This window comes from Triticum aestivum, chromosome 6A (genome assembly GCF_018294505.1).
Source record: "Triticum aestivum cultivar Chinese Spring chromosome 6A, IWGSC CS RefSeq v2.1, whole genome shotgun sequence".
Taxonomy (NCBI): domain Eukaryota; kingdom Viridiplantae; phylum Streptophyta; class Magnoliopsida; order Poales; family Poaceae; genus Triticum; species Triticum aestivum.
Window position 1 is genome coordinate 97,878,251 of NC_057809.1, and position 72,089 is coordinate 97,950,339.

A 72,089-nucleotide genomic window follows, 5' to 3' on the forward strand; every position below is an offset into this window, starting at 1 on the left:
TTGCGTGCGAAGGTGTAGCTGGTGGGTCCTAGCAGTCAGGGGGAAATTTTTTTCACGAAATACGGTGGCCCGTACGGTGGGTCTCCACTGTCAGGTGGAGGAATAATTATTTTGCACGTAATAAGGAGGCACTTCCTTGCTGTGGCCGTGGACCCAACTGTCAGCCTCTCCACGTACAGTCCATGTCCGATGGAAGTCGTTCCTTGACCACGTTGACCACGCCGCACCGAGAGCACCAGGGTGGTGGACGACGGCGAGGCCTAGGAAGGGGACGACAGGGAGCCGAGGAAGACACGGTAGTGGAAGCCCGCGCGGAGAGGAGTACGAGGGTTCACTGGTTCGGCTGGGGTGTGAGGCTGCCGTTGGTACGTCTCCAACGTATCTATAATTTTTGATTGCTCCATGCTATATTATCTACTGTTTTGGACTATATTGGGCTTTATTTTCCACTTTTATATTACTTTTGGGACTAACCTATTAACCGGAGGTCCAGCCCACAATTGCTGTTTTTTGCCTATTTCAGTGTTTCGAAGAAACGGAATATGAAATGGATTCCAAACGGAATAAAACCTTTGGGAACATGATTTTCTCACCGAACGTGATCCAGGAGACTCGGACCCTGCTCCAAGGAACAAAAGAGGCGCTCACGAGGGTGGGGGGTGCCCCCCCTAGGGTACGCCCCCTTGCCTCCTGGGCCCCTCGGAGCTCCACCGACGTACTCCTTCCTCCTATATATACCTACGAACCCCCAAACGAATAGATACGGAGCCAAAAACCTAATTCCACCACCGCAACTTTTTGTATCCACGAGATCCCATCTTGGGGCCTGTTCCGGAGCTCCGCCGGAAGAGGGCCATCATCACGGAGGGCTTCTACATCATCATAGCCTCTCCGATGAAGTCTGAGTAGTTTGCCTCAGACATTCGGTTCCATAGTTAGTAGCTAGATGGCTTCTTCTCTCTCTTTGAATCTCAATACAAAGTTCTCCCCCTCTCTTGTGGAGATCTATTCGATGTAATCTTCTTTTTGCGGTGTGTTTGTTGAGACTGATGAATTGTGGGTTTATGAACAAGTCTATCTATGAATAATATTTGAATCTTCTCTGAATTCTTTTATGTATTATTGGTTATCTTTGCAAGTCTCTTCGAATTATCCGTTTGGTTTGGCCAACTAGATTGGTAGTTCTTGCCATGGGAGAAGTGTTTAGCTTTGGGTTCGATCTTGCGGTGTCCTTTCCCAGTGACAGAAGGGGCAGCAAGGCACGTATTGCATCGTTGCCATCGAGGATAACAAGATGGGGTTTATTTCATATTGCATGAATTTATCTCTCTACATCATGTCATCTTGCTGAAGGCGCTACTCTGATTTTAACTTAATACTCTAGATGCATGCTGGATAGCGGTCGATGAGTGGAGTAATAGTAGTAGATGCAGAATCGTTTCGGTCTACTTGTCACAGACATGATGCCTATATACGTGATCATGCCTAGATATTCTCATAACTATGCTCAATTCTGTCAATTGCTCAACAATAATTTGATCACCCACCGTAGAATACTTATGCTCTTGAGAGAAGCCACTAGTGAAACCTATGGCCCCGGGGTCTATTCTCATCATATCAATCTCCATTACTTTAATCTTGCTTTGCTTTTTACTTTGCCTTTTACTTTTACTTTGCATCTTTATACAAAAAATACCAAAAATATTATATCTATCAGATCTCACTCTCGTAAGTGACCGTGAAGGGATTGACAACCCCTAATCGCGTTGGTTGTGAGTAGCTATTGTTTTGTGCAGGTACAAGGGACTTGAGCGTGGACTCCTACTCGATTGATACCTTGGTTCTCAAAAACTGAGGGAAATACTTACGCTACTCTGCTGCATCATGCTTTCCTCTTCGGGGAAATCCAACGCAAGCTCAAGACGTAGCAAGAAGAATTTCTGGCGCCGTTGCCGGGGAGTCTACGCAAAAAGTCAACATACCAAGTACCCATCACAATCCCTATCTCTTGCATTACATTATTTGCCATTTGCCTCTTGTTTTCCTCTCCCCCACTTCACCCTTGCCGTTTTATTCGCCCTCTCTCTCTCTATCCTCCCTCTCTATTAGCCTCTTTTTCCCGTTTGCCCTTGTTTGCTCGTGTGCTAGTTTGTTTGCTTGTTTGTCGCGATGGCTCAACCGAGATTTGGTGATCTTCACCTTAAAAGGTTAGAGGAGATCAAAAACAATGTTAGGAAGTTTATGGTTTTGCAATTTGAGCATAATAATTTCTTTAGAAACAAGCTTAAGGAACAAAAAAAATTATGAGTTATATGAATAAAGAGCTTGATGATATGTCTAAAGAAATTGAGGCTATAAGATCCCAAATTGCTCGTCTAGAAAAGATGACTGCTGAAATTTCGGATATGCAAGCCACCTTAGTCAATAAGATGGCCGCTAAACCAAATTCCTATGAAAATCAAGATGAAGATCTAAAAGTTATTGATGTGCCTCCTATTAAATCTTTGTTTTGCAATATGAATCTTGAAGAAACTAAATATGATCTTCCTTTACCTAGAAGGCATTCTAAAAATTCGGAGTATTTAGATCTTTGTGATGAAATTGATGAAAGTGGGATTGAAAGAAATAAAAATCTAGATGTTGCTAAACCCACTATATTGGATTTCAAGGAATTTAATTAGGAAAGTTGCTCTTTAATTTATTGTATTTCCTTGTTGCAATCCGTGCTAAATTCTCCACATGCTTATAGTCAAAATAAAGCCTTCACCGAACATATTGTTGATGCCTTGATGCAATCTCATGAAGAAAAACTTGAGTTGAAAGTTTCTATCCCTAGAAAACTCTATGATGAGTGGGAACCAACTATTAAAATTAAAATTAAAGATCATGAGTTTTATGCTTTGTGTGATTTGGGTGCTAGTGTTTCCACTATCCCCAAAACTTTGTGTGATTTGCTAGATTTCCGTAATTTTGATGATTTCTCTCTAAACTTGCATCTTGCGGATTCTACTATTAAGAAACCTATGGGAAGAATTAATGATGTTCTTATTGTTGCAAATAGGAATTATGTGCCTGTAGATTTCATTGTTCTTGATATAGATTGCAATCCTTCTTGCCCTATTATTCTTCGTAGAACTTTCCTTAGAACGGTTGGTGCAATTATTGATATGAAGGAAGGGAATATTAGATTTCACTTTCCATTAAAAAAGGGCATGGAACACATTCCAAGAAATAAAATAAAATTGCCATATGAAACTACCATGAGGTCCGCTTATGGATTGCCTACCAAAGATGGCAGTACCTAGATCTATCTTTGCTTGTTATGCCTAGCTAGGGGCGTTAAACGATAGCGCTTGTTGGGAGGCAACCCAATTTTATTTTTATTCCTTGCTGTTTGCTCCTGTTTAGTAATAAATAAATTATTTAGCCTCTGTTTTGTTTGTGTATTTTGTGTTTAATTAGTGTTTGTGCCAAGTAGAACCGTTGGGAAGACTTGGGGAAAGTCTTGTTGAACTTGCTGTAAAAAACAGAAACTTTAGCGCTCACGAGAACTGCTGTAATTTTATTTGGAGAGTGATATTTAGTTAATTATTTTTTCATGTGATTAATAGATAAATTACTCAGGTCCAGAATTTTATTTTATAATTTTTGGGGTTCCAGATCTTGCGCTAGCTACAGATTACTACAGACAGTTCTGTTTTTGACAGATTCTGTTTTTCGTGTGTTGTTTGCTTATTTTGATGAATCTATGGCTAGTAAAATAGTTTATAATCCATATATAAGTTGGAATACAGTAGGTTTAACACCAATATAAATAAAGAATGAGTTCATTGCAGTACCTTGAAGTGGTCTTTTCTTTTCTTTCGCTAACAGAGCTCAGGAGTTTTCTGCCTTAAGTTTTGTGTTGTGAAGTTTTCAAGTTTTGGGTAAGGATTTGATGGATTATGGAACAAGGAGTGGCAAGAGCCTAAGATTGGGGATACCCATGGCACCCCCAATATAATCTAAGGACACCTAAAAGCCAAAGCTTGGGGATGCCCCAGAAGGCATCCCCTCTTTCGTCTACTTCTATTGGTAACTTTACTTGGAGCTTTATTTTTATTCACCAACATGATATGTGTTTTGCTTGGAGCGTCTTGTATTATTGGTGTCTTTGTTTTTTAGTGTGCCACAATCATCCTTGCTGTACACACCTTTTGAGAGAGCCATACATGAATTAAAATTTGATAGAATACTCTATGTGCTTCACTTATATCTTTTGAGCTAAATAGTTTTGCTCTATATGCTTCACTTAGATCTTTTAGAGCACGATGGTGGATTTGTCTTAAAGAAACTATTTATCTCTCATGATTCACTTAAATTATTTTGAGATTATCTAAATAGAATGGTAATTTTCTTAATAATAATATGCTTGGTATTCAAGATTTGTGAAACTTTCTTCTGAGTGTGTTGAATACTAAGAAAAGATTGAAGCATGATAATTGTTTTGAGATATGGAGGTGATAATATTAAAGTCATTCTAGTTGAGTAGTTGTGAATTTAAAGAATACTTGTGTTGAAGTTTGTGATTCCCGTAGCATGCACGTTATGTGATGAAGTCGGAGCATGATTTATTTATACATTGTCTTCCTTATGAGTGGCGGTCGGGGACGAGCGATGGTCTTTTCCTACCAATCTATCCCCCTAGGAGCATGTGCGTAATACTTTGCTTTGATAACTTCTAGATTTTTGCAATAATTATATGAGTTCTTTATGACTAATGTTGAGTCCATGGATTATACGCACTCTCACCCTTCCACCTTTGCTAGCCTCTCTAATACCGCGCACCTTTCGCCTGTATCATACAACCACCATATACCTTCCTCAAAACAGCCACCATACCTACCTATTATGGCATTTCCATAGCCATTCCGAGATATATTGCCATGCAACTTTCCACCGTTCCGTTTATTATGACACACTCCATCATTTTCATATTGCATATCCCGGTACACCGCCGGAGGCATTCATATAAAGTCATATCTTGTTCTAAGTATCGAGTTGTAATTGTTGAGTTGTAAGAAAAATGAAAGTGTGATGATCATCATTATTAGAGCATTGTCCCAGTGAGGAAAGGATGATGGAGACTATGATTCCCCCACAAGTCGGGATGAGACTCCGGACGAAAAAAAGAGGCTAAAGAAGCCCAAATAAAAAAAAGAGTCCATAAAAAAGGAGAAAAGGCCCAAATAAAAAAAATAAAAAATGAGAGAAAAAGAGAGAAGGGACAATGCTACTATCCTTTTACCACACTTGTGCTTCAAAGTAGCACCATGATCTTCATAGTAGAGAGTCTCTCATGTTATCACTTTCATATACTAGTGGGAATCTTTCATTATAGAACTTGGCTTGTATATTCCAATGACGGGCTTCCTGAAATTGCCCTAGGTCTTCATGAGCTAGCAAGTTGGATGCACACCCACTTAGTTTCTTTTTGAGCTTTCATATACTTATAGCTCTAGTGCATCCGTTGCATGGCAATTCCTACTCACTCACATTGATATCTATTGATGGGCATCTCCATAGCCCGTTGATACGCCTAGTTGATGTGAGATTATCTTCTCCCTTTTTGTCTTCTCCACAACCACCATTCTATTCCACCTATAGTGCTATGTCCATGGCTCACTCTCATGTATTGCGTGAAGATCGAAAAAGTTTTGAAAAAGTTAGAGTATGAAACAATTGCTTGGCTTGTCATTGGGGTTGTGCATGAAGATAGAGCATAGCCAGACTATATGATTTTGTAGGGATAACCTTCTTTGGCCATGTTATTTTGAGAAGACATAATTGCTTTGTTAGTATGTTTGAAGTATTATTATTTCTTATGTCAATATAAACTTTTGTCTTGAATCTTTCTAATCTGAATATTCATATCACAATTAAGAAGATTTGCATTGAAATTATGCCAAGTAGCACTCCGCATCAAAAATTCTCTTTTTATCATTTACCTACTCGAGGTCGAGTAGGAATTAAGCTTGGGGATGCCTGATACATCTCCAACATATCTATAATTTTTTATTGCTCCATGCTATATTATCTACTGTTTTGGACTATATTGGGCTTTATTTTCCACTTTTATATTACTTTTGGGACTAACCTATTAACCGGAGGCCCAGCCCAGAATTGTTGTTTTTTGCCTATTTCAGTGTTTCGAAGAAACGGAATATCAAACGGATTCCAAACGGAATAAAACCTTCGGGAACGTGATTTTCTCACCGAACGTGATCCAGGAGACTTGGACCCTGCTCCAAGGAACAAAATAGGCGGTCACGAGGGTGGGGGGCGCGCCCCCCTAGGGCGCGCCCCCTTGCCTCCTGGGCCCCTCGGAGCTCCACCGACGTACTCCTTCCTCCACTACTAGGGAAAAGCCTATACACAGAATCTTACCAGCAGCGCGCTTTAAAATCAGGCGCTGCTGCTAAGTAGCAGTAGCACGGGTTTTTAACCCTCGCTACTCCTAAGTTGATAGCAGTAGCGCTGGTTTTTTACCCTCGCTACTACTAAGCGGTCTCTACCATGCCCCCCGGGACATGCCATAGTAGTAGCGCGCGTTTTTAACCCTCGCTACTACTAAGTTGATAGCAGTAGCGCTGGTTTTTACCCCTCGCTACTACTAAGCGGTCTCTACTGTTCCCTTGGGCCATGCCATAGTAGTAGCGAGGGTTATAAACCCGCGCTACTACTAAGTTTTTACCCCTCGCTACAACTAAGAGGTCTCAACCATGCCCCTCCGGGACATGCCATAGTAGTAGCGAGGGGTAAAATCCCTCGCTGCTACTAAAGGTCCCATTTTGAAACTCTACCCCCCCCCCCCCCCCCCGTGGATTGCCTTTTCGGTTTTGTAAAAAGCAAAAGAAAATGATAAAAACTTCAAAAATTAAAATCCTTCGAGATGTAGTTATGTTACTACATCTACTAGTTAGGAAAATTTAAAAACTTAAATTTGGACATGTTTTGCAAAAAGTGTAGGGAAAATGTAAAACGGCTATAACTTTTGCATACGATGTTAGAAAAAAACGTATAATATATCAAAATGTTTCAAAAATTAAAATCCTTCGAGATGTAGTTATGTTACTACATCTACTAGTTAGGAAAATTGAAAAACTTAAATTTGGACATGTTTTGCAAAAAATTGTAGGGAAAATGTAAAACGGCTATAACTTTTGCATACGATGTCAGAAAAAAAACGTATAATATATCAAAATGTTCAGCACGAAAATCCGCATACGATGGAGACCGCCTACGGCCTGTTTGCAACTTTTTAGAATCCTCAAATTCTAAAAGGAAAAGAAGTTATGCTCAAATTTTAGTTTTTTTTAATTTTGGTCAAATCTGGTCAAACTGTGGTCAAACTACTTATTCAAGAAGTATTAGTGTTACTAAATAATTATTCAAGAATATAAGTGTTACTAAATAATTATTTCAGTTTTTTGGAATTTTGGTCAAATCTGGTCAAACTGTGGTCAAACTTTGGTCAAAATGTGGTCAAATTCCTTATTCAAGAAATATTAGTGTTACTAAATAATTATTGTTTTTTAGAACAATAGTTTTAAACTCAGACAGCGAAATGTGTGACTTCATGCTCAAGCTAAACTCCCGAGGGTTAATAGGATTGACATCTTACTATTGTCAGGAAAACATCAAGTGCAGACTTGGAATCGAGGGAGAATAGAACCCGGAAGTTAAGCGTGCTCAGGCTAGAGTAGTGAGAGGATGGGTGACCATCCGGGAAGTTAGATGATTTGGAATGATGAGGGGTGATTAGAGATTAAATTGATCAGCGATGAGGGTGATTAAAGATTAGAGGTTAAAATAATTCAGAAATCTGAAAACTCGCGCAAAAAATTCGAAAAAAAATTCCGCTGGTTAGAAGTAGCGCGGGTTTTTACCCATGCTACTACTAACGGACGTAGTAGTAGCGCGGGTGGCACCCGCGCTGCTGCTATATGTTAGCTGTAGCGCCTTATTAGTAGCGTCGGCCCCCGCGCTGCTAATAGGCCCAAAACCCGCGCTGCCGCTAGGCTTTTCCCTAGTAGCGCTCCTATATATACCTACATACCCCCAAACGAACAGATACGGAGCCAAAAACCTAATTCCACCGCCACAACTTTCTGTATCCATGAGATCCCATCTTGGGGCCTGTTCCGGAGCTCCGCCGGAAGAGGGTCGTCATCACGGAGGGCTTCTACATCATCATAGCCTCTCTGATGAAGTGTGAGTAGTTTACCTCAGACCTTCGGTTCCATAGTTAGTAGCTAGATGGCTTCTTCTCTCTCTTTGAATCTCAATACAAAGTTCTCCCCCTCTCTTGTGGAGATCTATTCGATGTAATCTTGTTTTTGCGGTGTGTTTGTTGAGACCAATGAATTTTGGGTTTATGATCAAGTCTATCTATGAATAATATTTGAATCTTCTCTGAATTCTTTTATGTATGATTCGTTATCTTTGCAAGTCTCTTCGAATTATCCGTTTGGTTTGGCCAACTGGATTGGTAGTTCTTTCCATGGGAGAAGTGTTTAGCTTTGGGTTTGATCTTGCGCTGTCCTTTCCCAGTGACAGAAGGGGCAGCAAGGCACGTATTGCATCGTTGCCATCGAGGATAACAAGATGGGGTTTACTTCATATTGCATGAATTTAAGGCGTTACTCTGTTTTTAACTTAATACTCTAGATGCATGCTGGATAGCGGTTGATGAGTGGAGTAATAGTAGTAGATGCAGAATCGTTTCGGTCTACTTGTCACGGACGTGATGCCTATATACATGATCATGCCTAGATATTCTCATAACTATGCTCAATTCTGTCAATTGCTCAACAATAATTTGTTCACCCACCATAGAATACTTATGCTGTTGAGAGAAGCCACTAGTGAAACCTATGGCCCCCGGGGCTATTCTCATCATATCAATCTCCATTACTTTAAGCTTGATTTGCTTTTTACTTTGCCTTTTACTTTTACTTTAATCTTTATACCAAAAATATTGCTTTTTACTATATACATCTTGCTTTTTACTTTAATGTTTATACCAAAAATCTATATTCTCATCATATCAATCTCCATTACTTTAATCTTTATACCAAAAATACCAAAAATACCAAAAATATTATATCTGCCAGATCTCACTCTCGTAAGTGACCGTGAAGGTATTGACAACCCCTAATTGCATTGGTTGCGAGTAGCTCTCGTTTTGTGCAGGTACGAGGGACTTGAGCGTGGCCTCCTACCGGATTGATACCTTGGTTCTCAAAAACTAAGGGAAATACTTACGCTACTCTACTGCATCATCCTTTCCTCTTCGGGGAAATCCAATGCAAGCTCAAGATGTAGCAGCCGTCGCCACAGGGCCTTGCCAGTGGTGGGAATAGTAGGGGCGGTGAGGCCTCTGCGGCAGCACAACCGGCCATGGGAGGCAGGAGCATGCAGCACGACCGGCGCTGCTTTGGGCGGCTGGAGCAAGAAGACCAGAGGCTGAAGAAGCACAACAGCCGTTGGATGGACATCGTACGGTCACTGGAGCTAGAATCGTTCATATTGACTAAAGTTGACAAAGGCCCCCGTCCCAGTCAACTTGTAGGCCCACAAGTCAACCTCCCACCATGCTGGGTCCCAGCTAGCAGGGGGAGTATCCATATTTTTGCGTAATAAGGAGGCACTTCCGGTGGGTCTGAGCTAACAGCGGGGAGAATGTTTTTTTTGCAAAATACGCTGGCCCGTCCGGTGGGTCCGAGCAGTCAGGGGGAAACGTTTTTTTTGCAAAATAAGGTGGCTTGTCCGGTGGGTCCCTACTGTAAGGTGGAGGAATAATTATTTTGCGCGTAATAAGGAGGCACTTCCTTGCGGCCGCCTGGACCCAGCTGTCAGCCTCTCCATGTACAGTACTCTTCCGATGGAAGTGGTCATTGACCACATTGACCACGCCGCGCCGAGAGCACCAGGGCGGTGGTGTGGACGATGGCGAGGCCTAGGAAGGGGACGACGCGGAGCTGGGGAAGACGCAGCAGTGGAAGCCCGTGCGGAGAGGAGTACGAGGGTTCATTGGTTCGGTTGCGGTGTGAGGCTGTCGTCACCGCAGAATAACAGGGGGTGTGGGTGAGTGGAGGGATGGCCTGGCCAGCGGTGGGAGTAGTATGGGGGCGGTGAGACCTCCATGGCAGCATAGCCGGCCACGGGAGGCACGAGCAGGCGGCACGACCGGTGCTTCTTTGGGTGGCTGGACCAAGAAGACCAGAGGTTGAAGAAGCACTACGGCCGTTGGATGGACATCGTACGGTCACTGCAGCTAGAAACATTTATTATTGACTAAGTTGATAAAGCCCTTGGTACGCTCCAACTTAGTAGGCCCACAGGTCAGCCTCTGAAACGATGCGCCCCAGATGTCAGGGGGAGGAATCATTTTTTGGGCGGCCGTAGCTAAGAATATCCGAGATCGAAGAAGAAGCACGACATTCGTTGGATAGACATCCAATGGCCACTGCTGCTAGAACCATGTGTTGACTATAATAAGTTGGCAAAGCCTTGCATATGCGTCAACTTATTTTTTTTAGGGGACGCGTCACTTAGTAGGCCCACAAGTGTGTGGCAGAGAACTTATAGGCCATCTGCGTTTTGTAAGAATGTACAGCCCATTTTGGAATTCTAATGGAATTTACAACAGTTTGTTAAAAGTACAGCCCATTTTCTAGCTAGGACAATGATTATAAATTTCAACCAACCGTTGAAGACAGAATTCAATAAAATTTCCCACATTTTGCTGGGCTCCAAAATATTTTTATCCGGAAATTTCTAGTCAGATTAAATATAAATTTTTATTACGTAAAAATCCAACGAAACATTGCGCGCGCAAGAATAAAAATTTAAGATTTCAAAATCCATAAATAATATTTTATAAACTAATTTCGTGTTTGGTGCATTTTTTTATAGTTACTGCCCAGTATTTATAATTTCATCCCATTTATTATTTTTTAAAGCCCATTTTCCTGTTAAGCCTAATGCATCCCTCCTAGGAAAGATTTGCAGCCCAGCGGGGCGGAGAATAACAAGTTGACCTTGCCTGGGTATTCCTCAAAAAGACGTATAGCTGGGCTAGCCATTTTCATCTTGAAAAAATTAGTATCTGGGCTGGATATCTGGCCTGGGCTAGATGGGCCATAGCCCGCCCAGTTAATACCTTGCTCTCCTCTGAACAACAACGAAATCATCGCCAAGAAAAACTCTACAGTGCTCACGCCTCAAAAAACACAAATACTGATCGAACTGCTTGGTCCCAGCTGCCAGCCGCACCTTGTGCAATTCTCTCGTTTATATTGACTACAAAAGTTGACTATGGTATGGGACCGTGATGTCAAGAAACCAGGAGAAAGCAAAAAAAATAGTTGTACATAATAAGGAGGCACTTGCGTATGTACGGCTATGGCCCTAGTGGGTCCCTAGTGTCATCTAGTCAAAATAAATTCATCTCCTGAATCCTCATGTTCGTTGACGATGTTAACAATGCTCGGCACCACGACGAGCACAACAACTCGAAGGACAACGGAGAGGGCCTCATGGGCCCTACGGATGGTCTGATACAGCGCCCGCTACTCATTCAGGAAGCCAGGATCATCGGACACCTATGAGCACCTTCGAGAAACTGAGACGACATGAAACGGTAAGGCCGCGCTTGGGAGCTCTGGTTTATTTCAAACATGTATTAACATACAAGTGTAATTTACTCGTCATCGAAAACAACGCGTAAAATACAGGCGTTATGAAACCGAGGGCCCGAGGTCTGTAAGTAAAACCGGCGGGATACGCTTGTAATTTGAGAGACCAGTGTATATTTTATGAGCACTGCTATATGGACGACATTACCAGACAATACATGCATGACGTGCGTATCATGCCATCCATGGGCAAGGCTGAAACATCAGCTAACGGCTGGATTAGGAATCGTCCGAGTGTCGTTCAGCGTTTTTATGATGTGTCAAGTACTTCCGATATTTTACTAGTCGAAATTGACCAACCAAGCGCCTTCGCCCGAGACCATCTGCTTTAATTTACAAGCTTCAGTTTTACAAGCGGTTTTGGTTGGAAAACGACGATCCAATCACGGCCTAATATCATGAGTTGGTCGGAAGATCATATGGTTTCACGTCTAACCTACCCAACTTGTCGTATAGACTATGAATGAAACATCAGACGATGAATTCTTCAGCACGGAAACAACAGAAGAGGATGATCTTCTTAACAAGCAAATCACTGGCATTAGATCGACATGCAAAACAATATGAAGCATTATTCTCAGGAGGCACGGCGAACAGCTCGTGATGCCGCATGCCACAACATTCCAAGCTCAACTTTGCAATCAAACACAAGGCCTGGCATTACATAGATAATATTCAAAACAAACTCTTAACATAGGAATATGTCAGCAGAGTAACTATTTACTTCTAAACCAAACACAGGAATAGGAAAAAACACTCGACGCTGCTCACAGCAAGGGCGTCCCACTCAAAAATATCAAATGCATGTCTTCTGGCTAACATCAATGAGCAAATTTTGACAAGGTTTTCCAATTCCAGTATATTAAACTAAAGTCTTCTTGCTAACATCAATGATTAAACTTTGACAAGCTTTTCCCATTCAAAATATGTAATGCCTATGATCATGGAGTCCTATCGTAGCTTTTATACTTGTTTGGGCACTTTTTGCCCAGGGCACTCCACGTATTGTTAAATTGCCAATGGTCTCTGCAGACTAGTCATGTCACCGGTGTCTAATAATACTCTGTAAAGCTTCTCGGTCATTCCTTCTGTAATGTAGCACAAATAGTGACTGCTTCTTTCTGCAAAGTGGAACGACCAACTAGACCCAGTAATGCAGCAGTTTGCCTTACACATTGGCTCCTTTTGTGCAGTTCAACTAAAATTGAAGTCGTAATAAAACTGAGCTTTAATTTTGATATCCCTGTAAGCAACAATAGGTATAAGCGAAACAATTACTAAAAAAATAACGGTTGATGACTTGTACTCCCAGAAGAAAAGCATCTACTGATCTACTTTATCTTAATGGGAAACAAAGCAGGAGAGTAGCAATTCTCCATCAGTGTGATTCATTCATATTGACTGAGACATTATCTTAACAATGCCTTGTTTCAACATGTATAAAGAACGACAAAGCTTATAAAGGGGGTGATGCTGAATTTGTTGTAACAAAGCAACAAGCATCATGTCTGGGTTGGTCCCATTTTTGTTCACTACTTAATGGGAAAAGACAGCAATACAATAGCTTCAATTAATCATTTATTTAAAACAGTACCAATACAAGTAGCACAGCATCTCAAAACACACTGCACGATCATGTGGATGAAGGCAAGTACCAACCTGTCATGACGCACACAAGATCACGTACGAATCTGCCAACACGAATAGGAAATCCAATCTCGTTTTGTGCAATTGCACTGAAATCAAGCAAAGTGTTTCTCGTAGCGAAGCAAAATGTCACAATAGCAACAAGTTGAATAGATATCCCTGTATAAACAAAGGCAAAAAAGGAATCATTTATTGGCTAATAAAGGAGGACGAAACATGCGGCCACAAAAATGGTAATCCCGCCAATCCCTAACAAGTGTTGCAGTTTTGAAATAAGATTCAGTAGTTAATTCTGAGAGTGGCATCAATTACTGGCTTATAAATGGGGTGATGCTGAATTTGTTGTAACAAAGAAACAAGCATCATGGCTGGGTTGGTCCCATTTTTGTTCACTACTTAATGGGAAAAGATAGCAATACAATAGCTTCAATTCATCATTCATTTAAAACAGTACCAATACAAGTGGCACAGCATCTCAAAGCACACTGCACAATCATGTGGATGAAGGCCTGTACTGACCTTTCATGTGACGACCAACATAAAATACGAATCTACCAACACGAATAGGAAATCCAATAAAGTTTTGTGCAGTTACACTGAAATCAAGCAAAGTTGCTGGTGTGACATTTAAGTTTTCTGTAGCAACAAGTTGAATAGATATCCCTGTTTTAAGAGGCAAAAAAGATAACAATTACTGGCCAATAAAGGAGGATGAAACATGCGGCCACAAAAAGAAGCATCTACCTTATCTTGATGAAAACAAAGTATAGGACAATAGCATTTCTAAAAAGGTTGCATTGATTCATATTAGCAGAGAAATTCTTTTAAAACAGATCAGTAGTTAATTCTGAGATTAACAACAGCAAAATAGCTGCATGGGACATGCCAGCACCATGTGCGTCCACACGTATAAATGGGTGATGCAGAGTATGTAGCCAAGCAACATATATGCGCTGGTCCCATATTTGTTCTCTTTGAACCTTCTTCTTATGTCAGGGCAGCATATCTAGTCGTGCACAAACTACCCGACCCCCCAGTTTCTTTCCCTTCTCAACAAAGAGATCGGTTCCTTACAGATGTGTGTACTGGGTTACCCCCTTTTTCCCTTTTCGACCTATAAAGCGGCTGGATAGCCAGTCTATACTACTTTCCGCCCATCCTTTCCTCATTGAACCACCTCCTAGATTCTTGCTCCAGCCCACCGCACCCTTCTTTTCTCTTTGAACCAAGACCTAGATTGGACTACAGATCGAAAAAGAACCACATGCAGCTAGAGCAACGACGGTTTCAAAGAAACTTATACCTTAGGGTCGTCGGGATGTGGCAAGGCATGCGGCGGGAGGCCGGATCTGCCCACACTAAGTACGACAGCGAGGAAGAAGGGGTCGGTGGCCCTCCCACACAGGCGCTGGGTGAAAGAGAATAGCGCAGCCGGCAGTGGATTACCTCCCTCGCCGAAGGCGATAGAGTGAACGCTGCACCTACTCTTCTTCCCCTATGCGACGGGATACGGACGCCTCCTTCACCAGCTATGAGGGGGGAGAGAGAGACAAGAGGACAACGCAGTCTTGTTTAGATCTGGTGAAGAGAGGGTGAGAGACTGTGAATATAGCAAACCCTAGCAAATGTATCTAGACTCATTTTAGTGCTAGATACCTCCGTATCTAGACAAATCTAAGACAAGTAATTCGGAACGGAGGGAGTAACATATATGTAGTGCGGCGAGCGTGTGGAGAGTGCAAACCCTAGCGAACAAGCGCTGAGGCTCCCGCTTATATATATACTACAGTAGTACGAACTGAGCTCCGGTGCCTTCACTGCACCTGCTTTTGGCTGTATGACAGGTGAGCCAGCCACATTTTGGGCCCACCTGTCGTAAAACCCTAGCGAAAATTGCACCAACGTGAAAGACGACTGCGCCTCCAACGCAACCAAGGTGAGATGACGAAGGATATCATCTTTGTGTGTAACAAGCAAAGAGAACTGATGGAAGACAACTTGTTTTTCGTCGAAAATCGATCCGCTTCACCAGCCGACGCAACCATGAGGCGCAACCATGAGCATCGATAGGTCATCATGGGGATGCATCATCCATTTGGCATCAAGTTGGGGTGAGGCACCTAAGAAGTTCGACAAATCCTCACCGTGGTGTGTTTCTTCTTAGTAATCAAGCTCGAGGAAGGAAGAACCACGTGGCAGAGGACAGTGAGGCGGAACAACAATGGCCATCCAATTTTGTGCAGTTCCACTAAAATTGAGGAAGACATGCCCGGGTATGGAGACACGCATCGCTGTTTCCAAAAATATAAAAAAGGGTTAGCAATGACATCTCAATTGTCAATAAGAATTAGTGAAAAGTACACCAACAAACAGAAGCATCATAATTATCTTGATGGGAACTAAACCAGGATAGCTGAGAAAAAAAGCATTTCTTCATTTAACCAGTGATAGTACTACCACCATATGGACAATGACCGCACAACCACCATGTAATTTTTGTCGAAACAACATGTATACCTCCACCGAGGCATGAATCAGGACAACTTTTTGAGTGGCATTTCCTCTATAATAGCACTAGTAGGTGATGTTGGACCAGCCGACGAACCCTAGCTACTATGCATGGGGAGCTGGGGAGTAGTCGCATAGAAGAAAACCTGCACGCAGCGACCTGGGGAGCTGGACCAGTACAAGAAGTTATACCTCAGGTGGGCGAGATGTCGTTTAGGCGGGCGGGCGGGATCTGCCCACACGATGGCAGCGAACAAGGGCGCGGAGGATCTTCGCCCGCGCTAACGTCAACACTGCACCTCCTCACCTCCCGCAGCGAACGGGATTCGGCCGGATCTATGACCACCGGTGAGGAGAGAGATAGAGTGGACACTGTCATCTTGTTTTGATATGGAGAGGGTGAGAGAGCGAGACGCGAGAAACTCTATCAAACAAGAGGCTATAATGGAGTAAAAAAATCTCTCCATAGCAGTGGTTTTAAATAGAATACACGCATTCCCGGAAAAAAGAAACGAAAACTGGCGGTCATTTTTTTAAGGGTGTGTCTAGGACACATCTAGATGTGGCATAGTTATGTCACATATAAGTTGATGTCCACTCTGTTTGTGGTCTTTTCCTAGTTTTTTTTGTTTCTTGTTGCTACATTATATACTTGTGGGAGCTTAGATGTGATATCCTTAAATAACATCTAGATGTGAATTAGACAAACTGATTTTCTAACGTACCAAGAAAGAAAACTCGATCAAAAACACGCCCCCGCTTCCAGGTCGCGAGAGTTGTCGCGCACACACACATATACATAGACATGCATATCCGTGTTTACGTAAAATTCCATTTCCATTTCCATGTCCAATCATATTTGTCCAACTGGCACATTATTTACGTTTTTAATTATATACGCAGCAATATTAACGTACAACATCTCTTGTTTGCACACGTCCGGACCGCTGCAACGGCCGGTCCTGACCAACCCGAACCCTCTTCATATCACCCGCGTGTCCTTCCCGCCTGAAATGGTCAGTGCCGCATTCATGCCCGGCCAGAGCGGACGTGACCTCTCACTGGTGCCGGCATTGATTGCGGCGCGCTGGCCGAGAGAGCGTCGCCCGCGCCGCTTCCGAGTGCACGCGGCTGCTCCATGTTCAAAGGTCGCAATAGCCGGCTACAACATGCGCGATCTCTTCCAGTAGTAAGTTCTTGGGAGTCCGTGCTACAGCTAGCTGTCCTCCCCCAACTTGTCAATCTCTTCCGGTAGTGCTAGTACTCCATGGCGCGATCCATCGACAAGCAGGCGGGAAAGTTATGGTATACTACTCAGTTTGCAGTGAGTGGCATGCCGAGCGACCGTGTGGGGTCGAGCCATGGAGGAGGGTGAGACACGAACACGACAGACGTGATTTAAACGTTAGTTTTGCTCGATGGCGCGATCCAACGAAATGAAACGTTGGTTTCTCTCCGTTTCCATTTTTTCTCCGGAAAAATGGAAACTTTTCCACTCCATTTTCATTCCTATTCCAAGGTTGCCCTGTTACAACATTCCATCAAATACAAAGGAAAACTAACATGCATGCTGATGCATCTCAATGATTCACAGATCATAGCCAATATTTACTTCACAACTAACGAAAAAAGTTGTGAGAGCGTGTATGATAGAAAAACTACTGATGGGGTCACTACGACTTAAACCCTAAACCCTAAACATGATTTAATTTCCTGGCCAGGTAGAACCTATCAAAGGAATGTGCTAGAGGGAGATTCTTTAGTAAGAATGTCAGCAACAATAGAAGCATCACTCTTTGGTTCTCCACCTTCTGGTACCTCTTGTTCCATAGCACTTTCCATGTCGGGAAGGAAAGACGGCTGGCACCCTCGGATCATACGATGCTTTTGTGCAGTTCCACTAAAATCGACCTGAGCATCCCTGATGGCAAAGATATTGAAGAAGTGTGATTAGAATAATAGTACTGGCACTAGTTCATGAGACATAAACTCATCACAAATAGAAGCCGGTAGAAGTAGAGAAAGATCGACATGGAGATGGAGCTACGGCAGTGGAGCAAGCCGGCTCCAAAAGGAAGATGGACTACCTGGGACGTCGGGCTGTAGCAAGAAGGGCGGTTGGGACGCGGCATCGGCCCATACCGCGGTGACCCCCCGATTGGGACGCACCGACTGTGGGTTTTCTCCCTCGCCGATGTCGACCGCGTCTACGCAGAACATTGTTCCCTTCCCCCAGCTGCGGGATCAAGCCCGTCGTTCTATGCTTGTGAAGAGAGCAACCTAAGCAAGCAGGCTTGTAGCTTAGGCTCCTGCTAGTGTATATATAGTGGTTTTCTTTTTCTCTCCATATCAACCATTTTATATTGTGTACATGTCATTCAAGAGTGAAATGATGGTTGCTTCTTCCGACTAATTTCTGGGTGATTTGACTGCTCCTTAGTGGCCTCTACACGTACTCCGCCTATGTGTATGCAACAGTCACACGTACACATGGACGCAAAAACGCTGCGACGCCCTAATGCATGCATGTCCGAGCACACGACGGAACACACACGGTCAAGCTCAAGTGCTCAACCTACACGTGCATGCACACACATACTTAGTCAAGGTGAGCTAGTGACCGCATGAACACCGGAAAATATATATATTGAGCGCAATGAGCGTATTATGAAGTCCACTGACCGTATTTTTACAAATATACAGTGACAGACAGTGTATTTATCTCGTTTGAAATTAAGCCATATTAACCGGAGAGGAGGCAGCATGGACTAGCATTACTTTGCTGTGTCCCGTCAACTTGCCAAATGAGGAGAAGGTTGCAGGGTGGGAGAAGCTTGCGCGCGGTGGCTCGCAGAACAAGGAGAAACTTTTGACTAAAGCAAGCTCTCCCTCGCTCAGGCGGTGGACGTGCAACAGTTAATTCGGTGTCAGATTGCCAGAAGCATACACTATACTACTAGTGCTATTATTGTTCGACTTCCCGAACAGCCAAGCGCAAAGTTTACTAGTACTACTACTATAGTCCATAAAGGTACGTACTATACTAGTACTAGGAACCGGATGGAGGAGCGTCTGCACTCTTATTATAATTTTAAAATGTGATAAAGCAATCTTCAACACATTTGGTTCTCTTCGAGGGTTCTCGCATGTGATAATGGAAGTTGATTGCATGGAACACTCGCCACAATTCTCGCTTAATTCTGGCTCATATCCTGTTACAAATAGTAGCGCTCAGTAATATTTCCTCTTTTTTGTTATTCAGCATGTAAACAGGTCAGCAAACCTTGCGGCGCATCTTCGTGCGAACCGTGCTTGCTGCACTTTGAATGTGGCCGAGAGCTGGCTTGATGAAACACCTCGCTTCCTACTTCTTTTTTGCGGGGTACCTCGCTTCCTAGTGACCAGTGTCTTGGCTGATCGTCCTAAGAATGCTTATATATGAATAAAGCTCTCTCATTTACCCGCAAAAAAGATTAAGCCATATTAACCGGAAAGGAGGGAGTATGGACTAGCACTACTTTTTGGTGTGTCCCGTCAACTCGCAGAACGAGGAGAAGCTTGCAGGACAAGGTGAAGCTCGCTTACGCCTTTTGACTAATGCAACCTACCCTCGGTGGACATGCATCAGTCCATTCGGTGTCAGATTGTCAGAGGCATACACTGTAGTACCCAACATGCGGAGTACCATCATTGTTCGACTTCACGAAGGGGCGAAGAGCCAAGCGCAGTAGTACGCGTACTTGGTTTTGCACCTTCATACTACTCCACCCTCCGTCACAGTTTACAGGGCGCGCTTCATTATGATGCATTTCTCTCAATGCATTTCCACCACCAGAGAGACTTTAGACCTGTTTGGTATAATGCTCAATTAATTAGGGTGTGGTAACCGCAATCAAGTCCATAATATTCTCTCCATGTACTGTACTACTACTACAGAGTGCATGCATGTGTGTACCCGGGGTGGAAGCACTGCATGCTTGTGTGTACGCATTATTCCCTCTAGTAATAGACGCCGTGCTATAACTACCAATGCTATTTTTCAGGCCGATCGCTAGTCGCCTTGGTCCCACAGATTTTTTTTCTTTTTTCTGAAGCGCGCTGTATAAATAGTGACGGATGGAGTAGTATGAGCGGATTCAAAGAAGAGCGTATTGATGGTTGCTTCTTCAGAGCAACTTACTCTGGGAAAGGTGGGGCTTATGATTTGACTGCTCATTACTCACAATTAATGTGGCGCAACTAACGGGCTGAGTCTCCCTTGCAGTTTTGCACTACCCCCTCGGTTCTTAAATATACTCCGGAGTATTTGTCTTTCTAGAGATTTCAATGAGTGACTACTCAAATATTTGTCTTTTTAGAGATTTCAAATGGACTGGCACATACGGATGTATATAGACATATTTTAGAGTGTAGATTCACTCATTTTGCTCCGTATGTAGTCACTTGTTGAAATCTCTGTTAAGACGAATAGAATATGGAACGGAGGGAGTACACATATGAAGCAAAATGAGTGGATCTACACTCTAAAATATGTCTGTTTGAAATTTGTAAAAAGACAAATATTTAGGAATGAAGGAGTATAATTTTGTGCATGGCACATGGACCCGGATGATGAAGAGGCTTCTGGCAATGCTATCAAGCTTCCATCATTTGTTTACATAATTGACGTACTATACAAATAATTTTCCAGCGACATGAAACTGTACAATGGTGCGAGCTTTCAGCTTTTGTTTCACGTGTCTTGCCATCGATGCTCTTTCGGAAACAATAAAAAACTAACTTCCTTGCTAATGCATGTCAATTATTAGCAGATCAGAGCTAATAATTACATCACAACTGAAGACAAAGTTGTGAGAAGGTGTTAAATTAAATTGATCCATGCTTTCATTGGCAGCAACGTCCCCCCAGCTCTGTCTAAATCAACAAGGCATGTTGGGAAAAAAGTAGCTGTCTGGAGCATGCAACATTCCGATCATTTTGTGCAGTTCCACTAAAATAGAGCTGAGCGTCCCTGTTCCAAAGATATCAAGTGTGATTACGATAATAGAGGACTGCTGATGAAACAATAAACACACAAATAGAAGCCGGTCACCTTTGCAGTCTCTCTTAAGACTAACTAGTTGGAGAAGATTAGGCTCGGAGTTGGATGAGGAGGATAGAGCAAAACCAATCTCCCTTTGTGCAGTCGCACTGAAATGTAGAGACGTTGCCCGTGTGACATTTTAGTACAACTGCACAAAACACTCTTAAGAAAAAAGTGATTTGTGTAGTTCACCAAAAGATCGCAGTAGCAACAACGTGAAATGGATAGCCCTGTTTGCAAAAAAGAGGTAGAAAGGAAACAATTACTGGCCAATAACAGTTGATGACACATGCGACGAGAAAAAAGAAGCATATTCCTTGTCCTAAGGGAAGATAACAACACGGTTGTGTTTGTCTAAAACGGTGTGAGGACGAGAATGCAATATGGAAAGTATGCCGGACGAGCTACGTTTTGGGCAAAGAACTATGGAAGATCCACATGCAGCGACATGGGAAACGAGCAGTGGAGCAAGGCCGGAGGGGATACCTGGAGGTCGTCGGGATGTAACTAGGTGAGCGACGGCGGGTGGAATCTGCGAGCAGGTGGCGTAGGCCCTGCCGCGCCGGAGCTTGGCCAGAGAGAACGACGTGTACCGCAGATCGGGACGTGCTGCCTCGGCGCCATCGAACAGAGAAATGATGCACTTCCTCCCTTTCCCCCGGCGGACGGGATGCGGCCGGAAAAATGACCAACGGTGAGAGAGAGAGAGGCCACCGCACTCCCTTTCCCCCGGCGGACGGGATGCAGCCGGATCAGTGACCAACGGTGAGAGAGAGAGAGAGGCCACCGCACTCCCTTTCCCCCGGCGGACGGGATGCGGCCGGATCAGTGACCAATAGTGGGAGAGAGGACACCGGAGCCTTGTGTGAGATACTCTGAAGAGCGGACTACCTTTTCTTCCATAAAAATTGTTTTATATTCTGTGTACGTGCCATTGAGCGCTATAACTTTATTTAAAAATAACGCGGCAACGTGTCAAGTCGAACTTTGTTTCGTGCACGTGTGGTACACTCCCTCCCTAGGTAAACAACCGCTACAAGCGTTCAAATTAGCATGTGGGCTTCCATTTCATAAAGAAATGAGCTCCACCATGTACCCGCGCGGGTGTGGCTGGGCACGAAGCGTGAGTACGTGCACGGTGCACCTACTCTCTTCTTGTATACGTACACCACCCACGTGGGGTTGTGTGAGAGAGATACAAACCTAGAGAGATATAGTGTGTGGGTTCTTGAGAGTATTTTTTTGTGGGGGGGTGGGGGTCAATCAAAAAATTTAACATATGCAATGTGTGTGAAATAGAGTCCTGGATATAACATATATATATATATATATAGAGGGGGCGATCCACGAGAAGAGAGTGGAGGTATCATCAGCTTGAGGTGTCCATAGAATCGAAGAGAGGGATGATGTGTGTGTGTGTGCGCGCGATCGATAAAGAGTGCCATCGAATTTGTGTGTGCCCACGTCAAAGATATAGAGTGGTTGGCCTATTGGAACATGAGATGGGACATGTGCAGTTTGTCTCTCTGGCATGGATAACTACCTGCAGCGCTCGACTATCGATGTGTGGTGGGGGAAAAGGTAGGCCCAATTAACTATAGAGGTACAATGGCTGGTATATGTGTGGAGGAGGAGAGAGGCCTACCTCATGTATTAAGGAGATCGATCTGCCTCATGTATTTAGGGAGATCGATCGGCATCCATGCATTTGTGCAGGAGATGAATAAGGTTGGGAGAGAGACAGAGCTAGAGTGTTGGAGGGGGTGGTAGTGGAGTTGCTTCTAACAAATGGTGGGATAGGCTTGCTAGACAAACGGAGGGCACGCCCGCAATATCAATAAGAGAGGAGATGGCTGCTTGTTGTCTGTTCACGTGCGTGTGAGAGATGGGTCAGGAGGCATGCACGAATGATGAGGGGGGACGATGTGGCTGTGGTAAGCAGACGTAACTACATAGGAAGATCAATCGCCCTTTGTAAAAGAAAGGAGAGACATAACTTGTGAGGTACGTCGATCGATGGGGGGTAGTTAAAGTCGATCTAGGTATATGTTGGGAGATCGATCGGTATACATGCATGTGTGTGTTAGAAGCAAATGAGGCACGAGGAGAAGGATAGAGAGAGAGGGATGCATGTAGGAGGTGGTACGAGAGGCATACTATATCGAGGGGGAGGAGTGTGCGAGTACGAGAACGATGAAAAGAGTGGTGGGAGTGAGGCATGGACGGTGACAAGAGAAGAGGGGAAGCTTGTGTTTGTGCTAGGCACACCTGGCTAGAGAGGCATATCGATCGATGTGTGCCGTAAAGAAGGAGCTGGGGGCCTACACACACCGTGGGTGAACGACCTAAAGTGAAAAGACGAATTTGCGCGATGGAGCTAGAGAATGCTGAGGGAGGGTGAGAGGGATGCGGGCGTGTGCATGCACAAGAGAAAGTTAGCGCTAGCTACAAAGATAAGAGGGTTGTGTGGGTGTAAAAGACGAATAGAGATCATATATACTTCATTATAAAAAGCGAATTCGGATATTTGAAGAATTTATCATAGTGTTTCAAACCGACGGATGTGTGAATATATATAACGGTGATACACATGGTGTGGTTATGAACATGGTATACTACATTTAATATATTTTATCTCTACTCTTATAAAAAACGGAGTTGTTGATGATGGTGTGCCTGCCATCCTGCATTATAGGCCGTCTGATTTATATCTGGCGGATAGCAAGGAAACTATGATGGTTGAAGTTGGCAACAATCATGATTGTAGATTCTTATTGAAATAGAGAAACGAATTCAAATTTAGTTCGAATTGCAGCGGTAGTATAGACATTTGGAATGCACTAAAATGTTGGTATGAGTAGGTTACATGCATTATACAGCAAGCGAAAAAATTTAATCGGACATAACATGGATTCATACTCCCTCCTTCCATCTATATAGGGCGTAATGAGATTTTTAAGACCGCCTTTGACTATTGACAAGATTAATAGTACATGACATGCACAATGTGAAAATTATATCATTGAAAGAACCTTTCACAGACGAATTTAACGGTGTGCTTTGTGTAAGTTGCATGTCATATATCATTGCTCTAATATTTGGTCAAAGTTAGCATCGAAAAACGCATTAGGCCCTATATAGATGGAAGGAGGGAGTAGCTTTGAATAGCATTTGTATAGTAAAACGGGGCAAGACTCTCTCTTTGTGTGGTGTGAATAGTTTTATTTTTTCGTTTTCTTTTTGGTTGAGGGAAGTGCGAATTGATTTGGTACGTACAAGTACAATATTACTACACGTTTGGCTTGTCCCTAAAATTCAACCCGCGTCTTGTTATCTCCCGAAAATTCAGATATCGTGCTCCCAAAACAGGCGCCTTCACAACCCGCGCCTTGCTTTCCCGAAATTACAACGCGCGTGAAAACTCCCTCCAGCTGCCAAATCCCGACACGTGAAATCCCCCTTCTAACCCTGAGCCGAAAGGGCCGCTAGTTCAAATCGGTGGGGGGTACTTTTGTAACACACCCTACATTTTGGACAAGCGCGTTCCTAAGTCATGCTTCACCCCCTCCCATCGCTCCCTTTTCGCCATTCGAAATCCCAGGCCGCCATAACCTCTCCGCTCCAGCTGCGAAACCCCACCCTCCTCCGTCCGCGATGTCACCGCTGCCAGCCGGAGCCTCTTCCCCGATGACGTCGTCCATCGCAACAGCTCGACGTCCCTCGTCCACCTCCCCAGATGAGGATCCGTTGTCCATCTCGCCATCCCGCCGGTTCAGCCGCCCCGTCCCCCACCTCCAAGGAGCTGCTCTGACGATCGCCTCGTCTATCACGGCTGCTCCATCCCCACAGCGCCGCCTTAACCTGCTCCACCGGAACCGCAGCATCCTCACCGACTCCTCAGACGAAGCCGAGGCCTACTCGGCGCCACCAAAGAGTTTGTACACTCATCGCATCGCACCTTCTCCTTAACTTGACCTCCCGGCGCCGACGGTGCTCCATCCCGCACCCCCATGGAGCGGCTACCTTGAAACCGGCGCCGTGGGCGACATCTCCACGGTGGCTCTCCCCCAGTGCGAGGCCCCTTCGGCAGCGGCGTCCATACCAGCCGGATCTGCTGCTGCTGCTCTGGCTCTCGCTCGATCGCTCGCTCACCCAGCTGCTGCTGCTGCTCTCCCCCTCGCTCCTGCTGCTGCTCTGCTCCGATTAAGCCACACTTCAGTCGACTGAATCGACTTTTGGGTCAGTCGATTTTCAGGGGTTGGGGGGCTCGCCGGAGTTAAGGAAGAACCACCCACAGCGGGGACGGTGGCTCGCCAGAGAGGCACCCAACTATCTATCTTAGGGTTCAGGGTGGGGGCGTGGGGCCTAGAGGGTTGGCCGGGGCGGCGGTGGCGAGTTGTTTCGGGGCGGTGAGGCGGCGCTGGGGCCGGCGGTTTGGCCGGTAGTGGCTGGCGGCTCAGGGGGGGTGCAGGTTGAAGATGAACTGCAGGCCCTCCCTAAACTACATGTCAAGTGCCTCTCTGCTACCATTGCGTTCAGTTTCGACAGTAGCATTCAGATTCCACGGTAAATTTCAGTTTCGACAGTTAAGTTCAGAGTCAACAGTTTTTACCTCATCTGTTGTAGTTAGGTGGTTCTTGGTGATGTTAGTTTTACATCCATTTTACATCATCTATTGGAGATGCTATTAGAATCCCACTTGACATTGACGATGTCTGTCTTGTGCTGCTTCAGCCTTGACGTCTTACGGCTCATCGGAGCTGCTCCAACGACAGAACGATCCATCACAACAGAGCAGTGCCCTGGACACCGTCTACATCGCCCTCAGATCCTCCTCCACACCTCCGACAGCCACCTCTGCCTTAACTGCTTTAGCGACCAACCCAATGATGCTGAGGTCGACAAGGCTACGACAAAGAGGTTGTACACTTGTTGCATCACTTATTACTATACATTCACGTCGATCCATTAGGGCTATTTTGGTTCAACAGAAAAACATCGATCCACTGGTTGTTACCATCACTCTAAATTTTTGCATGCTCTCCTTACATAATCTCACCATAGTTTTTTCGTATGCATGTCAGATATTGTACACAGTCATGCTGAACATGTAGAGAAAAAGAGAAGAGTTTTCCGAGGCAATACAATGTCATGAAGACATCGCTCCATGGTGGGTTCAATGGCAAACCCTCCCCACCCCTCTCCAGATTGTAATCTAGAGGAAGATATCTATTCTGAGGCGGATTCGGACGCCGCTGACCACTCCTATTTACCCCCCAAGGTGTTTGCTCTACCTTGGCATGATGATGTTAGTCATATCATGCATATGTTTCCTTGAAGTGCCTACTTTTGACATCATATATGTCATCTGCTTAGTTTAGGCATGTTCTGTAATGCCACCTATTTAGTTTCTATATCATATATGGGAATTATGCAGTCTCATGTCTTTTAGCCAGCCATAATATATGTGATATGTGCAATGCCATCCTGTTTAACCAGGCATCATATATTTGAATGATATCTTGCTCATCCTTTTTTTCATTACATTTCCATTTGTCGACAATGCTTGTACATTAAACTACTCTTCCTGTGAATCAGCCATTTGGGTGGGAGATGAAAAAATCTGGAGTGAAAACAAGGCCTTCAGAGCAGACAGTGCTACCTGTCGAAGCAGATCTCTTGTTGGGTCCCGATAGCTCCCCAGAGATGGATTCAGAGATAGATGACCAGTCCTATTCCCCCACTGAGGTGTATGCTCTAACTTGGAATGGGTATACTGCTCATATCATGCATACGGTGTCCTGCATTGCATTGTTTAGACATCATATACACAATATTCAACACCATGTTCTTAGTTCAGACATCATATCGAATGCCCTCTGTTTAGCATATAAATCACATATGTGAATTAAATGATGCGATCCTGATTACTTAGATAACATGTAGGTGAATTATGTCATGCGCAGACTAAGGCATAGCCTAGTGGTGGGAAGGGGCTGATGCCTTCCCACCCACCCAGGTTCAAGGCATGGTACTTGCAATTTGGGTTTGTTGCACCAATTATACTGTATGGGGTTCCCTTACAGTCTTTCTGCCAAAAAAATTATGTCATGCGATCCTGTTTAGTTATTCATCATATCTTTGAATTATGTTATGCTATGCTATCCAGTTTAGATAGACATCATATATGTGAAATTATGTCATTCTATCCATTTTAGTTAAACATTATACATGTCAACTGTTTCATGCCCTCTTTTTTCCACACTATCTATTGCATCTGTCTCTCATACAATGTCTGTACATTCAACTATGTTTCCTGTTTATCAGCCATTTGAATTGGAGCGGGTGATGCCAGTATCTAGCGGACTAAAAGCACGGTCTTCAAATAAAATAGTGCTACCTCTTGGTGGAGATAGCACCCTGGTTGTACATGCACAAGAACCAGCCCTACCACACATAACCCGAACTCTCACAGATTGTACCCCTACTACGATGGATAGAGAACCAGCTTCACCCAATCTAACCCCAACCCCAGCTGATAGTAACCCAGTTCCTGTTGACACAGCACCATCTCCATCATAGAGCTGTCAAACAAGAGCAGTTAATAAGGCAGCTCCAGTGCCCAAAGGGCCAGTACTATCACGGCGAACCCCAACTCCACCAGTTAGTACGCCTATTCCTGTGGAGGAAGCACAACTAGCTAGTCATAGTTTAGCATCTATCGCATTTGATGTTGTTAAATCGTATGTGCGTATCTTCCCATCTTGGAAATATTATACTGAAGATGAAGGAAAATGCCAGTTGCAGGTGTTTGTCTAGGAGTTATGTGTAAGTAATGTTATTCATGACAATTACTTTGTTTCGTCCCATACATCCTACCTCCATGATGGTTATAACACAACAAATTTTCCCATTTTTCTCTATAGAGAAGGATCGATTTGGAAACTCAGGATGAGGTAACCTGTGCTAATACCTCTTCTATCTTCAAGAATGCTTGGTGGCAGTATCGGAATTACCTGAAGAAAACGTACTTCACTAGCAAAGAAACTCATCAAATTCCCTTACGTTCTCCTGAGACACATTTACTGGACGATGACTGGGAACGCCTTGTTCTGTACTGGTCCTGAACCAAGAATGTGGTAAGGTCTATGAGCTCATTTTCTATTTTTAAGTATTATATTCTTCCGTCTTACTATACTCTGTTCATGTAGAACAAGTGCCTAAACCTGAAGAACAAATGTTCTAATTTAAGATTCCATTGCTACCATAGGACATAGATATATGTTTGTTTGATGCTTTTATTATGTACTAGTACTTGGCACTAGAAGACTTGGTAGTTTAATCTTGTCCACCTTACTAATGAACTGGTTCACCGAAATGCGTTTCATATACTAGTACATGCTAAACTTGTTATGTGTCTGCTTGTTTCTTCTTTTAGAATGCTGAGAGAATATTTGGGAAGAGTTCCTTATTAAGCAACGGTAAAAGAAGTAATGCAGATAAGGTTCAGGATAGTGACACATCCTGTCTTGGTTTAGTGTTGGAGTTACTGGCCACTATCGCTTGCACAAGCTATTCAAACTCACTGTCTGAATCAGTTCGGTTTCTTGAGTCTCAACTACAAGCTGAAAGACATTGATCAGGTGTGCTGCGACAAAAAGCGGAAGGACTACGGAAGTCCCTGGAGCATTCAGATGCATACTTTCTGGTGCAACAGCAAGCATGGGAGGAATTTAGCGCCAAACAGGACAAAGCTAATCAGCTTGCTAAGCTTATTGCCAGCATGGTTGATACCCAGGATAACGTTTCTTGAGCTCTTCTAAAGTTGTTTCAGTTATGCTCTTGTTTAGCTGTCGCGTTTATTTGCACTGGTGGCCAATTTTGACAGCCAGTGTATACGATATGCTGCTTTGTTCCCTATATTTTCACTGGTGGCGAACTTTGATGCCCAGTGGATGTAATATGTGTAATAGCCATGATAGCCTAGCGTTAGTTGCTTGCTTATTTATTTCCTTGTTGTCTTGTTTATTTTTTTTGCTTGTAGTCATTGCAGTTCTTTTTCCGCAGTTAACTAGTGGCTGCAATAACCTATTTTTTAAAACTAGGACACAATAACCATTGGCTAATATTTACTGTAGTGACACTGGGCCTCCTATGCGCCGTAGAAACAGTGGGCCTTCTACGGGCCGTAGAAACAGTAGGCCTTCTAGGAGCCGTAGAAACAATGGGCCTTATACGGGCCGTATGATCGATTGGACAAACATGGGCCAATAGCAGGCCGCATTATGGCCTTAAATGGGCTAGAGTTGGAATCGTCCGTTCATGGGCTGACCGTAACGGGCCATCGTTAATAGGCCGTATTTGATGACGCTATGAAAACGGCCCAACGTATTAACGGACCACAAACGGGCCGACTGTTACCACGGGCTGAATTTGGCCCACAAGCAGAAAATGATAGTAACGAGCCGTAAGTAAACGAATGCTGGAAATGAGCCCAAGAATAAATGGGCTCTGAGAAGGCCGAAAGATAACATGGGCTGGAAACGTCCCAACAGAATAACGGGCTGTTAATGCGTATAAACTGATACACTGTTCATTACGGGCCAGTTTCACCACGGGCCGTTAATGGGTGTAAAGTGATACACTGTTCATTACGGGCCAGTTTCACCACGGGGCCGTTAATAGGCCAAGAGTTACATAGGGCCTCATATGGGCCGAAAGACGTCATGGGCCATACATGGGCCAGAAGTGAAAACGGGATGGAATCATATTGGATGGCCCAGATGAAGCTACTGGGCCTAATTCGGATAGGGCATAATGGGCCTTGGGTTAGCGGGCTATAAATGGGCTATATGCGAACAGGCCGTTAACAGGCTTTCCATGGGCCGGCCCGCCACCTTTTGACCAAGTCAAACGGGCCGGACTTTTCACAAGAATGGGCCTCTGTTGGGCCGTGCCACGTGTCGATGTATCATAGGCGCCTTTCGTCCAATGAGTGGTTGACATCTGTCCCAACGATGAGCCAGCACGTATTTCCTCCAGCCAATGATGATTTTACATGTGGAAAATCCCCATTGGTCGGGGCTGTTAACGGGTTATCGGATCCAAAATCCGACCCGATAGCTTAATGGCGTTCTGTTATGGTGGATGGCACGTGTCGGTCACCCTTGACGAAAGCACTTCTGTGACGCGCGATTTATCGTCATGGAAGTGGACACTTCCGTGATGATAATTTTGGTAATGTCATGGAACACTTCTACGACAGCACAGGTATGACTATCTTGATTCTGTCATAAATTTGTCATGGATGTACATGCATGACAAAATAGCGACCTACTGTGACAAACACGTATCATCACAGAAGTGTAGTTTTTTTGTAGTGTTCCCATCAATACGGATGCGGGTAACCCAACCGCGCCATCAATTACGACTCTTGCGGGATAAGCAAGTTTTACCAGGCTGGTGGGGGCACATAGTTTCGTCCGCCCTTATAAAGGGATAAGGTTTCACCCTTTTCTACCCATGCCTTCTTCCTCCTTGCTCATCCATTCTCGCGCACTCAAGCTCCAACACCCAAGTCCACATCCTTCTCCTCAACTCTCTCCAAACAAGTCCGGAGCGGGAGGCAAGTGTATGGTCTCCTCTGTCACGGAGGGACACATCAAAAAACTAAGTGGGGCCGGATACTTAGCCGTGGATATCGCGCACCAGCTGCCAGCCGCGGGGCAGATCGTCCCTACCCTGGAACCTTACCAACGGGTTGTTTTCCTTCGCCACTTCATCCACGGACTGGGGTTTCCCCTCCATCCATTCGTCTGCAGCCTTATGTTCTATTATGCACTGGACTTTCATGATCTGGCCCCAAATTTCATCCTCAACATCTCGGCGTTCATCGTCGTGTGTGAGGCTTTCCTTCGCATTCGGCCCCACTTCGGCCTGTGGCTGAAGACCTTCAATATCAAGCAGAAGGTAGTAGGCGGCCAACAAGCGGAATGCGGCGAAGCCATGGTGGGAAAAATGCCCAACGTTACATGGCTCGAGGGCTCCTACGTGGAGACCATAAAGGGGTGGCAATCGGGGTGGTTCTACATCACCGAGCCGCGTGACACCACCTGGGTGGTGGCCCCCGAGTTTCAATCCGGAATCCCCACGCGGCTCACTTCCTGGAAGGAGAAGGGCATGTCCTGGGGCTCATCGGTGGAGCTGGACGGACTCCAGAAGTGTATCCAGAACATGATAAGCAAGAAACTTAAGCTTGTCAACATAGTCCAGGCCATGCTCTTCCGCCGGATCCTCCCGTGGCAACAACGGGCTTTCAAATTATGGGAGTTCGACCCGGCCGAGCACCAGACTCTACGCGACCTCTTCGACACGACGCATAAGGACGTCTAGAAGGTGTTGTTCAAGGGCGCCGAGGTCCCCCCTTCTCTTACCGAGGACCACGGGCTAAGCGCGAAGTGCCCTGCGAATCCGGTAAGTTCTGTACATCTGGTAGGGTATTTCCCATAGCTTTACCATGTGCGGGGTTTGAGCTCCCATGCCTTTGACAGGACTGGGTGGAGACATCGGAGCAGATTAACTGTCCGGCCCCTCTACCCGAAGACCCTACAGACGCTCTCCTGACGGAGATGCAGACTCCGGCTCCTTATGAGGTGCCGGAGAAGTCCAAGAAGAAGGCCACGGAAACCCGAAAGAGTTCCCGGTGCCAGGTGGTACCGGACACATCGTCCGATAACTCCGAGATGCACTCCTCCCGTGAAAATGAGGAGGAAGATGAAGATTCTCCCCCTCCAGCCGGGGGAGACAAGAAAAGGAAGGCCGCCCCAACCGGGGAGGTCGAAGGGTCCAAGAAGGGAAGGACTCTCCTTCCAGACTTCTCCACCACTGCCGCCGACCGCGAAGACAAGTGGCTACTCACGGCCAAGCCCCTGGCGGAGTCGTAAGTATTTGGATACCAGAGTAACTCATAGCATACTTTTGTTGCACTGCTTCTCCTAACGTCGAATACAATTATGCAGTCCGATCCGAGCCCGTATTGACGTATCCTCATTGAACGGTTTCTTGTACTCGTCGGATATGAATAGTGATACACTTCCAACTGCCTCCTCTCCTTGCCCTACGGACAATGTCGAGGTATTGTCTCAAGGGGCACCGAGCCGGGGGGAGATAGTCCCGGAGGCGCCTCAGGGCGACCTTCCGGACTCCATGAGCAAAGGGAGCAAGACTCCTAAAGGCCCCAAGTTCGGCTCTCAGCCGAACACCGCGCCAGAACCTCTAGTGGTTCCGGACTCCGGCAGGCGGCCCCCTTCCAAGAGGGGAAAGCCGCCCGTGCCGGTGACCTCTGTCCATCCAGAGGCACCAGACAACCTGCTGGGAGCGCTTCGCGGCGCTTCCATCGACGAAGAGCACCGCACTATTATGAGTGCGGTGATCAAGAAGGTTCAGTCCGCCAAGAGCGGACTGACTGAAGCCTGTGCCAGCCTTCTAACAGGCTTTGAGGTAAGTTTTTAAAATATAGGAAAATATTAGCGAATAGACAATAGCCCTCGATGCTCTGTTTGGTGTTCACAAAGAAAAGCCGAATAGAGGATCAAATAATATCTGTAGGAGTCTAATATAAGTATGTCTGTATGCATATGCAGGCTTCGCTCCTGACCTCTGCTGCACTGACTGCGGAGGTCGCAGCACTGAAGCAGAACCTCGAGCGGTTGCAAAATGATAGGATCATCATGGATGTGCCAGGGGCCACGACCGAAGTGGCGACCCTGAAGCAAGCGCTGTCCGAGGCCGAAAACAAAGCGGCCAAGGAGCGCATCGAGCGGGAGAAACAAGAGGCACGGGTGGGCGGGGTGCAGCAAGAGCTCCATGCGCTCGTGAAGAAACACGAGACTTTGGAGCTTGACTCGAAGACGCGAGAGTCTGAGCTTGCCGTGGCCCTCGAGAGCACAAAGCATGCCAAGGCTGAATCCCAAAAGGCCCTCCAGGAAATTGAGGCGATGAGGAAGATAGAGGCGGGTAAGGCATTCATTATGCAAAGCTAGCATGTGAAAGAAAATTACTTATTACTTACCCGAGTATGGAGCTCTCTAGTAGCATTCGCAGATTTGCCCCGCAGCGTGTCAGATGCCGGGAAGTATTACCAGGCCGGGGAGGGAAGCTCGACGGAGAAGCTGTTCTGGTCTCAGTATATTGGGACAGAACACCCGATGCCTGTGAGCGACCAGCTGAAGCAACTGGTCGAGCTGCACAAGGCGGCCGAACATGCCATGAGGGGCCTTATAGTCCGTATGTGGCCTGGCAACTCCCTTCCCAACAGCTACTTCGGCCTGGTGAGGCGTCTTGTGGATGCCTGCCCACGGCTGGAAGTCATAAAGCGGTCTGTCTGCATCGAAGGTGCACGCCGGGCTTTTGCCCGTGCGAAGGTGCACTGGGCCAAGAAGGACACCGAGAAGCTGGTGAAGGAGGGGCCGCCGCAGGGCAAGGAGCATCGCCACCCCGAAATGTATTATGAGGGTGTCCTGAAGGGTGCCCGTCTTGTGGCGGACGACTGTGCGAAGGATGTAATTTTTGAATTAACTTGCTCGTGTGATCCTGTACTATGAAAACTTGTTCTTCGCAATGCAACGCTTGTTTGAATTTAAAATATTACCTTCTGTGCAGCTGTTTATTAAATCTGAGAGATGGCCAGTCGTCGGCTTCTGCCCCCATGCCACGAGTGCTGGGGTGTTCGGGATAAATCTGAGCACTCTTTTTCCCATTGTTGGGTCCTTCGAGGGAGGTGCTCAGCACAACGAACGAGGCAATTAGACTATAATGCTTTATCACTCTCACTTAGCCATAGAAGTCTACAATTTTAAATTTTCGCAAAGCCCCTAGTATTCGGAAAGCCGAATTCGGGGCGCTATACACGCCCAAGCCGGACAAAGCCGACTCCTCGCCCTAAGCGGCATAAGTCTTTAGGGACTCGAGACCTCTCGAACAGCGACTAGCTCTTGCCTTATCATGACAATCAGTTTTAGCTTTCTCTACTGAGGTGCTTGCCCAGATGAACCGGGGCACAATCACAGTAGTCCTGCCAGTGCTACCTTAGCCGATATAGCCGAACGTAAGGTACCAAAACAAGGGAGCCAGGCAAACCCAACTATTTACCCAAGACATGATTCGGAGCTGATGCGTATAATGCTATAAGTTCGGGGTGCCACACTGCCGAAAGTGTTCGGACTTCTCACGCCGTATTATGGGGTATGCTTAAGCCCCTGGCGTATTGGCCGTACCAGAGTGTACAGGTGCCAAATGTCATGAATGAACATATATATATATATGTATATAAAAGAATAGAGAATGCGGTAATAGTCTAGTGCTATGCATTGTTTACTCAAAAAGGTGCATCGAAGCAGAATGATACAAGTAGTGTGATAAGCAAAAAGTAGGAATATTTGACATGTCCCCTCCAAGGGCAAGCTGAGGAATGGTATTTAAAGCAGGTATTTCACTCATTATCAGAGAGCACCTGGGAATTCCATGATGCGACGTAGCTTTCTGCCTCCTTGGTTGTTGTATCGTGTGTCCGGCAATCATACTGCCGGACGGGGTTTCCAGAGAGTAAAGTCCTGAAATAGAGAAAAAATAATAAGGCGGGAAGCCCCTAGTGTGGTTGAGCTGCGTTTTGGGGCGTGCCATAGTCGTGCCCCCCCACCTATGCCCATGGTATTCTCAATGCGTAATTATGTATGCGTGGTACAGATTTCGCCATTTGGCGGGGACTGGGGTGGGGGCTGCATTGCTATGCGAGCTTGGAGCATGCCAGGCAGTCTTGTTGCAGATTACTCCGGGCGCGCTTGACGGTGTCCGGGCATTTAATCACCGAAATGGTGGATTGCCTGAGGAGGCTGCTTTGTACTTCTGCTGCGAGGGCCGCAGTGTGCTCCTTCGTGCGGAGAGAGTGCTTTGTGTTTCCATTGACTATGATGACCCCCCGAGGTCCTGGCATCTTGAGCTTGAGGTATGCATAATGCGGTATCGCATTGAATCTCGCAAATTCGGTTCGCCCGAGCAGTGCATGATAGCCACTGCGGAACGGGACTATATCGACGATTAATTGCTCGCTTCGGAAGTTATCCGGGGATCCGAAGACCACTTCCAGTGCGACTGAGCCTGTGCAATGGTCCTCTACACCTGGTATGACGCCTTTGAAGGTCTTTTTTGTGGGTTTGATCCTTGAGGGGTCTATACCCATTTTGCGCACTATGTCCTGATAAAGAAGGTTCAGGCTGTTGCCGCCGTCCATAAGGACTCGACTGAGGTGAAATCCGTCGATGATTGGGTCTATGACCAGTGCGGCGAATCCGCCATGACGGATACTAGTGGGGTTGTCCCTGCGATCGAAGGTGATCGGACAGGAGGACCATGGGTTGAACTTTGGGGCGACTGGCTCCAACGCATATACGTCCCTTAGCGCACGCTTCCACTCCCTCTTGGGGATGTGGGTTGCGTATATCATGTTCACCATCCGCACTTGTGGGGGGAACCTCTTCTGTCCTCCGGTGTTCGGCGGCCGGGGCTCCTCCTCGTCATCGCTATGTAACCCCTTATCTTTGTTTTCGGCATTTAACTTGCCGGCCTTCTTGAACACCCAACATTACCTGTTGATGCGATTGGCTGGCTTGTCGGGGGTGCCGTTTATTTGACATGGGCGATCGAGTATACAGGCCAAAGTGGACGGGCCCGGGGTGCTTCTTTTGAATGGCTTTTTCCGCTGACCGGGTTTAGAGCCTCTGAATCCAGCATTGACTGCCGTATCCTCGGTATTTTCGTTGTTGATGTGGCGCTTCTGTTTGTTGCGATGTGACCTGCCATTGCCATCCTTGGTATCCGAAGTACCATGGTTCTTTAATATATTATTGCTGTGAGCCAGCCAGCTGTCCTCTCCCATGCAAAAGCGGGTCATGAGTGTCGTGAGGGCTGCCATAGATTTCGGCTTTTCCTGGCCAAGGTGCCGAGCGAGCCACTCGTCGCGGATGTTGTGCTTAAAAGCTGCTAGGGCCTCTGCATTCGGACAATCGATGATTTGATTTTTCTTTGTCAAGAACCGTGTCCAGAATTTCCTGGCCAATTCCTTTGGCTGCTGAATTATGTGGCTCAAGTCATCGGCATCTGGTGGTCGCACATAAGCGCCCTGGAAGTTGTCGAGGAATACGGCTTCCAGATCTTCCCAACAGCTAATGGATTCTGCTGGCAGGCTGTTGAGCCAATGCCGAGCTGGTCCTTTGAGCTTGAGTGGGAGGTATTTGATGGCGTGTAGATCGTCACCGCGGGCCATGTGGATGTGCAGGAGGAAGTCCTCGATCCATACCGCAGGATCTGTTGTGCTGTCGTATGATTCGATAGTCACGGGTTTGAAACCCTCCGGGATTTGGTGATCCATTACTTCGTCTGTGAAGCATAGGGGGTGTGCGGTGCCTCTGTACTGGGCTATGTCGCGATGCAGCTCAAATGAGCCTTGTCCGCTGTGTTTGGCCCGGCCGGATTTACTTTTACTGTATCCGGTGTGACGGTTATCATCTCGCGTAGTGGCGCGCCCTCGTGATCCATAGATCGATCTTGCGTGTTTTGCTTTGTCCTCCAATACGTCTCGCAGGTCTAGCATGTTTCCCCGTGCCTTGACATTTTTATTTGAGTGGCGTTGGGGTGCGGGCTGAGCTTTTGGCTGAAATGTCTCTCTGTCGCGGCCACGAGGTGGACGATCATCCGCGTCATATGGTGGAGATGTAGGTTTTAATGCTTCCTCCTCTAGTCGGGGTAGCAACCTGCGCTTTGGGTAACTCTTCGAGGGGCGTTCGAGTTCATATTCCTCGGCCGCAAGGACTTCAGTCCATCTGTCAGCTAGCAAATCTTGATCAGCTTGAAGCTGCTGTTGCTTTTTCTTAAGGCTATTTGCCGTGGCTATAAGACGGCGCTTGAAGTGGTCTTGCTCGAAGGGATCCTCAGGCACGACAAATTTGTCATCGTCGAGGCTTGCCTCATCTTCGGAGGGAGGCATGTAATTATCATCCTCCCCCTCTCCATCTGTCGCTCTCTCGGGAGGGGTGGCCTCTCCATCCTCCTTCTCTAAATCTTGTTGGAGGGGATTGTCGTCATCTTCGGCACTGTCCGGAGTGCTATTCTCTCATGTGCCGGTATCACCGCTTTTGCTTGGGCGAGACTTAGAGCGACGGCGCTGTCGTCGTCGGTTGGGTTGCTTCTTGGAGGGGTCATCCTCCGCTGTCCCATCGCCATTGCCTTCTTTGGGTGTGTCCACCATATACATATCATATGATGAGGTGGTTGTCCAGTGCCCTGTGGGCAATGGTTCTTGTTCGTCTCCTGCATTGTTGTCCATACCGTCGATGTCTTCGGAGTCGAAGTCGAGCATGTCGGTCAAATTGTCGACAGTGGCTACTAAGTGGGTGGTGGGTGGGCGGCGAATTTCTTTGTCATCCGCACCCCAATCCTGCCGGACATAGTTCGTCCAGGACTCTCCTGACAAGGAGAGAGACCTTAATGAGTTCAGTATGTCGCCAAAGGGCAAGTGCTGAAAGATATCCACGGAGATGAACTCCATGATCGGCGCCCAGTCGGATTCGATAGGCACGGGCGCAGGCGGTTCGGAGTCCGTGGCCGGGGAAGAATCCGGCAGTTCGGCGTCACGGCTCCCGTGAAGGGTAAGGTCGATACTCGGCTCGATCACCGCTGAGGATGCGGCCTCCGTGGCAGGGTCTATCCACCCGTCCATAGATGACGCAATTGGCTCCAAATTGAGGGTCGGAGCGGTTTCCGGTGCGGTCTCCTGAACACTGTCCGATGGTAGAGCTAAATCATGCTCATTGTGACCGTGCGGCGCACTCGGCAGGGGCTCAAATCCGTTGAAGATCATGTCTCCGCTGATGTCGGCCGTGTAGTTTAAGCTTCCAAACCTGAACTGGTGGCCAGGGGCGTAACTCTCGATCTTCTCTAGATGTCCAAACGAGTTGGCCCGCAGTGCGAAGCTGCCGAATACAAAGATCTGTCCGGGGAGAAAAGCCTCACCCTGGACTGCATCACTATTGATGATCGAAGGAGCCATCTAGCCTAACGATGACGACGCAGAGGAACTCTCAATGAAAGCACCAATGTCTGTGTCAAAACCGGCGGATCTCGGGTAGGGGGTCCTGAACTGTGCGTCTAGGCGGATGGTAACAGGAGGCAGGGGACAGGTTGTTTACCCAGGTTCGGGCCCTGTTGATGGAGGTAAAACCCTATGTCCTGCTTGATTGTTCTTGATGATATGAGTAGTACAAGAGTTGATCTACCACGAGATCAGATAGGCTAAACACTAGAAGCTAGCCTATGGTATGATTGTATGTTCGTCCTATGGACTAAGCCCCCCGGTTTATATAGACACTGGAGGGGGGCTAGGGTTACACGGAGTCAGTTACAAGGAAGGAGATCTACATATCCGTATTGCCAAGCTTGCCTTCCACGCCAAGGAGAGTCCCATCCAGACACAGGACGAAGTCTTCAATCTCGTATCTTCATAGTCCAACAGTCCGGCCAAAGGATATAGACCGGCTGTCCGGATACCCCCTAATCCAGGACTCCCTCACCCAACCATAGCATGAAAGTATCAAGTCCTCTTTATCCCATACGCAACAACCCCCTTACTCGGGTTTGTGTTTCAGTCACTCACACAACCCACTATAAGCGAATCATAAACATATTGCAACACCCTACAGCGGGGATCCCTCACACTTGCGCGACATGGAGAGCACCATAGGACATCACCAATAATAAAACATGCAACTCAAACCAATCACAATCATCAAATAACCATTAGGACAAAACGGATCTACTCAGATATCATAGGATAGCCATACATCATTGGGAAATAATATATAGCATTGAGCACCATGTTTAAGTAGAGATCACAGCGGGTAAGAGAGGGATTACACTGCTGCATAGAGGGGGGAAGAGTTGGTGATGATGGCGGTGAAGATTGCGGTGATGATGATGGCCCCTGGTGGCACTCTGGTGCCACCGGAAGCGAGGGGGAGAGAGCCCCCCTCCTTCTTCTTTCTTGACCTCCTCCCTAGATAGGAGAAGGGTTTCCCCTCTGGTCCATGGCCTCCATGGCGTGGGCGGGGCGAGAGCCCCTCCGAGATTGGATCTGTCTCTCTGTCTCTCTCTGTTTCTGAGTTTTCAGATTCTACCCTTTCGTCGTTTCTTATATTCCCGGAGATCCGTAACTCCGATTGGGCTGAAATTTTAACACGATCTCTATCCGGATATTAGCTTTCTTGCAGCGAAAGAAGGGCACCAACCGCCTTATGGGGGGGCCACGAGGGTCAGGGGCGCGCCTGCCGCCCTGGGGCGCGCCCCCTACCTCGTGGGCCCCTCGAGCATCGTCTCGTGTTGATTTCACTTCCCAAGAATCACATATATTCCAAAAAAATCTCCGTCCATTTTTATCCAGTTTGGACTCCGTTTGACATGGATATTCTGCGAAACAAAAAACATGCAATAAACAGGAACTGGCACTGGGCACAGGATCAATATGTTAGTCCCAAAAATAGTATAAAAGTTGCCAAGAGTATATGAAAGTTGTAGAATATTGGCATGGAACAATCAAAAATTATAGATATGGCGGAGAGGTATCAGTAACCTCTTTAAAACCTACTGTGTTGACCTTGGAACGCAAATCTACTACGCTTCGGTGGCCCACCCCAGGAGCAATGGTCAGGCTGAGCGCGCCAACGCTGAGGTCCTAAGGATCCTCAAGACCAGCAGCTTTAAGAAGAAGTTGGAGGCCTGCAGCAAGGGCTGGCACGACGAGCTCCAGTCCGTGCTGTGGTCCATCCGCACCACCGCTACCAAGCCAACGGGTGAGACTCCGTTCTTCCTCATCTATGGAGCTGAAGCAGTCCTCCCTCACAAGGTCAAGCATCGCTCCGCGTGGGTTCTGGCGTTCGATGAAACGCAGCAGGACGCCATGCAGGGGATGGACCTCGTGCTGGGGGAGGAACGTCATCGCGAAGCTGCATTAAGGGCGGCAAGGTACCAGCAAGTGCTGCGGTGTTACCACTGCCGCAACATTCGCTCCAGGACGCTCGAGACGGATGACCTGGTCCTGAGGTGGGTCCTCACCAGGGAAGGTTTGCACAAGCTTTCACCCATATGGGAGGGCCCATTAAGGGTCTTCCACATCTCCAGGCCTGGCGCCATGCGCCTAGAGACGCAAGAAGGGACACCTATCCATAACGCTTGGAACATCCAGCACCTCCGGAAGTTCTACCCATGAAGCAAGGCCCAGAGCCTGTGAAGCAAGGCCCAGAGCCTATGAAGAAAGGCACAGAGCTTGTGAAGCAAGGCCCAGAGCCTGTGAAGAAAGGCCCAGAGCCTGTGAAGAAGGCCCGGTGCCTATGAAGAATCGCCGCCCGTGACAGTCTCACGTAATAATGAGTTGGGGCTGTACACTAGCTCCCTGGAGTCTCAGGAGCGCCGGCCTCAGGCCCTGGGGCTCCCTCCCACGCCTAGTGGACAACACTTAGCTTCGCGCTGGTGAGAATACTTGAAGACTAGATTAGGTGCCAGACGCGGCTTTTCATTTGCTTTCTACAATTGGTTCGCTTCTCCTTAATCAAAGTTTGCCTTTGGCGTTCCTTGCTGATTTGGTTCCATCGCCTTTTACCGCGTTTTTCAGCTTTAGTTTGCTCATGATCTCTCTCTCGCGCGTGCATACCTGGCAAGGGGGCTAGGCAGGTGCCCTTGCGAGCATTTTTCTTCTCTCTGCCTTCTCGCGAGTCACCCTCGTTTGAGCCTGAAAGCTGGCACATCTTTCCTAATCCGTGCCCTCGGGTACCGTGACACAAAGCGCCAAGTCAAGGTTGGGGTGAATGGAAAACCTGTAGCGCACCCGCTAACAAATTTTTTGCAGTTTTTGAGCAAGCGCAGACATCTCGTGAAGGAAAGGGCGTCCCAAACGCACGAGGTTAAGTTATCTTTGCGCAAAATAACAACACGACATGGGAATAACACGCATGTTGCATTAACAAAGAACCACAGTTCGATACACGCCCCTATGGGCCCATACTGGTTTCATTTTCTAATGCAGGAAAAAATGAAAAGGCTAAAAAAGCGGCGTTTCAGCAATCCACGGAGGTAGGCCCTTAGCGACGCCCCGAGCCTAGCCAAACCCCTCCTCGCGCTTCACGGAGGCGCGGCGACGAGAAGACCCGCTGCCTCCTTCAAAGCGGGCGCGGCGGCTGGCTGTAGCCACCGCTGCTGGAGCTATCACCAGAGGAAGAGCCGCCGTAGCTGGAAGAGACGCAGTCGCCGCTGAGGGCAGGCTCACCCTCATCCTTGTCGCGACCGTCACCAAGGCCGAGCACCTCCTCACCGTCGTTTGTCTCAGGGCAGCACCCGGTGCGGCGACCATCTTCCCCGAACACCCACACATAGAGGATCGACCCATAGTCGTACTTAAAGTTGAGTGCGCACCGCCTTCCCAGGCCGCGCGCGCGGGCAGACGTCTGCCAGCCGTGGGCCAGGGCTATGTTGCCCGCAGCGGAAGTCTTGACTGCGACCCAGGAGGCCTTGCTGCAGCAACCATCCGCCTGCAACCAGAGCCCGCCTGGACTAGGGGCCGGAAGTTCATCGACAAGAAAGTGCGGAAGCTGGAGCCAGTTTCCGGCCGGGTTCTCCGACCAGACAACGAACTCCAGCGACACCTCCGCTGAATGGAAGCGTCAGTGGGGAGGACGCGCCACCATCGCGTGCCTCCCCTCGTCAGCTAGACCGCCATGGTTAGGACGGTCCCCTCCGCGCGCCGCGGCGCCGCCTCGACGGTGGGCCATGGCAGGGGTTGCAGCATGCTTGCGAAGATGTCCGCGACCGCGCTTGGGCGCCAGGGAACCGGGGCCCTCACAAGGGGCCTTCCCCTTCTCGGCAGCAGAGAACTTCCTACGTGGTGCCATCGGAGGCACGACAAGCAATGAAGCAAAGAAGAAGCAAGCAAGCGAGGAAGAGATGGGCGACAGGGGCTCCGCCCTCCCTCATTTATAGCAAGAGAAGGCCAACCGACACCTCCCACGATCGCAGGTAATGATGGATCCCCTTGCATGTCGCAGGGACTTGTTAAGTCATGAAGTCGTCGAGGTAGTGTGGGGAAGCGGAGACGCCCACGTCCAATCAACCGTCGTGCGTTAACCGAGGCCACAGGATTTTGGGGGCCCGTGGTGCTCCGAACTTGACCCTTGGCTTCGCCGCTAAGCCAAGCTAGCACGCACCTTGGGCCCGGGGGCTATTGTCGGCATTCTGGGAACGGGGGTCCCCAGACTTGCCTGCCTACGGCCCGCGGCATGGCGGAGCCAGCAGGCCGTATGACCCATCTTCACCAACAAGGCATCCAAGACCCTCGCGAGGGGCCCAGCCTCGCGAGGTGGACGACGCAAGACCTCCTCTGGAGTGGCCTGGCCAGGCAAGCTCACGAGGAGCAGAGATATCAAGGCAAGGCAAACCTCGTGAGGCTCTCGTGATGTGAGCCATGACGATCGACACCAGGCGGGCGCCAGGCGGGTGCCAGCGCGTGCAGCGTCCTTGTTTCCTCTTTGGTGCAAAGGGGGCAAACGCAGCCGTGGGGTACCGAGGCCTTAGGAAAAGGTTTCCATTTCGGTGCAACAAGACTAAGGCCATGGACTGCAAGACGGAGGTCATCGTGGAGCCCAAGACAGCGTCACCACTAGAGCTTTTCGCAGGCAAAGACCGCTTTTGTTAGGATAGCTCGTACTAGTTGTCCCCCTTCGAATTAGCCCACCATTGTTGGCTCCCTTCCCGCTCAATATTTGGGAAGAGGACCAGGGCCTATATAAGTAGAGCTAGCCACCACCATAGTGGGGGATCTCGACCTCAACCTCATCTTAGCTCGTGGGAATCTACACACCACAAGTTCATACGCACAAGAACACCTCAACCTCAGGAGGCTGTTCTTCCCTTGTACTGTTCATCATCAGCCCAAGAGGCAATCCACCACCACCACACTGCAGTAGGGTATTACACCACGGTGATCCGAACCAGTATAAACCCCGTGTCTTTCTGCGTTGTGAGTTCGTCGAGTTCGTCCTCAAGATCTTAGCGAGCTAGAGCGTGGATCGGTAGGACGGAAAGACTTCGCGCGCACCCCAGTGTTCGAACCTTAAGGGTTAGCCGGAACCCCACATCCAACAGATGTGTTGTCGACGTGCCCCTCTTGCTTTATCGGGGACGGAAGGAAGCTCGTCCCAGCTGTCGCCGCCTCGCTTGGCTCCGACGCGCGTCCGAGCTGACGAGGCATTGTGGCGCCATGTTGGCTGGCTGCTGGGCTGGCGTGGTGGTGGAGTCTTCACGAAGATCTGCATGCCACCACACAGGTGCTTGCTGAGTCGGTCTGAAGACCGCACGCTGCCACGGAGATGCCTGCCCAGCTGGTTGAGCTAGCAGCTGCATGGGAGCGGTGGTGGAGTCTTGGAAAATGTGGGCCTGGTTGCGGCCCTGCAGATGTACTCGGCAAGGGTCTTGCCAGGGGCCCAGCAAGGGTCTTGCCGTGGCACCACGGTCGTCCCCGACAAGCATCTTGCTGGGGGTCTCGAGGATTTCTTTGGCAAGGATCTTGCCAAGGATCATCGTCTTCTGGTTCTTATCTGATCTTGTGTATTTATGATCTCCACACAGACCTGCATGCCACCATGGAGGTGCCTTCTGAGCCTTGGTTCCGATGTGGGTGATGGCGTTGGAACCCCTTGGATCAAGGGAGACGCCCTCTGCTGGCATTGGGCAAGCTGCCCCGGCAAGGCTCTTGCCGGGGCTGCGGAGGCTACCCCGGCAAGGGTCTTGTCGGGGGAGTCCACTTCGCTCCCTTGTTCTTTGTGTGTCGGGTGTTGGCGTTGCTTCGGTTGTCTTGTGCTCCGGCTTCCCTCCTCTACCCTGCTTAGTGCGGCCGCGGGCGCGGCTCTGACTGCCCGTGCACAAGTAAAGGGGTACAAAGGAGGGCCCCTACTTTTGTACACCGACAGGAGCCCCAGGGACTCGGCCACACATAAGCGCGACGCATTGTTGGGCTAGGTCCAGAACGGTGCGTGGGCAGGCAGGGTGGATTTTTACTTGTAGTAACTCCTTCGCTCGCTGCGCTTCCCCACGACCCGTGTTGAGTGCGCGACATGGAGGGTCATGCGTGACGTGGGGGTCATGCTTGGGGCGGTTTCCGCATGCATGCGTCATGTCACAGTAAATGGTAAAGAGGCGGCACGCGCCTTCCTCGTAAAAAGGAATAACCACAGGCGCACTGCTCATTTACCCTATGTTCCTTCTCTATTCTCAGAATCGCCGTCCCCTCCTTCTTCCTTCTCAAGCTCTCGCTCTCGCTCTCCACCACCGCGTCTTTGCTGTCCTTCATCCTTCACCTCTCGCGGCCGCCATGGCACCCAAAACCAGCAAACGCAAGGGAGTGGCCAAGGACGCCGGGGGGAAGGAGCCGCCAGAGAGTGAGTTGGCGGCGCGGCGGACGCGACTCACCTACTTTCCCTCGACGGTCAACGTGGTCCATCTCTGGGACAACTTCAACCCGCTGTGGGGGTGCAATACGGGGGATGGAGACGATGGGGCATCTGGCTATGTGCATCATCCCCGCTGAGTTTGCCAAGGTCGGCCCGTATCGGTACCCATTCTTCGTCGATTACTTTTCCAGCGGCGTCTGCCCCCTTTCTCCAATTTCTTCAATGATGTCATGCACACCTATGGCGTCCACCTTCTGGATTTCACTCCAAATGTCGTGGCGCGCATGGCTCTTTTCGCCCATCTCTGCGAGGGCTTCGCCGGAGTGCACCCCAACACGGCGCTTTTCCGCCACTACTTCTATCCTTGGATCCAGAAGGGAGGCTCCATCTCCGGTTGTGTCGCCTAGATCCCAAGGACCCAGGAGAAGGAAACATATCCGGAGGGCGCTCAGAAGGAGAGGTGGGAGGAGTGGCAGAGCCGGTGGTGCAGGATTGAGGAGGAGGACCCACAGGAATTTTGCTAGGTTCGCTAGGCGCCGCCGGCTTGCAGAGACGACTGGGGCGATGTCGACACCCAGGATGAGAAGCTCAAGGTCGCCGTCACTAGGATCCATCGCCTCACCATTCCCGAGCTCACCCTGGAGATGATTGGGGCGGATTTCATCCGCCACCAAATCGCTCCACTGCACAACATGGGGAGGCCGGCCTAGCTTTTCAGGAATGCGGCTGACATCATGAGGCTTCGCACCAGCTTGAACCACAATTTCACGGTGATGGGGCACACCCACTTCTGCCAGCGGTTTTTTCAGCTCGACGTGAACCGCGACGGCAGGGCCGAGAGGACCGGCAAGGCTGTGAAGGCCGGCATGGTCGCCAAGGGCCCCTGTTTGGGTTGTTGGTGGGGGTGGTCCCGCTAAGCAACAACTCCCACCAAACTGACATCATTGCCATGATGCTGAACTGTAATGCGCACGGCCTTAACCCAAATTGGGCCGAGCCGGAGGCGGATCAGGTGCAGAAGTTCTTCGACACCATGTCGGAGAAGTACGACTGTGACGAGCCGCTGCTCATCCAGGACACCACCCAAGCGAAGCTAGACTATATCGCTGCTAGGGCGGCGGAGGCGGAGCTTGCCAAGGAGGCCGTCAGCGCTGGCGGCGTGGAGGACAAGGCCGTGGCGGCCGTGGAGGAGAAGGAGCTCGCCCAGTGGGTCAGAATCCGCTGGGGAGGCCAGTAGCGCCGGTACTGGGGGCCTTCTCATTGAAGATGTGGTCGATGAGTCGTCCAGGGAGGAGGTCGGGGCTGTCGACCCCCCGGCCACGGGGAGAGGGCGTGTCCTACGGTGGGCCAGCTCTGGTGAGCCAGTCCGGCCCGGCAGGGACGCGCAACCGCAACAAACTCAGGTGTCCGTGCGCCGGACGAGGGCCGCGGCGGCGATGAAGGCGGTGAAGGCTGTGGTGGCGAAGAAGAAAGCTACAACCTCTTCTTCGTCCAAGCGTCCTCAGACTCCACCCACTTCCCCTCCTCCTGCAGATGACAACACGGAGGTCATCTTCGACCTCGGGTCCCTTAGCCCGAGGAGGAAGATGAAGGCAGCGGAAGAGGAGGCAGTGGATGAGTAAGTATCTTGTCTTCTGTCATCTCCGTCCCTTCAGACCATGCCACTTTTCATGACTTGTCTTCATCTTCGCAGGGATATGGAGAAGTTGGCCCACAGGGTGGCGTAGAGGGCCAGGGCCTCAACGGGCGGCCATCCCCCGCCGGGCACCTCGAGCACGCGGCTGGTGGTGGAGAGCAGCCCGAATAGCAGCCCCCGGCGCAGCCCCCAACGTGCATTCATCACTCGCTCCCCATCGACCTGTGCTGGGACACGATCTCTTGGTGCTGACCTTGCCGTGGTTGTAGGAGGAGGATGGCAGCAGGAGAAGCCACTAAGGGCCACCCCAACACGCCGCCCCATCAACCACGCCACCCCGAGGGACGTCCCCATCAAGGGCGCCAAGCACCAAGCCCATGCGCACGGAGGAGGAGGAGGCGAACCTCGGCGCCGGCGGCTCCGTCCCAGCACCGAATGTTGGTGGGGAGGGGGCCACTTCTTCCCAGCTTGGCACGGGTGAGTTGTTTGCCTTCTGTCCCCGCTCGTTTTTCTTCTTTCGAATTTTGGTCTTAACTTCGCCCCATTCCCCTTCTCGGTATCCAGATCCTTCCTCGGCGGACCGGGAGGACATGGAAACTGTAATCGACGAGGTTGCCAGGGATGCCGCGGCTGAGGCCTACAAGATCGCCGCTAAGGAGGCCGCCAAGGGCGCTGCTGAGGACGCCGCCAAGGGGCCTGTCGGGGAGACCGGCGAGGCCATTGCCGGGGAGGACGGCGAGGGGCCCGCCGGGGAGGCCAGCAAAGCCGCTGTCGAGGAGGAGGTGGTTGGTGACCATCTTTCCTCCTCCGCCGCCTCTGGTTCAGGCAATACCTGAAGGTGAGCGATGACCTGTTCATCCACCTTCCATGGACGGCGAGCACCAGGGCGCCCACCGAGGGGGAGGTGTTCAACGATGAGGTTCTTTCCACCGCCGGGCTTGAGGTCGTTGATGAACTGAGCGCCAGTGGCGGCAGTTCCCAGGAAGAGTGGCTCCTCCAGGGCATGAGCGCCAACTTCGATAAGCTCCAGGCACTTCACCGTGCCCGTCTGGATAAGGCCAAGTCTAGGATGGTGGCGGTGGACAAGGCGGAGGCAGACCTCGAGGGGCGCGTGGCCACGATGCAGGCTTGGTTCCGCCAGGCCTGTGAGGAACTGAAGACCGCCCAGGATCTGCTGGCTGAGCGCAAGCTGGAGCATGTCATGAAGCAGGCCGATAACGAGAAGGCCCAGGAGGCACCGAGACAACAGGCCGCCAAGGACGAGGCCGCTTGGCGCCAGCACCAGGCCGCGCTGAACTCCCAGGAGGAGGACCTTGCCGCTCGCGAGGAGAAACTCGCCGCGACACTCCGCGGCAAGGACGAGGATGAAAACAAGATTGTCGTACAGCGGACCCAGGAACTGGAGCAGAGGCACGAGGAGGCACTCAATGCTCAGGCCCAGGTCCATGCCGGCAAGGTGAACGAGCTAGAGGTGGAGCGGGACGAGCTGAAGAAGCAGATCCAGGAGCTAACTAGGGAGAGGGATGCGGCCAAAGGCGCTTTGGCTGACGCGCAGGCCGCAGTCCTCGGCAAGGCCGAGCTACTCTCCAAGGCCAACGACTCCATCCAAGACCTGAAGCTAAAGCTAGAGGGTCTTGAGGGGACGCTGTCGGAGGTCAGGGCCCGGGAGGAGACCCTGACCAAGAATTTGGAGAAGGAGAGGCAGCTGTAGAAGAACGAAGACGCCAACCACAAGGATTTTGTTAAGGGCGAGAACCTCTGGATCAACTGCCTCGCCGGCGTCGCCGGCAGGATCACCACGCAGCTGGCTACCATGGGGATGCCAAACGTGAGGTATGTCCCGGAGCCGAGCGTGAGTTCCAATGCCAGGCTGACCCTGTTCTTCGAGGGTGTTCTCGGGGCCCTGCAGCAGTTCCGCTCCAACATGGCGGCCTCTCTGGCTGATGAGGCCCGGAGGCTTTGCCGGGGTGCCATGACCAAGGTCCTCACCAAGGTGGCGTACTGGAACCCCGACCATGACTTCGACGCTGCGCTGGGAGCTTCCCGGAGGATGTGGACCTCGCGACGCTCGAGGAGCGTATCGAGCCCGTCATCAGCCGCATCGACGGAGTTCGGAGGAGGGAGCGCCAGCGCCGGGACTAGGCACCCCATTTCTTATCGCGGCTGCAGGTTCACGACCAAGACAATTTTTATCTTTTTTTAGAACCATAGCAACAATTGACGTAATATAACTCTGCAGTGCTTTTGAAACGATGCATGTTATTTTCCCGTTTGATCTCCCTTTGTATGTCCACCCTACGTTAATCGGGTAGGCTTGCCGGCGCGGAAACCCAGGCCGCGGCTCCTTGAGGACAGATCCTGTTGTAGAATTGTCACGGCAGATGTCCTTAGTGTCAGGATTTAGTCGCGAGGCCAACGCATATATGTGGTAGCTTGAGAGGGGTTGAGCGGTACGAGAGACGTGATGTTTTACCCAGGTTCGGCCCCTCACGGTGGAGGTAAAATCCTACGTCATGCTTCATTAATATTGATGATGATGATCAAGGTTACAAGAGTGCTCTATCTCGAGAGCCATTGTCTAAACCTAACTTGTCCAACTTGTGAATCTTGTCCCTCTTGGGGTGCCCTGCCCCTCCTTATATATGTTGAAGGGGCGGTTTACATGACTAGTCCCATTAGGATTAGGATTACTCTATTACAAGTGGAGTCCTAGTCTTGCTTCCTTTGTAAGGGAATATTCCTTATGCTTTCCTCTTAAGCCGGCCCACCATAATACGAGCCAGCCTTCCATGAACCGCCTTCTGGGCCACTGGGTCTTGTTTCTCCTCTGCTCCTCCGGCCGGGTCACCAATGAGGCACTTGGTTCGGCCGGGTCATTAGTGAGTGGAGAGATCCGGGCGGGTCACTTAGTGAGTCGCCAAGTCAGGGCGGGTCACTAGTGAATCACCAAGTCCGGACGGGTCACCAGTGAATCGCCAAGTCCGACCGGGTCATACTTCCGGCTGGGTCATACCGCGGGGTATATCCCCGACATTAGCCCCCAATTTAATTTGGATTTATCCATGTTAAACTGATCCTGCAAGAACAAATTTGACAGGTTGTGATCCGGGTTAAAAATACTTGTAAGCCGGCACCTGGTCATCTTTAAGTCCTTGTCATTTCCTTCTTGATACATGCCCATGAACTCATATCAAGTCTCCTTTAGTAGATATGTTCAAACTTTGTGAATGCAAAAAATCCAGATACTTCTTTTGAGAAATCTGGGTCAATAGGCCAGCTTCAGAGTCAATTTGCTGACATTGGTCTCTTGTAGAGAAATATTGTAAGAAATAATCCACTTGAATCGGCTTCCAAAGCACCGGCTTAAAAATATTGGTCTTGAAATACTCATCTGACTTTCAGCCGGTTTGTAGAACTTGCCGGTCTATCATTGCCCAAATATCTGGTTTGTAAATATTGATAGCACCGGGTCATAATTGTTGTCAACACCGGGTCATAGTTATTGGTGACGCCGGGTCAATCTGGTTTACTCAAAACTGAGAATTTGAAGATTTTCCCTCCTTTATATGCATAATACCTGTAGCCCCCAAGTCTTAAGAGGAGAACATAGTGATAACTTAAGACTTGCTTCATTATAAGTGTTGCAACCTTGAAGAAATCCGGGTCATTCATCTCAATCATTATTCATAAACTGAATATTCCACCTATGTAGCCCCCAAGTGTCGGGTTGTCATGCTTGCAGCAACCTAGGACTTGTAATTGCCTTATGCTCATAAAAACTTCAACCAGTGTAGCCCCCAAGGGCCGGGTCATTATGCAATAATGAGCAGGGACTTTGTAAATATGATCATGTAAACTTGAGCAGCAACGTGTAGCCCGCAAGGGCCGGCTCAGTAAGATATGACTAAGCTGGGACTTTGTATATGATTCATTGATAATAACATCATATGATGTAATCCCCACCATGGGGCTTGAACCCACGTCCACAAGGTTAAGAGCTTTGTACTCTACCAACAGAATAGTGGATCTTTCAATATAATAGAGTAAGGCTTGTGTACCTTGAATTTTTGACAGGAGCAATTGGTAGCCCCCAAGGGCCGGCTCCTTTAGAACGTGATGAGTCGGGTCTTCAATAAGTTGAGAAAAAAATGACTTTGCATTAGCCCCCAAATGCCATGGTGCATGCTGGCAGTGACATGGGACTTGCATATTTGATGTAATCTCAATTTGAATAATGTAGCCCCCAAGTGCCGGGTCGAAAGCCTGCAGCGACTCGAGACTATTCCTTCCATTGTAGAATAAATCATATCCATTTATAACATAATAGCCATTGAGCCAAAGCGACTTTTAATACCTCATCTGTTGATAAGTAAATCCAGAGTTTAAATACCCGGCGGCTCTTGGCCGATGATGATTTAATACGCCTCCATTGTAAACCGGAATTTTTATAACCCGACGGCTTATAGACTTTGAGAAAAATCAAGAATTGATAACCCTTTTAAGACACCAATTTCAATCTTTGATGATGGGCTTGAACTTAATCATTTATGTAAGTCATAGCTCTATAAATCCTGCACAGAGTTTAAACAACATATGCCGTAGCGACTTAACGTCAAAAGCCACGGCGGGTAACCACCCAAATGTAGTCTTTATCCTGCACACAAGTAAATCACAAGATCCCTTGGCGGTTTACCGCAGGGCGGGTCATAATATCCCACATATAACCATTGTGATATTGAATTTGTACTGCCGGTTTACATGACCTGTGCAGCAAGGGTGATAACCCAATCCTTAGAAGCCAATATTTCCAAATATATGATGATTGTCGCATGTTGGCGACTTATCGTCCAAAGCCAAGCCGGGTTTAAACGAAACCACACTCATACTTAGATCTGAACAAAAAAGTCTCAAGACAAAACCAAAGATTGTTTGAAAAAAACTTGAACCAAATAAAAATCAAGGTTTCTGATTCGAATATGATTGGTAAACCATTCCAAAGGGGTTAAGCTAGGATTCGAATACGATCATGTAGCCCTCAGTGGCTTTGGCGTTGCGCCGATCAAGAGGGTGCCGACAGCTATGTTCTCTTCGGTTCGAGTACGAGCTATGTTTGAACAGGAAGCCCCCAAATGACCTTGAGAGGTTTTTAACGACCCTGATTTGAATACGATCCAAGCCGGACCCAAAAGGGGTTAAGCTATGAATCGAATATGATCAAGAAGCCCCCTAGTGAGTTTGGCATTGCGCCGATCAAGAGGGTACTAACAGGTATGTTCTCTTTGGTTCGAATACGACCTATGTTTGAACAGGAAGCCCCCAAGTGACCATATAAATTTGGGCATCGCGCCAATCAAGAGGGTACTAACAGCTATGCTCGATGAGCAGGAAGCCCCCAAGTGACCATAATAAGGTAAGCCGTAAAGAAGTGTCGATGTCAAAACCGGCGGATCTCGGGTAGGGGGTCACGAACTATGCGTCTAAGGCGGAAGGTAACAGGAGGCATGGGAAACAATGTTTTACCCAGGTTCGGGCCCTCTTGATGGAGGTAAAACCCTACGTCCTGCTTGATTTATTCTTGATGATATGAGTATTACAATAGTTGATCTACCACAAGATCGGGGAGGGTAAACCCTAGAAGCTAGCCTATGGTATGATTGTATGTTGTCCTATGGACAAAAACCCTCCGGTTTATATAGACACCAGAGGGAGCTAGGGTTACACAAGGTCGGTTACAATGGAGGAGATATACATATCCGTATTGCCTAGCTTGCCTTCCATGCCAAGTAGGGTCCCATCCGGACACGAGATGAAGTCTTCAATCTTGTATCTTCATAGTCTAACAGTCCGACCAAAGGATATAGTCCGGCTGTCCAGAGACCCCCTAATACAGGACTCCCTCAGTAGCCCCTGAACCAGGCTTCAATGACGATGAGTCCGGCACGCAGTAATGTCTTCGGCACTCCAAGGCGGGTTCCTCCTTCGAATACACCACGGGAGAATTTGAATACAAGGATAGTGTCCGACCTTGCAAAATAAGTTCCACATACCACCGTAGAGAGAATAATATTTCCACAAACCTAATCTGATGACATGTTTTGGTAACATGACATTATTCCATGGCCCGGTAATTATTCAAACCGTTTCCTTTAACTAGCCCCGCACATAACGTGAGGTAGTTTTTTGACACGTCTTGTCAAAGAAGAGATCGTGTCCCCCTTATTACGGGATTCTCATCAATACGGGCGTGGGTAACCCAACCGCGTCATCGATTACGGTGCTTGGGGGATAAGCGAGTTTTACTAGGCTAGTGGGGGCGCATAGTTTCGGCCGCCCTTATAAAGGGACAAGGATTAACCTTTTTCTACCCACGCCTTCTTCCTCCTTGCTCATCCACTCTTGTGCACTCGAGCTCCAACGCCCAAGCCCACATCCTTCCCCTCAACCTTATCCAACATGTCCGGAGCGGGAGGCAAATGGATGGCTTCATTTGTTACGAAGGGTGAGGGAGTCCTGGATTAGGGTGTGCTCAGATAGCCGGACTATACCTTCAGCCGGACTCCTGGACTATGAAGATACAAGATTGAAGACTTCGTCCCGTGTCCGGAAGGGACTTTCCTTGGCGTGGAAGGCAAGCTTGGCGATACGGATATGAAGATCTCGTGGTAGATCTACTCTGACCTCGTGGTAGATCTACTCTGACCTCGTGGTACATCTACTCTTGTACTACCCATATCATCAATATTAATCAAGCAGGACGTAGGGTTTTACCTCCATCGAGAGGGCCCGAACCTGGGTAAAACTTCGTGTCCCTTGCCTCCTGTTACCATCCAGCCTAGACGCATAGTTCGGGACCCCCTACCCGAGATCCGCCGGTTTTGACACCGACATTGGTGCTTTCATTGAGAGTTCCTCTGTGTCGTCGCCGTCAGGCCCGATGGCTCCTACGATCATCAATAGCGATGCAGTCCAGGGTGAGACCTTCCTCCCCGGACAGATCTTCGTCTTCAGCGGCTTCACACTGCGGGCCAATTCAGTTGGCCATCTGGAGCGGATCGAAAGCTACGCCCCTGGCCGTCAGGTTAAATTTGGAAGTTTAAACTACACGGCTGACATCCGCGGGGACTTGATCTTCGACGGATTCGAGCCACTGCCGAGCAGTGCCCTGGAGGCCGCACCCGCATCGGCCACGACCCTTAGTTCAGAGCCAACTGCGCCGATCGAGGATGGGCGGTTGGACGCCACCTCCGGGGCTGCGCCCCCAACGGCGATTAAGCTGAACACCAGCCCCGTACTCTGTGAGACTCGTGACTCCAAGGAGCCGGACTCCTCTCCGGACTCTGAACCCTCCGTGCCCCTGCCAATCGAATCCGAGTGGGCGCCGGTCATGGAGTTCACTGCCGCAGACATCTTTCAGCACTCGCCATTCGGAGATATCCTGAAGTCACTGAAGTCTCTCTCTTTATCAGGAGAGCCCTGGCTGGACTACGGTCAGCAAGGTTGGGGTACGGACGATGAAGAAATTCAAAGCCCACCCACCACCCACTTTGTAGCCACTGTCGATGACTTCACTGACATGCTCGACTTCGACTCCGAAGACATCGACGGTATGGACGCCGATGAAGGAGATGATGAAGCACCAGTGCCTACCAGGCCCTGGAAGGCCACCTCGTCATATGACATATACATGGTGGACACCCCAAAAGAAGGAGATGGCGATGGAACAGTGGAGGATGACCCCTCCAAGAAATAGCCTAAGCGCCGGCGTCAGCGGCACCGCTCAAAATCCCGCCAAAACAAACACGGCAATTCCAGCACGGGAGATAATAATACCCCAGAAAGTGCTGAAGAAAATCCACTCCAGCAAGATGTAGCACATGAGGATGGAGAAACCAGCCCTCATGAGGGAGCGGCTGACAGAGAGGTCGAGGACGATAATTATATGCCTCCCTCCAAAGACGAGGCAAGCCTCGACGACGACGAATTCGTCATGCCAGAGGATCCCGTCAAACAAGAACGTTTTCAACACAGGCTTATGGACACGGCAAGAAGCCTCAAGAAAAAACAACAACAACTTAAAACTGATCAAGATTTGCTAGTCGATAGATGGACTGAAGTCCTTGCGGCCGAAGAGCATAAACTCGAACGCCCCTCCAAGAGCTACCCAAAGCGCAGGCTGCTACCCCGATTAGAGGAGGAAGCACTTGATGCGGCCAACCGGCCACCTCGTGGCCGCGACAGAGAGGCCTCTCGGCCCTCCACACAAGCCGCACCCTATACCAAGGCATGGGAATACGCGTCGGACTTACGAGACATGTTGGAGGACAAGGCAAGGCAAACACGATCGATCTACGGATCGCGTGGGCACCCCACGGCTCGAGACGGTAACTGTCACGCCGGCCACAAATTCGGCAGGGCCGAACACAGTAGACAAAGCTCATTGGAGCTACGTCATGATATCGCCCAGTACAGAGGCGCTGCACACCCACTATGCTTTACAGACGAAATAATGGATCATCAAATCCCTGAGGGTTTCAAACCCGTAAACATCGAATCATATCATGGCACAACAGATCCTGCAGTATGGATCGAGGATTATCTCCTTCATATCCACATGGCCCGCGGCGATGATTTCCACGCCATCAAATACCTCCCACTCAAGCATAAAGGACCAGCTCGGCATTGGCTTAATAGCTTGCCAATAGGATCAATTAGTTGTTGGGAGGACCTGGAAGCCGCATTCCTTGACAATTTCCAGGGCACTTATGTACGAGCCCCAGACGCCGATGACCTAAGTCATGTAATTCGGCAGCCAGAGGAATCGGCCAGGCAATTTTGGACATGGTTCCTAACAAAGAAAAATCAAATAGTCGACTGTCCGGACGCTGAGGCCCTAGCAGCCTTCAAGCACAATATCCGTGATGAGTGGCTGGCCCGGCACCTCGGACAAGAAAAGCCGAAATCTATGGCAACACTCACGACACTCATGACCCGCTTTTGCGCGGGAGAAGACAGCTGGTTGGCTCGTAGCAACAATATGACCAAGAACCCTTGTAATTCGGACACCAGGGACATTAGTGGCAGGTCGCGTCGCAACAAGCAGAAGCGCCGCATTAACGGCGACAATGCTGAGGATACGGCAGTTAATGCCGGATTCAGAGGCTCTAAACCCGGTCAGCGGAAAAAGCCATTCAAAAGGAATCCTAGGGGCCCATCCAGCTTGGACCGAATACTCGACCGCTTGTGCCAAATACATGGCACCCCGGAAAAGCCGGCCAATCACACCAACAGGGATTGTTGGGTGTTCAAGCAGGCAGGCAAGTTAAACGCCGACAATGAAGATAAGGGGCTGCATAGCAATGACGACGAGGAGCCCCAGCCACCGAACAACAATGGACAGAAGGGTTTTCCCCCACAAGTACGGACGGTGAACATGATATACGCAACCCACGTCCCAAAAAGGGAGCGGAAGCGCACGTTAAGGGACGTATACGCGGTAGAGCCAGTCGCCCGAAAGTTCAACCCATGGTCCTCCTGCCCGATCACCTTTGATCGAAGAGACCATCCCACTAGCATCCGTCATGGTGGATTTGCCGCATTGGTTCTAGACCCAATTATTGACGGATTTGATCTCACTAGAGTCCTTATGGACGGCGGCGGCAGCCTGAACCTGCTTTACCCGGATACAGTGCGAAAAATGGGCATAGATCCCTCGAGGATTAAGCCCACCAAAACGACCTTAAAAGGCGTAATACTAGGTGTAGAGGCCAACTGTACAGGCTCACACTTGAAGTGGTCTTCGGATCTCCGGATAATTTCCGAAGCGAGGAGTTGATCTTCGACATAGTCCCATTCCGCAGTGGCTATCACGCACTGCTCGGACGAACCGCATTCGCCAAGTTCAATGCAATACCGCACTATGCATAGCTTAAGCTCAAGATGCCAGGCCCTCGTGGAGTAATTACGGTCAATGGAAACACCGAACGCTCCCTCCAAACGGAGGAGGACATGGCGGCCCTTGCAGCAGAAGTACAAAGCAGCCTCTCCAGGCAGTTCTCTAGTCCGGCCATTAAACGTCCGGACACCGTCAAGCGCGCCCGGAGTAACCCACAACAAGACCGCCTGGCACGTTCCGAGCAGGCGTAGCAATGCGGCCCCAACCCCAACCCTCGCAAAAAGGCGATGCCAGTACTTTGCGTACATAACTACGCTCTAGAAATACCATGGGCATAGGGGGAGGGGCACCATCACGGCACGCCCAAAACACGGCTTAAACCGCACGAGGGGCTGCCGATTTTTTAATTTTCTCTTACTTTCAGGACTCTACTCTTCGGAAGGCCTGTTCGGCAGTTCAATAGCCGCACAAACGATGCAAGAACCAGGGAGGCAGACAAGCCATGCCGCGTTACGGAACTCTCAGGTGGTCTCTATCACGACCAGTATACCTGTTTCGCATACCATTCCGTAGCTTGCCCCTGGAGCAGACATGTTAAATAGTCCAACTTTTTGTTTATCGCATTACTTGTATCATTCTGCTTTGATCGCAGCTGTTTTTAATAAACAATGCATAGCTTTTGTCTATTTTTGCATTACCTTTTTATAAATAAATGTTCCTTAACGACATGTTGCACCCGTACAATTCGGTATGGCCAAAATACGCCATGGGCTTTTAGCACCCCTCAATATGGTGTGAGAAGTCCGAACAATTTCACAAGTGCGGCACCCCGAACTTATAGCATTATATGCATCGGCTCCGAATCATGTCTTGGGTCAATAGTTGGGTTTGCCAGGCTCCTATGTTTTGGTGCCTTATGTTCCGCTATATCGGCTAAGGTAGCACTAGGAGAACCACTGCGATTGTGCCCCAGTTGAGCTGGGTCGAGCACCTTAGTGGAGAAAGCTAAAACTGACTGTCATGATGAAGCGAGAGCTGGTCGCTGCTCGAGAGGTTTTTTCGAGTCCCTAAAGACTTATGCCGCTTAGGGCGAGGAGTCCGCTCTGTCCGGCCAAGGCGTGGATAGCGCCCCAAACTCGGTCTTACGAATACTAGGGGCTTCGCCAAAATTTAAAATTATAGAATTCTATGAATAAGTGAGAGTGTTCACGCATTATAGTCCGATTGCCTTGTTCCTTGGGCTGAGCGCCTCCCTCGAAGGACCCAAATATGGGAAAAAGAGCGCCCAGGTCTATCCCCGAACACCCAGCACTAGTGGCATGGGGGCAGAAGCCGACGACTCGCCATCTCTCAGAATTGATAAACAGCCGCACAGAAGGTAATATTTTAAATTCAAATAGCATTGCTCCGCGGATATGAACAAGTTTTCAGCGCATAGGACAAAAACGAGCGAGTTTTACTCAAAAATTACATCCCTAGTACATTCATCCGCCACAAGGCGGGCACCCTTCAGAACATCCTTATAGTAATTTTCGGGCTTGCGATGCTCTTTCCCCGGCGGTGGCCCGTCCTTCACAAGCTTCTCTGCATCCAACCTTCCCCAGTGCACCTTAGCACGGGCAAAGGCCCTACGGGCACCATCAATACAGACAGAGCGCTTGATGACTTCGAGCCCTGGACAGACCTCCACCAGCCGCCGCACCAGCCCGAAATAGCTCCCGGGCAGAGCCTCTCCAGGCCATAGCCGAACTAGGAAGCCCTTCATGGCCTGTTCGGCCGCCTTGTGGAGCTCGACCAGTTGCTTCAGCTGGTCGCTCAGGGGCACGGGGTGTCCGGCCTCAGCATACTGAGACCAGAACACCTTCTCTGTCGAGCTGCCCTCCTCGGCTCGATAGAATGTGGCGGCATCGGACACACTCCGGGGAAGATCTGCGAACGCTCCTGGAGAGCTCCGGATTCGGGTAAGTAACAAGTAACTCACGTCTATATGTTTGCTTTGCATAAAGAATGCCTTACCCGCCGCTATCTTCTTCACCTCATCCAACTCCTGGAGGGTCTTTTGGGATTCGGCCTTGGCAGACTTGGCATTTTCAATAGCCGCCGCGAGCTCGGACGCTCACATCTTCGAGTCAAGCTCAAAACTCTCATGTTTCTTCATGAGAACCTAGAGCTCTTGCCGCACCTTGCCAACCTCGGCCTCATACTTTTCCCGCTCGGTACGCTCCGCGGCCGCACTCTTCTTAGCCTCGAGCAGCGCTTGCTGAAGGGTCACCACCTCAGACGTGGCCCCTACAATAGCCATGTTAATCCTGTCATTTCTTGCAATTGCACCTTTTTTATGTATATTCAAACAAGGTATTTCTTACCCTCCTTCTCCTCGAGCTGCTTCTTGGCACGCCCAAGCTCTTGCTCGGACTTCTCGAGTCTCTGCTTCAGCGTGTCCACTTCCGTAGTCAGTGCGGTGGACGCCAGCAGAGAAGCCTGCATACGCATATTGACTCCTTTTTAGACTCCTGCGAATTCTTTGATCCTCTATTCGGCTTTTCTTCCCAAACGCCCAATAGAGCATCAGCGGCTACTGTCTATGCGGTAATATTATTTACACATTATTTACTTACCTCAAAGCCTATAAAAAGGCTAGTACAAGCTTCAGTCAGTCCACTCTTCGTGGACTGAACCTTCTGGACCACCACCCTCATAGTAGTAGGGTGCTCCTCGTCGATGGAGGCGCCTTGGAGCGCCTCCAACATATTGTCCGGCGCCTTCGGTTGGACGGGGGCCGCCGGCACGGTGGACTTGCTCCTCTTGGAAGGAGGTCCCCCGCCGGACTCCGGAACCTTTGAAGGTTCCGGAGCGATGTCCGGCCTAGAGCCGAACTTGGAGCCCTGGGGGGTTTCATCCCCTTTACTCCTGGAGTCCGGGAGGTCGCCTTGCGGCACCTCCAGGACCACCTCCTCCCTGCTTGGAACCTATTGGGACAACACCTCGGTGTCGTCCGTAGGACGGGGGAGGAAGCCGTCGGAAGCGAGTTCACATCCGACGAGTCCAGTGAGCTGCTCGACGACGCGTCGAGCCGGTCTTTGGGTGGGCTGCATAAACATATTCGACATAAGGGAAAGTTGTGCAATAAACGAATACTATGAATTACTCCTGTATCCGGATACTTACGATTTTGCCAGGGGCTTGGCCCTGGGCTGCCACTCCTCTCCGCCGTCGTCGGCGTCGGTGGAGTAGTCCGGAGGAAGGGTTTTCCCCTTCTTGGACCCTCCGGCCTCCTCAGAGAGTGCGGCCTTCCTTTTCTTCTCTCCTCCCACTGGAGGGGGAGAGGTTTCTTATTCTTCCTCCTCGTCTTCACGAGAGGAATGCGCTTCGGAACCGTCGGGTGATGAATCCGACACCTCCTGGCGCCGGGCACTCTTTCGAGTCCCCATGGCCCTTTTCGCGGCCTTCTTCTCTGGCACCACATAGGGTGTCGGAACCAGCAGCTTCTCCGAGCGAGCGTCCGCTGGGCCTTCGGGCAAAGGAGCCGGACAGTTGATCTGTCCGGACGTCACCTGCCAATCCTGTCAAAGGTAAGGGAGCTTAGATCCCGCATGGAGTCAAACTATGATAGCCTAATATCCTGTAAAAGGAAAAATAACAGCTTACCGCATGAGCGTGATGCTGCATACTGAATCCGCGATCCTCGGTAGCGGATGCGGGAGCCTCGGCGCCCTTGAAAAGCATCCTCCAGGCATCTTCGTACGTCGTGTCGAAGAGCCTGTTTAGAGTTCGGTGCTGCGCCGGGTCGAACTCCCACATGTTGAAGGCCCGTTGTTGACACGGGAGGATCTGGCGGATAAGCATAACCTGGACTACGTTGACAAGCTTGAGCTTCTTGTCCACCAGGGTTTGGATTCATGTTTGGAGTCCGGTCAGCTCTCCTTTTTTACCCCAAGATAGGCCCGTCTCCTTCTAGGAGGTGAGCCGCGTAGGGGGGCCGGATCGAAACTCAGGGGGTGCGACCCATTCGGTGTCGCACGGCTCGGTAACGTAAAACCACAACGATTGCCACCCCTTCAGGGACTCCACAAAGGAGCCCTCGAGCCACAGGACGTTGGCCATCTTGCCCACCATGGCACCGCCGCACTCTGCCTGGCTGCCGCGCACCACCTTCAGCTTGACGTTGAAAGTCTTGAGCCATACGCCGAAATGGGGGCGGATGCGGAGGAAAGCCTCACTCACAACGATAAATGCCGAGATGTTGAGGACGAAGTTCGGGGCCAGATCATGGAAATCCAGGCTGTAGTAGAACATGAGCCCCCGGACAAATGGATGCAGAGGGAAGCCCAGTCCATGGAGGAAATGGGGGAGGAATACCACCCTCTCATGGGGCCTAGGGGTGGGGATGAGCTGCCCCTTTTCGAGAAGCCGGTGCGCGATGTCGCTAGACAGGTATCCGGCCTTCCTCAGCTTTTTGATGTGTCCCTCCATGACGGAGGAGACCATCCACTTGCCTCCCGCTCCAGACATGGCTGGAGAAAGGTTGAGGTGGGAGTGCGGACTTGGGCACTGGAGCTCGAGTGCACAAGAATGGATAGGCAAAGGAGGAAGAAGGCGTGGGTGAAAAGGTGGATCCTTATCCCCTTATATGGGTGGACGCAACTACATGTCCCCACCAGCCTGGTAAAACTCGCTTATCTCCAAGCTCCGTAATCAAAGGCGCGGTTGGGTTACCCACGCCCGTATTGATGAGAATCCCGGAATAAGGGGACATGATCTCTACTTTGATAAGACGTGCCAAGGAAACCGCCTCGCATGACGCGCTGAGGTGGGATAATGAAACGACTCGGATAAAGGCTTGGCCGTGGTGTGCCAAACTGCGGAATATGTCAGCAGATTAGATTTGTGTAAATATTATTCTCTCTATGGAAATATGTGGAAAACTTATTTTGTAGAGCCGGACACTATCTTTGTGTTTAAAATCTTCTATGAAGTACTTGGAGGAGGAACCCGCCTTGCAATGCCGAAGACAATCTGCGCGCCGGACTCGTCGTCATTGAAGCTTGGTTCAGGGGCTACTGAGGGAGTCCTGGATTAGGGGGTGTTCGGATAGCCGTACTATACCTTCAGCCGGACTCCTGGACTATGAAGATACAAGATTGAAGACTTCGTCCCGTGTCCGGAAGGGACTTTCCTTGGCGTGGAAGGCAAGCTTGGCGATACGGATATTCAGATCTCCTACCATTGTAACCGACTCTATGTAACCCTAACCCTCTGCGGTGTCTATATAAACCGGAGGGTTTTAGTCCGTAGGACAACATACACATCAACAATCATACCATAGGCTAGCTTCTAGGGTTTAGCCTCTCTGATCTCGTGGTAGATCTACTCTTGTACTACTCATATCATCAATATTAATCAAGGAGGACGTAGGGTTTTACCTCCATCGAGAGGGCCCGAACCTGGGTAAAACTTTGTGTCCCTTGCCTCGTGTTACCATCCGGCCTAGACGCACAGTTCGGGACCCCCTACCCGAGATCCGCCGGTTTTGACACCGAAAGAGGGTCACATCAAGAAGCTGTGCGGAACCGGATACTTGGCCGTGAATATCGTGCATCGGCTGCCCGCTGCGGTGCAGATCGTTCCTACCCCTAAACCTCATGAGAGGGTAGTTTTCCTCCACCACATCCTCCGCGTATTGGGGTTTCCCCTCTATCCAATCGTCCGTGGTCTCATGTTCTACTACGGGCTGGACATCCATGATTTGGCCCCGAACCTCGTCGTCAACATGTCGGCGTTCATCGTCGTGTGTGAGGCTTTCCTCCGCATCCAGCCCCACTTCGGCATGTGGTTAAAGACCTTCAATATCAAGCCGAAGGTGGTGGGCGACCAACAAGCAGAATGCGACGGAGCCATGGTGGGCAAGATGCCCAACGTTATATGGCATGAAGGCTCCTTCGTGGAGACCATAAAGGGGTGGCAATCGGCGTGGTTCTACATCACCAAGCCGCGCCACACCAAATGGGTGGCTGCCCCCAAGTTTCGATCCGGAATCCCCATGCGGCTCACCTCCTGAAAGAGAAGGGCCTGTCCTGGGGTTCATCGGTGGAGCTGGACGGGCTCTAGAAATGTATCCACAATATGGCAAGCAAGAAGCTCAAGCTTGTCAACATAGTCCAGGTCATCCGCATCCGCCGGATCCTCCCGTGTCAACAACGGGATTTCGACTTATGGGAGTTCAACCCGGCCCAGCACCAGACTCTGAGCGAGCTCTTCGACCCGACACACAAAGACATCTGGAGGGTGCTGTTCAAGGGCACCGAGGTCCCTCCCTCTCTCACCGAGGACCGCGGGCTAAGCGCGAAGCGCCGAGCACATTCGGTGAGTCCTATACATCCGGTAGGATATTTTATTTCCCCTAGCTTAATCATGTGCGGGGTCTGAGCTCCATGCCTTTGACAAGAATGGGTGGAGACATCGGGGCAGATTAACTGTCCGGCCCCTCTGCCCGAAGACACTGCGGATGCTCTCCTGACGGAGATGCTAACTCCGGCTCCTTACAAGGTGTTGGAGAAGACCAAGAAGGCCAAGGGAATCCGAAAGAGTACCCGACCCCAGGTGTTATCGGACTCATCGTCCGATAACTCCGCGACGCACTCCTCCCCCGAAGACGAGGAGGAAGACGAAGATGCTCCCCCTCCAGTCGGGGGAGAGAAGAAAAGGAAGGCCGTCCCAACCAGGGGGGCGAAGGTTCTAAGAAGGGAAGGACTCTCCTTCCGGACTACTCCACCACCGCCGCCGAAGGCGGAGATGAGTGGCTGCTCAGGGCCAAGCCCCTGGCGAAGTCGTATGTATTCGGATGCCAGAGTAACTCATAGCATACCTTTGTCGCACTGCCTCTCCTAACGCCGAATTATGACCATGCAGACCGCCATGAGCCCGTATCGACGTATCGTCGGACGGCTCCCTGGGATCGTCGGATATGGATAGCGATCCACTTCCGACCGCCACCTCCCCTTGCCCTACAGACAACGCTGAGGTATTGTCTCAAGAGGCACCGGGTCGAGGGGAGACAGTCCCGGAGGCGCCTCAAGGCGACCTTCCAGAATTCGGGAGCAGAAGGCTCTCGAGGGCTCCGAGTTCGGCCCTCAGCCGGACACCACGCCGGAACCCCCAGTGGTTCCGGACTCGGGCAGGCGTGCTCCTTCCAAAAGGGGCAAGACGCCTATGCCGGTGACCTCTATCGATCCAGAGGCACCGGAACATTCTGCTGGGAGCGCTTCGCAGAGCTTCCATCGACGAAGAGCACCGCACTATTATGAGTGCGGTGGTCCAGAAGGTCCAGTCCGCCAAGAGCGGACTGGCTGAAGCCTCTGCCAGCCTTCTAACAGGTTTTGAGGTATGTCTTTGGAATATGGGGAAAAATATTACCGCATAGACAGTAGCCCCTGGTGCTCTGTTCGGTGTTCACAAAGAAAAGCCGAACAGATGATCAAACAATATCGCAGGAATCTAATATAAGTATGTCAATATGCGTATGCAGGCTTCACTGCTGGCCTCTACCGCACTGACTGCGGAGGTCACCGCTCTGAAGCAGGACCCTAAAGGCTCCCAGGACGAGCTCGGCCTTGCCAAGAGGCAGCTCGAGGAGAACAAAGGTAAGTAGTACCTAGTATATGGATATGTATAAAAAGAATGCGATTGCAAAATGACAGGATCATCTTAAATTTGCCAGGGGCCACGACCAAGGTGGCGACCCTGAAGCAAGCGCTATCCGAGGCCGAAAGAAAAGCGGCCACGAAGCGCACCGAGTGGGAAAGGCATGAGGCTCAGGTAGGCGAGGTGCAGCAAGATCTCCACGCTCTCGTGACGAAGCACGAGGCGTTGGAGCTTGACTTGAAGACGCGAGAGTCTGAGCTTGCTGTGGCCCTCGAGACCACAAAGGGTGCTAAGGCTGAAGCCCAAAAGGCCCTCCAGGAGATTGATGCGATGAAGAAGATAGCGGCGGCTAAGGCATTCTATATGCAAAGCAAGCATGTGAAAGTAAATTACCTATTACTTGCCCGAATCCGGAGCTCTCCAGGAGCATTCGCAGATTTGCCCCGCAGTGTGTCGGATGCCGCACAGTTTTACCAGGACGAGGAGGAAAGCTCAACGGAGAAGTTGTTCTGGTCTCAGTATACTGGGACAGAACACCCGATGCCTCTGAGCGACCAGCTGAAGCAACTGGTCGAGCAGCACAAGGCGGCCGAACAGGCCATGAAGGGCTTTATAGTCCGGATGTGGCCTGGCGACGCCCTTCCCAACAGCTACTTCGGCCTGGTGAGGTGGCTTGTGGATGCCTGCCCACGGCTGGAAGTCATCAAGCGATCCATCTGCATCGAAGGTGCACGCTGGGCTTTCACCCGTGTGAAGGTGCAATGGGCCAAGCTGTACACCGTGAAGCTGATTAAGGAAGGGCCGCCGGAGGGCAAGGAGCATCGCCACCCCGAGATGTACTATGAGGGTGTCCTTAAGGGTGCTCGTCTCGTAGCGGACGAGTGTACGAAAGATATAATATTCGAGTAAACTCGCTCGTGTAATCCTGTAGTTATGAAAACTTGTTCATATGCGCTATGCAATGCTTGTTTGAATTTAAAATATTACCTTCTGTTCGGCTGTTTATCAAATCTGAGAGATGGCTAGTCGTCGGCTTCTGCCCCCACGCCACGAGTGCCGTGGTGTTTGGGATAAGCCTGAGCACTCTCGTTCCCATTGTTGGGTCCTTCGAGGGAGGTGCTCAGCACAACGAACAAGGCAATCGGACTATAATGCGTTATCACTCTCACTTAGCCATAGAATTCTATAATTTTAAATTTCGGCGAAGCCCCTAGTATTCGGAAGGCCGAATTCGGGGCGCAATACACGCCTTAAGCCGGACAGGGCCGACTCCTCGCTCTAAGCGGCATAAGTCTTTAGCGACTCGAAAACCTCTCGAATAGCGACCAGTCTCTCGCCTTATCATGACAGTCAGTTTTAACTTTCTCTACTAAGGTGCTTAGCCTAGCAGAACCGGGGCACAATCATAGTAGTTCTCCCAGTGCTACCTTAGCTGATATAGCGGAACGTAAGGTACCAAAACATGGGAGCCGGGCAAACCCAACTATTGACCCAAGACATGATTCGAAGCTGATGCATATAATGCTATAAGTTCGGGGTGCCGCACTGTTGAAAGTGTTCAGACTTCTCACGCCGTATTATGGGGTATGCTTAAGCCCCTAGCATATTGGCCGTACCAGAGTGTACGGGTGCTGGTTGTCATAAATGAACATATATATATATAAGAAGAATGCAATAATAGTCTTAATGCTATGCATTTTTTATTCAAAAAGGTGCGTTAAAGCGGAATGATACAAGTAGTGCGATAAGCAAAAAGTAGGACTGTTTGACATGTCCCTTCCAAGGGCAAGCTGAGGAATAGTATTCAAACAAATATTTCACTCGTTATTGTAATCCACCTAGGAGTTTCGTGGTGTGACGTAGCTTTCTGCCTCCTTGTTTGCTGCATCATGTGTTCGGCAATCACACTGCCGGACAGGGTTTCCAGAGATTAACGTCCTGAAAGAGAAAAATAACAACGCTGGAAGCCCCTAGTGCGGTTTAAGCCTTGACTTGGAGTGTGCCGCCATCATGCCCCCCTCCCCGCCTGTGCCCATGGTATTTTTAATGCGTAATTATGTATGCGTGGCATGGATTTTGTCGTTTGGCTGGGGCCGGGGTGGGGGCCGCATTTCTATGCGAGCTCGGGACGTGCCAGGCGGTCCAGTTGCCGATTACTCCGGGCGCGCTTGAAGTTGTCCGGGTCCTTAATCGCCGAACTAGTGGTTTGCCTTAAGAGGCTGCTTTGCGCTTCTACTGCGATGGCCGCAGTGTGCTCCTCCATGCGGAGAGAGCGCTCTGTGTTTCCATTGACTGTGATGACCCCCCGAGGTCCTGGCATCTTGATCTAGAGATATGCATAATGCGGTACCGCATTGAATCTTGCAAATGTGGTTCGCCCGAGCAGTGCATACTAGCCACTGCGGAACGGGACTATGTCGAAGATTGACTCTTCACTTCGGAAGTTATCCGGAGATCCGAGGACCACTTCCAGTGTGACTGAGCCTTTGCAATGGGCCTATACACCTGGTATGATGCCTTTAAAGGTCGTTTTAGTGGGTTTGATCCTTGAGGGCTCTATACCCATTTTGCGCACCATGTCCTGATAAAGCAGGTTCAGGCTGCTGCTGCCGTCCATTAGGACTCGGGTGAGGTGAAATCCGTCAATGATTGGGTCTAGGACCAGTGCGGCGAATCCGCCATGACGGATGCTAGTGGGGTGGTCCCTGCGATCGAGGGTGATCGGACAAGAGGACCATGGGTTGAACTTGGGGGCGACTGGCTCCAACGCATATACGTCCCTGAGCGCTCGCTTCCGCTCCCTCTTGGGGATGTGGGTTGCATATATCATGTTCACTGTCCGCACTTGTGGGGGAAACCTCTTCTGTCCTCCGGTGTTCGGCTACCGGGGCTCCTCGTCGTCATCGCTATGTGACCCCTTATCTTTGTTTTCAGCATTTAACTTCTCGGCCTGCTTGAACACCCAACAGTCCCTGTTGGTGTGGTTGGCTGGCTTGTCGGGGGTGACGTGTATTTGACACGAGCGATTGAGTATACAGTCAAAACTGGACGGGCCCGGAGTTCTTCTTTTGAATGCCTTTTTCCGCTGACCGGGTTTAGAGCCTTTGGATCCGGCATTGACTGTCGTATCCTCAGTATTGTCACTATTACTGCGGCGCTTATTCTTGTTGTGACATGACCTGCCATTGCTATCCCTGGTATCCGAAGTACCATGATTCTTTGATATGTTATTACTGCGAGCCATCCAGCTGCCTTCTCCCGCGCAAAAGCGGGTCATGAGTGTCGTTGGGGCTGCCATAGATTTCGGCTTTTCCTGACCAAGGTGTCGGGCTAGCCACTCGTCGCGGATGTTGTGTCTGAGAGCTGCTAGGGCCTCTGCATCCAGACAGTCGACGATTTGATTTTTCTTTGTTAGGAACCATGTCCAGAATTGCCTGGCCGATTCCTCTGGCTGTTAAATTATGTGGCTCAAGTCATCAGCATCTGGTGGTCGCACATAAGTGCCCTGAAAGTTGTCGAGGAATGCGGCTTCCAGATCTTCCTAACAGCCAATGGACTCTGCTGGCAAGCTGTTGAGCCAATGCCGAGCTGGTCCTTTGAGTTTGAGTGGGAGTTATTTGATGGCGTGTAGGTCATCACCGCGGGCCATGTGGATGTGCAGGAGGAAATCCTCGATCCATACCGCAGGATCTGTTGTGTCGTCGTATGATTCTATATTTACGGGTTTGAAACCCTCTGGGATTTGATGATCCATCACTTCGCCTGTGAAGCATAAGGGGTGTGCAGCGCCTCTGTACTAGGCTATATCACGACGCAGCTCGAATGAGTCTTGCCCGCTGTGTTCAGCCCGGCCGGACTTACTTTTACTGTATCCGGCGTGACGATTACCGTCTCGCACAGTGGCGCGCCCTCGTGATCCGTTGATCGATCTTGCATTGTTTTCTTTGTCCTCCAATACGTCTCACAGGTCTGGCATATTTCCCCCTGCCTTTTTATTTGAATGACGCCAGGGTGCGGGCTGAGCTTTTGGCTGGAATGTCTATCTATCGCGGCCACGAGGTGGCCGATCAGCCGCGTCATACACCGGGGATATAGGTTTCGGTGCTTGCTCCTCCAGTCGGGGTAGCAACCTGCACTTTGGGTAACTCTTGGAGGGGCGTTCGATTTTATACTCTTCAGCCGCCAGGACTTCAGTCCATCTGTCAGCTAGCAGATCTTGATCAGCTTCAAGCTGCTGCTGCTTTTTCTTAAGGCTATTTGCCGTCGCTATAAGCCTACGCTTGAAGCGCTCTTGTTTGACGGGATCCTCTGGCACGGCGAATTCGTCGTCGCCGAGGCTTGCCTCGTCTTCGGAGGGGGGCATGTAATTATCATCCTCCGCCTCTCCATCTGCCGCTCTCTCAAGAGAGCTGGCTCCTCCATCCTCCTGCTCTAAATCTTGCTGGAGGGGATTATTGTTGTCTTCGGCACTGTCCGGAGTGCTATTATCTCTGGTGCCTGTGTCACCACTTTTGCCTTGGCGGGACTTAGAGCAGCGCCGCTGACGCCGGCGCTTGGGTTGCTTCTTGGAGGGGTCATCCTCCATTGTCTCATCGCCATTGCCTTCTTTGGGTGTGTCCACCATGTATATATCGTATGATGAGGTGGCTGTCCAGTGCCCTGTGGGCAGTGATTCCTCTTCGACTCCCACATCGTCGTCCATACCATCGATGTCTTCAGAGTCGAAGTCGAGCATTCGGTTAAGTCATCGACAGTGCCTACTAAGTGGGTGGTGGGTGGGCGGCGAATTTCTTTGTCATCCGTATCCCAATCCTGTCGGACGTAGGTCGGCCAGGATCCTCCTGACAAGGAGAGAGACCTTAATGAGTTCAGTATGTCGCCGAAGGGCGAGTGCTAGAAAATATCCGCAGAGGTAAATTCCATGATCAGCGCCCAATCGGATTCGATAGGAATAGGCGGAGGTGGTTCGGAGTCCGTGGCCAGAGAAGGAGCTGACAGTTTGGCAACACGGCTCTCGTGAAGTGTAAGGTCAATATTCGGCTTGATCACCACTGAGGGTGCGGCCTCCGTGAAGGGGTCTATCCACCCGTCCACGGATGGCAAAACTAGCAACGAATTGAGGGTCGGAGCAGCTGCCGGTGCGATCTCCTGAATACGATCCGATGGTAGAGCTAAATCATACTCATCGTGACCGCACGGTGCACAAGGCAGGGGCTCGAATCCGTCGAAGATCAAGTCTCCGCGGATATCGGCCGTGTAGTTTAAGCTTCCAAACCTGACCTGGTGGCCAGGGGCGTAACTTTTGATCTGCTCTAGATGGCCAAGCGAGTTGGCCCGCAGTGCGAAGCCACCGAACACAAAGATCTGTCCGGGGAGAAAAGTCTCCCCCTTGACTACATCGCTATCGATGATCATAGGAGCCATCAAGCCTAACGGTGACGATACAGAGGAACTCTCAATGAAAGCACCAATGTCGGTGTCAAAACCGGCGGATCTCGGGTAGGGGGTCCCGAACTGTGCGTCTAAGGTGGATGGTTACAGGAGGCAGGGGACACGATGTTTTACCCAGGTTCAGGCCCTCTTGATGGAGGTAAAACCCTACGTCCTGCTTGATTTATTCTTGATGATATGAGTATTACAAGAGTTGATCTAGCACGATATCGGCGAGGCTAAACCCTAGAAGCTAGCCTATGGTATGATTGTATGTTGTCCTACGGACTAAAAGCCTCCGGTTTATATAGATACCAGAGGGGGCTAGGGTCACACAAGGTCGGTTACAAAGGAGGAGATATACATATCCGTATTGCCTAGCTTGCCTTCCACGCCATGTAGGGTCCCATCCGGACACAAGACGAAGTCTTCAATCATGTATCTTCATAGTCTAACAGTCCGGCCAAAGGATATAGTCTGGCTGTCCGGAGACCCATTAATCCAGGACTCCCTTAGGCAGGATACCCATGTTTGAACCGCGCATCATGGCAGCAAGTTCTCTTTGGCAACCTTTAATTTTTCTAAGAACTCGAATCTTGCGAGAGATTAATTTTTTTTGAACCGGAATTGTAAACTGGATTTGAAAGCTTCAAAACTTTGTGGGTTACAAATTGTCCTTGAGCCGGATGTTTGAATCCGGATTTGAGAGCTTAAAAACTTTGTAAGAGTCAAATTTACCTTGATCCGGATGTTTGAACCGGTTTTGAGACCTTCAAAGCTTTGCGGGAGAGAGATGTCTCTTGAACCGGATTTTAAACCAGAATCTTTACTTTGAACCGACAATTTTTTACGGCCCTTAAATTTTTATCAATATGGCGGTGTCCTCCGGAATTGGGTTATCATTCCCTCCAATGACCAAGACTTCCTGAGTCATGTCATTGTAGCCCCCGAGTCTTAAGACTACTTGCGGAGTTGGCTTGAGACTCTCCATATTTGACCGTAATATAAACCGGTATGAGTCTTTCAACAGCTCAGTGATATAAAACTCCCTTTTCCATTAGACAACTTGTCCTGCATGTAAAGACTTGCAAGCCAGAGTAATTTCTTTTTCTAAAGAAAACAATATAAAATATACTAGATGGATTTTCACCTGATATGTTAGGCTAGAAATTATCCACCGTGAAGTTGATGATCACCACAGTAAGGATGAAATCAATCACAGCCGAGTCAGCCGCGGGAACGGACAGATGAGTCGGCTGCAGCATTGTAAGCCGGTGCGAGCGGATGAGTCGGCCGAGGGTGCGGACGGACGAGATAATTGCAGGCATAGTAAACCGCGCAGACAGGCGAGTCAATCACGTTGTGTTGATATTGCAAGGATGGCGACTCACGTACATATCCATCGAGCAGTACTTTGATTTTTATCCCACACACGTGTGTAGCTCGGTGGTCTGGTAAAGTTCTTCTTGAGCTCTCTTTGATCCTTGATCTTATTGCCTTCACAAGACCTCCTCTGTGATAACCAAGTTAAACGATGCCTTGGAGGCATTATCCGTCCGAACAGCCGTTGATGCTAAATCCTCAAGTGGCTCATTAGAGACTGGTATGACTGTCGTAATTGATTTGAAGACTGCATCATAATTCCCACAGGTCTCTGCCATAAGCTGATGCTGAACATCAACTGCACTACTAGCCTGGGATACGCCCCCTGCTGTAATATCGCCACTGATTTATATGTGTAATGGTGGTCAAAGAAATGTTTGAACCATGTAGATACGTTAAAATTTCATCCTCAGTTTAACTCATCTGACTCTCCGTCTTGCATGTTTCTGAAGCCAAGGTACATTAGCCTCCACACATTTGCACAGAAAACATTTGTGCTGGATCCAATTTGGTCGCTAGGCCTCCCTTGTCACTTTTTTGTAATAATCCGCCTTGCTGCTGTGGCAATTTCTTTTCATTCAGTTGAAGTGTCAACCTGCTCCAAAGGTGTCATCAACTCAGCAGTTTTCTCCCAATCCTGATTACTTTGTCCTTTTATCGTAAATAGTACTTTCTTTCATCCTCAGAATACCCGTGCTAAATTGTAGAGCCAGGTTTTGTTGAACACTGGGGGCACTAGAGCTGAAAGAAAACGATGCCTAGGTTGCATTATGGTCGACACAAGAGGTGCACCCTGACCCGGCTCACAGGCAGCCGGGTCTGCGGGGGCCATGACAGTAGCAGGCAGGCAGGGTGGCACGGAATGAGGGCCGGCAAGGGTGATGGCCACTCGCAGCAGACGGCGAGTAAGTGAGGTGAGGGCGGCTCCATATGGCGGCTCGCGGCGTGGTCAGTGGAGGCCGGGTGGTTTACAGTGGCAGTAGAGGCGGCGCACAGCAGCAGAGAGGCAGCTCACGGCCGCGGCGGCGCGAAGTGGCATGGGTGCGGAGCAACTGGTGCTGGGAGGAGGTGAGTTGGCGTGGCGGCTCGTGACAAGGGGGAAGCATGGCCATCCGAGGCGGCTAAGGCTCCCAGCGACTCAGCGAGAGCGGCTCGCGGCTGCGGCGGCGAAGGCAGTGGAGGCGGCTTGAGGTGATGCTTCTCTGCTCGGGCGCGGTGGTTCAGAGGCAGCTCGGTGAGGTGCGGCGGCCGGCGGAAGCACACCGACGTGGGAGGAGCCTAGCGGCGGAGGCAGAGGCGGTGAGGCCACAGAGTCCGAGTCGATCCCCCGTGCTTGTCCTGATGGTTGTTGCCTTGTTGATTTTACCATCCTCGATCTGTGTCCTCCAGGTCGAGGGCTCATGGCCCTCTTTTTTTTCTTTCATGGGAGGATGACTCGGTAGTGGCTTTTGACATAATAATCGATCTGCAACCTGACCCGGCAGTAGGAACTTGTGGTACTCGGCGGATCAGGCAGCGGAATTTCTTTTTACCGGTCTCGATGGAACCTAGGATTTGACATCTTGGAGGACTCAATGTTCAACTAAAA